Genomic DNA, 72,089 nt, shown 5'->3' with positions numbered 1-72,089 from the left:
TAATCAAATTCATTTATTCAGATGGCTCCTAATGTTTGTACAATACTTATTGCTGGAAGCATACATTAAAAACATCATCATTAATAGTTGAAAAAAAACCCGATTTTTGTCTCCGATACGCAACCACGCTACTGGTTGCTTCCTCCTTGGACAACATCTATCAAAAACCGCAATATTAAATCTCTTATTTTTAATTCACTATAGCGCTATACTGTTCACAGCACTGTAGCTGCCATTATAACCCCTTCCAACCTGTAACAGATTCATCCAATTCTTTCCTACTAAACACAATATTGACTCTAGAATGAAGTCAACTCACAGGTAAAATTCAAGTGATATTTCACACCCTCAAATTGCATCAACTATGAAGATACTACGTCCTCCATAGTCTGAATTCTTCTCAAACTTGTAGAAACCCTTGTTGCCACAACTTCAAGAAATTTCACAAGGCAAAGTTTTTAAGCACTTTTCATAACCTGCTCTTGAAGGAAGACAAGCTTTGTTTATAAGGACTCCTCGACTCCAGAATGAGTCTCCACGCTCAATGTGGGATAAAAGATATAATAATAACATAAAAAATGTTATTACATTAAAACTTAGAAAATCCCTTTTAATTTTTCCATAAGCTTGGACCCACAATTAATTGAAACAATGGCCCCTTTTATGATATCATGACCCTCACTTAAGTTATATATTATAACTTAACAATATAGGCTCAAAACCAATAATGTTTATTTTAACTAAATAAACATTAATATCTCCATTATTACTCAACATTTTTTGAATGTCGTTTGGATTGGGAGCTAACATGATAGAACTGCATATGACCATACCCCTTTTCTAAAAATAGCAGGGGTCTATCTTTATAACTCCAAAACTGGTAAAAATAGCCTGACCAAGCCAAACTCAAAGGAAAACTCATCATAAACAAACTCTGGCAACCCAGAAGAGTACTCTGCTTTGGTCCTTGGAGGATGTCCACACCAAGGTGACCCTCTATCCAATCTTATCAGCCTACGAGGGTCTCTGATAGGCTAATCACTAGCTAAAGTGATGTCTCTAGCTAGAAGGGGACATCACATAGATGGATGTGGAAGTCCAAATCAAGAAGAAAGAACAAATCAATCCATTTAGAGTTTCAACAGAGGACATGGCAGAAGTTCATTCCAACACCCATCATCAAGGTTTGATAAATCTCAAATTTAGTGTCATTATTGTAAGAGATTTGGCCACATTGAAAGTGAATGTAGAAAGAAACAAGAGGAGATTGAAAAGAATGGTATTAATTACTCAGATGTATTTGATAACAATTCAAGAAGTTTATCTATAACTTGTAATGTTGCTCAAGAAAGTTCTAGTAATATATGGTTCCTAGATAGTGGATGTAGTAACTATATGACTAGAAATAAAGATTTGTTTGCTAGCTTGGATGATTTTGTAAAATCTGAAGTAAAGCTAGTAAACGATAGTAAAGTCTCTATAATGGAAAAAGGTGTTATAAATGTCTTGAAAAAAAATGGAGGAAAAAGATATATTCATGATGTGTTGGTCAACTAGTACAAAAGGGTTACAAAGTTTCTTTTGATAATGATGTTTACACAATCTTGGATAGAAATTTTGGTGGCAGGTTAGTTGCAAAGGTTAACATGACACAAAATCGAATGTTCCCCCTCCAGATTCATCGCATTCAAGGAGGAAAAGAAGTCAGTTTCAAGATAGTATACCCAGATTAGTCATGGCTATGGAATTTGAGGTATGGTCATCTTCATTTTGATGCTTTGAGCTTGTTACAAAAGAAAAATATGGTGAAAGGGTTGCCTCAGATATCAAAACCACCAAGTTCATGTGAAAGTTGTATATTGGCAAAACAACATAGAGAAAGCTTCCCAGTAGGAGGTTCATATAGAGCAAGAGCACCATTAGAATTAGTTGACACTGATATATGTGGACCTATGCAAACTCTATCTTTAGGAGGAAGTATATATTTCCTAACATTTATTGATGATTTTAGCAGGAAGACTTGGATATACTTTCTCAAACAAAAGAGTGAAGCTTTTGAAAAATTCAAGGAGTTTAAAACTTTGGTTGAAAAACAAAGTAGTCTCTATATCAAGGTATTATGATCTGATAAAGGCAGTGAATTTAGTTCTAACGAGTTTTTAGAATTTTGCAGATTTCATGGAATTAAGAAGCAGCTTACCACAAGGTACACAGCACAACAAAATGGTGTAGCAGAGAGGAAGAACATAACCATAATGGAAATGGCAAGAAGTATGAATGAGTTTTGGGCAGAAGTAGTAGCATGTGTTGTATACATCTTGAACAAGATTCCTACAAAGAGTGTTAAGAACACAATTCCATAAGAAGCATGGAATGGTAAGAAACATAATATATCTCATTTTAGAGTTTTTGGATGTGTTGCTTATTCATTAGTGCCATCTAAATTGAGAAGGAAATTAGATGATAAAAGTGAAAAATGCATCTTTATTGGTTATAGTGAAGAATCAAAGTCTTACAGATTGTATAACCCTATTTCAAATAAATTGACCATTAATAGGGATGTTAAATTTGATGAAGAAGATTCATGGCATGAAAATGATAACAAACAAGTCACAAGAGGAGCACCAATATTACAAAGTGATGATGAATTTAAGGAACAAGGGACTCAATCAGCACCCAATACTCCACCAAGGAACTTTGGGCAAGGAGCCTCACCTCTAGGTTCAAATGTAAGTGATAAATCTAATTCTACATTCTCAACACCAAGTTACAAAGGTAAGAAGACAAGAAACTTAAAAGAGATATATGATCAAGAAGAAGAGAATGTAGACATTTACTCAAATTTTTCTTTATTTTCTTGTGACCCATTGTATTTTGATGAAGTAATTAAAAAAGATAAATGGATCAAGGCAATGGACAAAAAAATTGACTCTATTGAAAGAAATAACACATGGGAATTAATGTATTTACCTAAAGGAAAGGAATGTATAGGAGTCAAATGGGTCTACAAAACTAAATTTGATGCAAAAGGTGAAATTGTTAAGCATAAGGCAAGTGAGTTGCTAAAGGTTTTTCACAACAATATGGAATTGATTATAATGAAACGTTTGGTCCAATTGCTAAACTTGACACAGTTAGAACAATTTTGGCAATAGTTGCACAAAACGATTGGAAAGTGTATAAAATGGATGTAAAATCAGCTTTTTTGAATGGTTTTCTTGATGAAGAGGTATATGTTAAACAAACACCTGGTTATGAGGTTTGTGGGCATGAAAACAAGGTATATAAATTAAACAAGGCACTTTATGGTTTGAAACAAGCTCCTAGGGCTTGGTATAAAAGGATTGATTCATACATGATAAGTAATCAATTCAATATAATTGAAAATGAGCCCACATTGTATGTTAAGACTAATAAAGAAGGACAAATTTTGATTGTATGTTTGTATGTTGATGAATTGATATTCACTAGAAATCTATCAATAAACAAGTTCAAGTCAAAAATGATGAAAGAATTTGAAATGACAGATTTGGGGTTGATGAGATATTTCTTAGGTATTGAAGTTATTCAATGTGACAAAGGTATCTTCATTTTTCAATCCAAGTATATAAAAGATGATTTGAAGAGATTTAAAATGATGAATTGTAATCCAACATCAACTCTAGTTGCAACAGGAACAAAACTTAGCAAGGAAGAGAAGGGCTCAAATGTTGATCCAACTATGTTTAAAAGACTTGTTGGAAGTTTAATGTATATGATAGCTACAAGGCTAGACATCATGTATAGTGTTAGTTTGATCTCAAGGTTCATGGAGTCACCACAAAATTCTCACTGACAAGTTGGAAAAAGGATATTGAGATATATTGTAGGAACAATGGGATATGGAATCCTCTATTCCAAAGCTAACAATTTTGGTTTGATTGGTTATACTGATAGTGATTTTGCAAGTAGCATTGATGACAGGAAGAGCACTTCTAGATATATCTTTCACCTTGGATAAGGAGCCATGTCATAGGCATCAAAGAAGCAGCCTATAGTGACAATCTCATTAGCTGAAGTAGAATATGTAGCTGCCACTTTCACAACATGTCAAGCAGTATGGATGCATTGAGTTTTGTTCGATCTTCACCATCATCAAAAGGAACCAACACCAATTATTTGTGATAAAAAATCAACAATAGCATTATCTAAAAATCATGTATTCATGAGAGGAGCAAACATATTGATACAAGCTATCACTTCATCATAGAATTGGTCAACAATGGAGAAATCTATCTTGAACTTTGCAAATCTGAAGATCAATTGGCAGATATTTTCACTATGGCATTACCAAAGAATAACTTTGAATATCTGTGAGAGAAATTGGGTATTACTAATGCAAAATTTGTTAGGGACAGAAATTAAGGGGAAGTGTTGGAGGTATTAATTTCTGCAACCACCCAGCCTGTCGACAATCCAACTTGACCATCCACCGTCTAGCACCGTCCATATTAAATAGGAGATAATGAGCCATTTTAGCCACTCTAGCTAGCCATCCATATTTAATTCCATATTTAATATATTATAACATGTGTAAAATGTATTTTTTATTGAAGAAAGTTCTAAAACCTCTATAAATAGAGGCCTTATGTAATGCATTTTAGCAAGGTAGTAAGGAAATAAAATCAGTTTTAGTTCTGTGTATTTGTCTCTCTCTACCTTCAGAAAGTAGCATACATTGATAATAATCCCACAATATTGCACAATGCTTAAACCCTTTTCAATTTTCCATTATTTTTGTATTCAATTTTTTAACATCTCAATTAGCCACATTCATTTTAATGGTAGTCTTGTTTTTATGGCAATAAAATTCAGTAAAAAAGAACCTTCCCATGCAATGGCAACTTGTGCTCTACACAACACATTGTGCATGGCTTTACATACTTCCCTGATATTTTTGTTCTCCACGAATTTATTGGCATGTTCTCTGAGTGTTGTTTGCATGTACCCAATATGGAAAATGGCATGGGGTTGGATTCCATTCATATGCATTACAAAAATCATTACCAAGAATCAACACTTAATATTTTCTAGTTCATAATAGTTACAATTAGCTTTGGTGGTTATTTTTAAAACAAAGATTTCATACTATTGATGGCATTAGAAATATATTTTTGCATTGTAGTGTAGCTGAAATTGATGGCTTCTATTTTTGTTGAGGATTCATATGCAAACAGAAGTTGCAAAGCCAACTAAAGAGTTACAGTGGAAGGGAAGGGAGGGATATTGATAGAAACTTTGGAAGACAAAAAGATATTGAAAGAAATTTGGAAGAAATATTTTTAATATTTTTCTTACAAGCCTACATTTGATAGGTACAGAGAATCTATTGTTGAATGAGTCCAATGTTGTTTAATTTGTTTGTTTTAAACTTTGTTGTTTTTATTTGCAAAAGTTTTAAAATTTTTGAAAAGACACTTGGAAATTAGTAGCTACAAGAGAATATTTTGTGGTAGTTATATATTGTTTGATTTAGTCTTGTATAACACTTAATTATATTTTTTAGAGAGTTTTGCAATTTCAGATGAAAATGGCTTTACAAATAAGTTTTGCAATTTTAGATAAAAATGGCTTAAAAAATTGCATACAGAAAAAATTATTCAAAATGTGGTAAAGTCCATGGATTCATTTTAGCAAGATTTATGTAATGTTTAGTGGAGTTCTTAGCATTGACATTCTCCGAAGGCTAAGTGGAGAAATAAGGAGAAAATGATTAAATTAATTTCTTATAAAGTCATTAAATAAATAAAATTAAAAATGTGACTTTATATTTAATTAATTTAAATAATTGAGAATGCATTAATTATTGGATGGGAGAAACTTCTAGTAATTTAATTCTCTAGAAGCACAATTATTGTATTGTAAGAGAGAACCTTCCAGCGAGAGCATTAATTATTGGAAGGGGTTAGTAATTTAATTTCCTAAAAGAAAATTAATTATTGGAAAGGGAGAAAATTATAGAGAATGCAATTATTAAATATTTTATTTCCTTCTAGAAAGGTGAAAGAAAAGTATAAATAGAGGTGAGAGCGTCATTGTTTATCATCTGATTATTGTGAATTGCATTTGATATTAAGTTGGGAGAAGAAACTAAGGTTTATGATTTCAGTCAGCCATTGGAGAATGTAAACTATTCAGTGTTGCAAAAATTTTATATTTTGAAATATCCAATGAATTTGGTATTCAGGAGAGCTTCAATTCAGGAGTTCTAGTTGTACTTAAATTGGAGAATAGATTTTGGTCGCTATAGTACGGATGCTTGATGTTGCACTATAGTATCTATGTTTGATTCAATTCCATTCTTGGACATAACCATTATTAGGTCCTCTTGTAACTATGAGTAGTTATCAATGTACTTCATAAGCATATGATTTTGTGGTGATAATTCAAAATTAAAATTTGACATTACTATAGTCATTATCTTATGTCAATTGTTTTGCATTGAAAATACCAAAAGAATTGCACTTTCCTATTACTTCCTTGTAAGAGGATAGGAAATTCGTATGAGAGCTAAATCTTGTCATCTCGAGGGTTTAGAAATCACATGCAGCCACCTAGGGTTGGCTCTCATAGATTTTTTACTCACAGGTAAGTTTTATTTGATAGGAAACAAGATTTTTATAGGTAGCTAGACACCATGGATGATAAGCAAGAGTGTAGCCAAGAGGCAATAGGAATGAGGATCAAGAAATAAGGGAAATTTACAAAGAAATGGTTATAGGAAAAGAGAGAATGGCATAGGCTTTGTAGACACTCACTAGCATGGTTGAGCACATGAATCCACAAGATAGACAAAATCAGGAACAAGAGGATAATAGAAGCATAGTGGGATCACCTAAAGCACATAGAACTCTTTCCAAAATAGTAGATAGACCCATGCATCCTATCTTTGTTAGAGAAGAACTAATACAAGAACCAATGGACAAAGTTGAGGATGAGACATTTGCAGATATCCTTATAGCTACAAATGATGAATGAGAATTATTAGCACCATAGGTTTAGGAGAGGATAACTTTGAATTCTTTGTAAATCAAAGTAGAGAACATTACACGTCACTCAAATAGGATATGAGGCCTAGGGATCAAAATAGTGTGCTGAAGAGGGCTATAAGCAAGCTTACTATGCCTACATTTGATGGGAGTGATAAGATGATAGCACAAGCTTGGATTCATAAGCTTGACACATTTTTGGCACTAGGGCCAATGACAAAGATTGAAGCTATCAAATATGCCACTTTGTATTTGGAGGGAGTAGCACATGATTGCTGGTACCATGGTATGGTAACACTTTAGCATAATTAGGTGACAAACTACCAGGACTTTGTGGATAGGTTGGTTGAAAGATTTCACAAGAAAGATCCAAAGGTTTATTTCTAGGAATTAGCATAGTTGAAACAAATAGGCAGCTTAGAGTATTTTATTGGCAAATTTCAGCAGTTGGCAGTCACGAGGCCAAATATTTTAGAGCGTGGATCGATACTTCTTTTCATTGAAGGCATATCCAAACCACTGCAAGGTTGGATAAATGCATTGGATCACATTTCTTTATAGGAAGCTATGAAAAACACAAAAAGTATAGAACATGCAGCCCCAACAAACAAATTTCAGTCCAAAGGAGCATCTTCTAGTAAGGATAACAACCCATTTTATTAAAAACTAGAGAGGACTAATTTCAAAAATGCTTCTAAAGAAAAAACTCTAGCACCTTTTGACAAGGAAAAATTAAATGATTTGAGAAAGAAAAAATTATATTTCTACTATAAAGGACCTATGATGCAAACCATGACTATCCTCTTAGAGCAAAGGGAAAAGCTAACCAAGTTATGTGGGCATACTATGAGGACTCAGAATTAGATAGTTTAGACCAACAATCTGATAGAGAGAAAATAGATGGTGAAAAAAAGGAAGAAAAGGCTAAAAACTTGTCTAAAATGGAGTTCAAAGATGGGGAAGGAGATGGGAAACTTAGGGAAGCTCAACTCAATAGTATTAAGCAAGAAGGATCATTTCAAATGAGAGGAGTACTTGTGGAAAACAAGTTATAACTTTGGTTGATAATGGTGCTACTCATAATTTCATTGATGCTAGGTTGGTGGAAAGGCATGTTATACAAATAGAGGAGTTTGGGGAAATTAGAGTGAGGGTAGATGATGGCTATGTCCTCAATTGTGATTGTAAGATCACTAGACTCCTATTGGAAGTTAATAATTATGCCTTTACAACATATTTCTATGTTGTGCATATGGGAGATATAGATATAGTCCTTGGAATGAGTCAGTTGCATGATATTGGTGAGTTCACTCTTAATCTCAAGGAGATGGTGATGAGGTTTAAAGTAAATGGGAAGACATAGATTCTTAAGGCAATCAAGAACAGTAATTTCAGAATGGTCTCTTTCTAGAGGATGGCTATATTGATTCGACATGATCATATGGAATGGGAAATAGAGTGCATGTTAATGCCATCATAAGAGGGGCAATAGAAGATTGAATATCTTCCTAATATTTAGAAGCTTAGAGTTAAACGCTCAAAGGTCTTTAGTGACATTCCACCAAGTAGACAACCATACAGGGGTATTGAGCACATCATTGAGCTAGAGGAGGGGGCTAAGTCCATCATGATTATACCTTACTGGCATCTAAAGAGGTTGAAGGATGAAATTGAAAGAACCATAAATTAGTTACTCACTATGGGCCACATTAGACCAAGTAAGTCTCCTTTCACTTCTCAAGTGGTATTGGTGAAAAAGAATGATGAGACATTAGGGATGTGCATTGATTATAGGGTGCTTAATAGGAAGAAAATTAAAAACATGTACCCCATTCCCAAGATCGATGAGTTGATATATGGGCTTCATGGAGCTTACTTCTCAAAAATAGATTTCAAATCAGGCTATCACTGGATTAGAGTTAGAGAGTAGGACATCAAGAAGACAACTTTTAGATGTCATTGTGGCCATTTCAAGTTTGTAGCTATGCCATTTGGGCTAACTAATGCACCTACTATTTTTCAGGCAACAATGAATAAGGTTTTCCATCCTCAGTTGAGAAATTTTGTACTCATCTTCTTTGATGATATATCGGTGTATAGTAGATCTTGGGAGGAGCACTTGGTTCACCTTAATAGAGTGTTGGATATATTGGGTAGAGAGTCCTTGTATGCAAAGGAGTCAAAATGTGACTTGGGTAGGATAGAGCTATTTTATTTGGGTCACATCATCAGTACAGAAGGCATACACATGGATCCTGAAAAGATTTGTGCCATTGTGGAGTGGCCTTCACTAGTGAACCTTACATAGTTGAGAGGCTTTCTTGGATTATGTGGTTCCTATAGGAGGTATGTAGATGGATATTCCAGGCATGCATCACCCTTGACATATTTGATGAGAAAGGGAGCTTTCTTGTGGTCTCTTGCGGCTTAGAAGTGTTTTGAGAAATTTAAGGAGATGATGACTTCGTATCCAGTGTTAGCATTACCAGATTTCAAAAATCCTTTTGAGCTACATTGTGATGCTTCCAAAGAGGGTGTTGGAGCGATACTTATGTAGGAGAACCACCCTATTGCTTATGAGAGTAGGAAACTAATAGGGCTAGAGTAGAGCTTCAGTATATATGATAAAGGGATGTTAGCCATTATGCATGCTTTGGCTAAATTCAGGAAATATTTGGTAGGTAACAAATTTTGTATCAAAACCCACCATAATAGCCTAAAACATTTTTTGGAGTAGTGAGATCTCAATGATAGGCAACAGAAATGGGTGAGCAAGTTAATGTCCTATGACTTTGATATTACATATCTTAAAGGGGTAGAAAGTGAAGTTGCTAATGCTTTATCATGTAGGTCCCATTTGAGCTTATTGATAGATATATTAGAGGATTAGAGACACTTGATCCTTATAGAGTATGCAAAGGATGTGTGGACCATCGAGTTTATAGATGGAACTATTTAGGACAATAGATACACCATTGTGAATGAGCTCATCATTTACAAAGGGCAAATATTTTTGGGTCCAAGATCAATAGTGAGGAGGATGGTTCTAAAATCTTTTCATGATTCACTTATGGCAGGACATCCTAGTTTCTACAAGACATACTAGTAGATTAGAGAGCACTTCACATGGAAATGGCTCAAAGCAGAAGTACTTCAGCATATTAGGGAGTGTCCCACCTACCAATAAAATAAGTAGGAACACTCCTATCTAGGTGGTTTACTTCAGCCACCTCTAATTATCGATAGGAAGTGGGAGTGTTTATTTATGGACTTCATCACAGGACTACCTAGAGCCCAAGGTAGGTACTACATATATGTGGTTGTGGATCACCTTACGAAGTTTGCACACTTATTTCCGATCACTACTACATACACTTCTACACAGGTGGTAGAGTTGTTCTTCAAGGAGATATTTACACTATATGGTTTACCTTGAAGCATTGTGAGTGACAAAGAAAATGGTTTATGAGTCATTTTTGGCAGGAGCTACTTAGGTTGTGTGTGATAGAGCTCACTCTATGTACTAGCTACCATCCTCAGATAGATGGTTAGATAGAGATAGTAAATATATGGGTGGAGGGATATCTCATAAATTATATAGTAGGGCAACAAAAGGCATGGGTAAAGTTGATTTATCTCTGTTAGTATTGCTACAATAACACTTATCACATGTCTATTTAGATGTCACCCTTTATGGCCCTATATGGGTATGAGGCACCTAATTTTATGGATTTTCTTTTGAGCAACAATACAGTGCCCAGAGTAGGTGATTTGTTACAGAAGAGTAAAGAAATTGTTAACAATCTCAAGGATAATATAAAAAATGTAAAGAATCAGTAGAAGTAGTATGCAAACTAGAAGAGGACAGAGCAAAATTTTGTAGTTGGAGATATGGTGTATCTTATGTGGTTGCCTTACCATCAATCCACTTTCAAGAAGATTGGTGCTAAAAAAAATTAAACCACGATACTATGGTCTATTCAAGATTATTAGGAAAGTGGAAGATGTCACTTATGAGTTGGATTTACTAGCAAGGAGCAAGGTGTACAACATTTTTCATGTGTCACACCTCAAGAAGGCACTAGGACATCATATTGTTCCTTCTACAATTCTCCCACCCTTAGACGATGACGGAAAATTGATATCGGTGCCAAAGGCTATCATTGATTTTAGAGAAAGGAACTTGAGGTGGCACACTATAAGGGAGTATTTGGTGAAATGGAAGGATCTGCCAGTAGAGGATGCAACATGGGAGAATGAGGAGATTTTTCAGCATCTGAACTTGAAGTTGCTTAAGGACAAGCAATTTCAAGGAGGGCATACTTTAATGTCCCCATCTTTTTAGCATCTTAGTTGAGTTCTTAGCCTTGACATTCTCCAAAGGAAAAGTGGAGAAATAAGGATGAATTAATTAAATTAATTTCTTATAAAGTCCTTAAATAAATTAAAATAAAAGGTGACTTTATATTTAATTAATTTAATTAATTGAGAATGTATTAATTATTGTAAGGGGGAAACTTCTAGTAATTTAATTTCCTAAAAGCACATTAATTATTGGAAAGGGAGAAACTTCTAGAGAATGCAATTATTAAATATTTTATTTCCTTCTAGAAGGGTGAAGGAAAAGTATAAATAGAGGTGAGAGCTTCATTGTTTATCATTTGATTATTGTGAATTGAATTTGATATTAAGTTTGGGAGAAGAAACTAAGGTTTTCAATTTCAATCCGCCATTGCAAAACGTTAACTCTTCAGTGTTGCAACCATTTGAGGTGGTGAAATATCCATTTAATTTGGTAGTCAGGAGAGCTTCAATTCAAGAGTTCTATTTGTGCTTAAATTGGAGAATAGATTTTGGCTGCTATAGTACGCATGCATGATGTTGCACTACAATATCTATGTTTGATTCATTTTCATTCTTGGGCATCAATATTATTAGGTTCCTCTTGTAACGATGAGTAGTTATCATTATACTTCATAAGCATATGATTTTGTCGTGATAATTTATAATCAAATTTTTGCATAACTATAGTCATTATAGTATGTCAATTGTTTTGTATTATATCTAGCCTCCATGTATTTGCATTGAATATACCAAAAGAATTGCACTTGCCTATTAGTTCCTTTTAAGAGGATATTACATTGATATAAGAGCTTGCTTGAAAAGTGTTTGACAAAATGTCAAACAAATGAACTAGAGAATATTTTGGTTTTTGAAGAAGTTATAACCTGTTCAGGTTATTACATTGGTATCAGAGCTTACTTGAAAAGTGTTTGGAAAAATTTCAAACAATTGAACTAGAGAAAATTTTGGTGTTTGAAGAAGTTATAACCTATTGGAGTTATTACAATTTAGATGTAAAGTAAAATTTTTTATTCATTTTCTCAATGTATGTACAACAAAATTTTCAAAAAGTGATTTTCTTTCCCATGTTTATAGTGTTTGAGATTTCAAATACCTCAATAACTGAATTTTTTTGAGTTGGAAAGTTTTAGCTCCAACCTATGACCCTTCAAATTTGAGCATATTTTCAATTTTACTGTGGTGTATAATGCATGGGAAATTCTTTGGATGCACTTTTATTCACACCCTTGACTCATTTTAACTCATTCCCTAAGTTTTATTTCACCAAGACTCCTTTCTTAGGTTATTTTGAGCATCTACAATGAAGGTATCATCCTTATTTCATTTTTAATGATGGAATCTTTTATTCCTTTTGTTGTTGTAGAAGTGACCCCATTGTGTAGATTTTTGAATTTCCAATGCTAGACCTCCAAATCCTTTAGACCCTCCTATCCCTAGTTTTTTTTTCCATGAGAACAACACAATATATATGTCTAACAATTATATGCCTAGCCAATAATGCATATTTTTGATGGTATGATACCTTATATCCTCAAATAGTGCCTAGGTTGGGAAGGGCTTGTATCACCTATTCTAGTTAGTGTAAATGGAATACTAACTTAATAAGACCCATTCACACAACTAAATAAGCTAACACTTATTATAGAACCAAGGTTATCACCACTAAGAAAGACAAACCAAGAATGGTAGGCTTCTTATGGTATAACCCATGATAATGTACATATGTACCTGATGGATAAGGGATGTATGCTCACAATGTGCTCAAGCTTTCAATAAGTGGGGTGTTTCTATCAAGTGTGTATATGGATGAGGGTTTCAAAAATAGGGGTATGGATGGATTTCAACATTATGATGTTATTTTTTTAGCTTTTAGGCTCTCAAAATAGCATTATAAGTTTGGATAAAAGTGGATGATATTTGTGAAGGGAGAGAGTTTCATTTATAGGCTAAGGGGTAGAAAAATGGAGAGTCAAGATGTGAGGAAGGAGAAAGGATGAAGGAGGGCTAGGATATTTTCAAAAGGGAGCACATGGATTGTGCTTGTTTAGAGCCAATAGGGGAGTGACACTTGTCACAATCAGGATGATTGTGAGAGGATGGAATAAGGGTTAGTCAAAGGGAGTAATGAGGGAGAATGAGTGTGTAAGAGGGATGTAAGAGACATTAAGAGGGATGTAAGAGGTATTACTGGCATGTAAGAGCCATTAATACTCTTGGATAAGGGAGACTTATTGAATTTGGCTTGGGTTAGAAAGTCTTAACCCTTGCTTTAAGTTGTACACATGTTTAGGAGGGGGATTAGACTTAGTTTAGAAAGGGGGTTAGGGGGCAAGTGGCTTAGCTTTGATGGGATGGGTTAGTTAGGAGGCTAAGTGAGGTTAGTATGGGTGGATGGGTTGGATTAGGGGTAAGGGTAGAGTTTCTGGATGTTTTAGGGGTTAGGAATGATCTATTAAATTATTTATTTAATAAATAAGGGATATGAGATTAAATTAAATAGATTTGAGGATTTATTTAATTTAATAGAGAAATAGGGATTTAATTGATAAATTGATTTCGAGTTATCATTTGATATTATGAATTGGACTATAGTTAATTTAATTAATTAATTAACTAAGAGACGATGATTAATTAATTAAATGATAAATATTTAACCAATAATATCCTCAGAGATAACTAAATAAGATTACCTAGTTATGTAATTAAATTTAGGTGTTTACATTTTGCCCCTCTTTGACATAGAGTTGGAATAACACTATTTCAAAAAAGTTTGAATACAAATGATGTGAAGAAGATTTTGATAGCAACATGGTTTCCCCAATTTTTAGTAGAAGAGGAGAGAATGGACTACATGATACCCCCTCAAGAAGGTGGTGAGGAAAGAATATGAGGCTTGATGACTCTTTAAAAAGTCATAGGTAGTTCGGGTGAGCAAGAGGACACATAAGGGTAGAAAAGAGGATGAAAAGGATAGGGAAATGGCAAAAAGAAGTAAGGTTGGAGGAAAAGGAGGTCACTGGAGGAGTCATAGGGAAAGATAGGGAACCCTTGGGGGCCTATAAGGTGCTGGAGGGGGGCTAGAAAGAGTTATTTTCTTTTAGATAGATGATGAGATATTACTACTAGGAGCTCTGATTTACACAACGCAACGATTGTACTTAGATGACCAGAGCATCTAGCATATTGGTATAGTGAGTACGAGTGTGATAGACACTAGATCAATCTGTAAGGTCAAAAACCATTGTTTATTTTTTTATTTTATAGTTTTTTTAGCATTCTCACAACATAGGGAAAGTGATCCTGCAAACATGGGTGTAGTAGGATTGCTAGCAGGATCAGTGGGATCATGATCCTACAAAAAATGGCTAGGAGAGGGGAAAAATAGGTTTAGCCAATAGCTTTCACAAGATCATGAATTTGGGTAGGAAGTTTCTATGGAAATGAAGAATGGGTGGCAGGAAAGCGATATTGTGAGAAAATATGCACTTTTCACAGTGGGGACATTATTTCACTACAATGACTGGGTCAATGCTGGAACATGTTAGGAGTTGACCAAGAGGAAACGTCAAATGTTATCCCATAGGAAGATGTATCACTGGGATTGCTAGGGTTAAGTCACATGGGAACACACTTATGAGGATGTGGTTAAAGTTTGAGGGAGGTCAAAGGGTCAAATAGTAATCTCATGAGAACTAGTATTAGTGGGATCATGAGTTTAGAAATGTCACAAGAATGCACTTGCAGGAATGCAAGTAGGCTTTGGGATGGTCAATGGGACAAACCATGATCTTGTGATAATTGGTAATAGTAGGATCACATGTTTAGAGGGTTCATAGGAATACAATGGCAAGAATGGGGGAAAAGGGAAGAGGTGTAGGCAAAGGAGTGATTGAGTAGAGGGATGCAAGGGGCATTTAGGAAAGGTAAATATGAATGAAAATTGACATGTGACTAGTTTATGTGCAATGGTTTCTAGAGGCATTGGTGTCATGTGAGCAATGGAAGACTATACTACACACCAGAGAGTAGCTTATGCCAGTGGGCTAGGCAAGGATTATGCCATCAGCCTTGGGTACCTGGCAAGATTGAGCCATACACGTACTTATATGATGATAGTGATAACTTTGTGCAAACAATGGCACATCGAGATAGGCACATTCCACTTGCTTATATGGGAGATGAGCATGACACTGGAGGATGTGTACAAGATTTTTAGCTTAGCTATGTGAGGGATGCCAGTGATGGCAACTAGAGAGATGACTGAGGAGGAAACAATACAAAGGATAGTGGGGCTAGGATTGGTGTACCAAATCCATTGAGGGCAGTTTGCATTGGATGAGCACTCTGACTAGGTAGCTATGGAGAGGCAGATCTATTTTTATGTATGTGGGTTAGTATTGGGGTATATCTCCCTAGATACAAGCAAGACAGGAGTTACCTTGGCGTTGATACTAATGATCATTCAAATAATGGATGTAGGAGTCCTTATAGCTTGGGGATCTTTGATGTTGGTAGAGTTTTATCAAGATTTGCATCAGATTGTATATCAAGGAGTAAGATAGCAAGGGAGGAGCATAGGATTCCCTAAATTATTATAGGTGTGGGCATGGGAAAATATTGTGGCATTCAAGTCAATTGAATGAAGGGATAGGTGAATAGAGGAGCCATTCGCTTACAACTAGGGATAGCCTTTGACATATTATCATATAGAGGATGTGGACTACTAGTGAGTCTAGATAGATGAGATTAGGGTAGTGCTATGGAGATCATATATGGGGCTCCGGCCATGGGCAAAGGAGGGACAACATCTACTATATATCATATCACCATGTTTCATTTTTGGGTAGTAGGAATACATAGCATAGCATTACTAGCTGAATAGGGCCTTGCAGTAGTTTAGATGGGTTCAGGTGGCTCTTGGGGAGTTGAACTAGTATCAGCGGGTTACACATGAGTTAGTGTCAATTTATAGGTTGGTGCTATAGAAGGATGGTTTAATGTAGGCCTAAAAAGATTTAGCACCACACTGGTGGGATTGGTTTGGTGGAGCAGTAGATGTAGGCTCCACACAAGAGTATTGAGACTAGTTCTAGTGGCCAAGGCTAGTAGGGCAAGCACATGTGACTAGGGCTACGGTGGTGATAGGGGAGATAGCCTAGGCAACAAGATAGGGCAGATATGTTGTTAGAGGATTGCAACAGTGGGTATAGGCTATCACAGAGGAGGAGGGGCCAGTGAGGTAGAGGCAGAGGGGAGAGAGGAGGCAGAAGGAGAGAGGGGCACAACTAGAGAAGAGAGAGGAGAGTCCAACAGTGGAGAAGGGACCAAAGGGGGAGGAGTAGAGACTATAGGGGCCGATAGGTGGAGGAGATGGGAGTGGTGGAGGGGGCTCATTGGCAAGCAAAGGAAGTGATGGATTGGTGCATTAATATGCATCCTTGTAATAGGTACATGAGGTGCCTAGCCTATTGCTATGAGATAAATGTTAGGAGAGAGATCACCTTAGTATAGAGAGAGATCAATGCAACATGAGTGCAATGTGACATAGGGACAAGTAGACGGAGAAAGGATAGAGGTGTGGACACTATGGGTGGAGGGAGGGCAGTTCAAGGGGAGGTTAGTGTTAGTTTGTGTTGACTAACTAGTGAAGTATTGTACATACTTCATAAATTCTTTGTGGCCAATGTATGGTTGACATATGGCTAATATGTTGTAACCCTAAAGTGGCATAAAAATACTTGTATAAAAGGGCTTAGGGTTAGAGATTTTTTCATTCTGGTGATGCAAAACTATTTCTTGTGGTGGTATTAAGCTGTGAGGGATTGCAGATTGTAATCAGGTTGTAATCACTGGATTGTAATAACATTGAACTTGTTGTTTGGTGGACGTAGCCTAGACATTGGGTGAACCATGTTAAATATTGGTGTCTTGTGTTCCTTTTTGTGTGATCTATTTTTATTTTTTATTGGCAATATTTGCATTTAATTGTTATTTCTATTCGTAGTTTAATCATAACAAGTGGTGTCAGAGCTAGGTTGTTTTTTTCAGTTATCCTCTGTAGGAAAGTCTCGTGGTTGAGTGGGAGTCTCAGAGTTGAGTGGGAGCAATGGTAGACAAGGGTAACCTGACGGTTGACATGTTTAATGGGCAAAACTTTTAGTTATGGAAGATGCAAATGGAAGACTATCTTTATTAAAAGAATTTATGGAAGCCATTGGAAAGCAAAAAAAAGAATCAAGGATCTATGTCAAATAACAGGTGGGATCTTTTGGAGAGAAAGGAACTTAGAAGCATTCGATTATGCCTAGCACCATCAGTGGAATTTAATATTAGAAAATCAAAGATGACAAAAGAGTTTATGCAAACTCTAGTGAAACTGTATGAAAAGCCCTCTGCTTCAAACAAGGTATTTTTCATGAAATTTTTATTTAATATGAAAATGGAAAAAGGTGCATCTATTGTAGATCATTTAAATGAGTTTAATAATATTACTAGCTAGTTATCTTCTATGGGTATCAATTTTGATGAATAAATTAGGGCTCTCTTGATCTTGTGTTCTTTGCCTGAAAGCTAGAATGGCTTGGTAATGGCTATGAGTAATTTTGTTCCTTGATCTAGTACCCTAAAATATGATGATGTGATTGGTGTTATTTTGAGTAAGGAAACTCATAGGAAAACCTCAGGTGGATCTACATCAAGAGGTGCTTTAAATGCACAAAGTAGAGGCAAAATGACTGAAAGAGGAACTAATTCTAGAAATTGTGGAAAATCAAGAGAAAAGTCAAAGGGTAGGAGGTCTTAGTCAAGAATACCAAATGACTACTGATATTATGGGAAAAAAGGGCATAAAAGGAAAGATTATTGGACTCAAAATAAAAATTAAGGAGATAAACCAAATGGAGAGAAGGAGGTGAATGTGGTAAGTAACAAATCTGAAGAGGATGCTTTGCTTTTGTCTTTAGAAAGTGTTGATGATTCATGAGTTTTAGATTCTGGTGCTTCATTTCATGCTACACTTCATAGAGGTTATTTCATTGATTATGTCTAAGAGGATTTTGGACTTGTTTATTTGGGGAATAATGAACCCTGTCAAATTTTTGGAAAGGGAAAAGTTAAGATTAAATTGCATAATGGGAACCATTGGCTACTACATAAGGTAAGACATGTTCCAAGGCTGAGTAGGAATTTACTTTCAATAGGGCAACATGGTGATGAGGGTTGTGTAGTTACTTTTAATGATAAATATTGGAAGGCTACAAAATTTTCCCTTGTAGTAGAAAAATGTGTGAAAGTAGGCACCTTATATCTTTGTATAGGTCATATTGTTCCTTCTAGTTTAATTGTTTCAAAGAAAAATGAATGTTTAGAAATAGTTGCTACAGTTTAGTAGCTAGAACAAATAGTTGTTGTAAATATAATATAGTACTATAGCACAATAGACTTGGGCACATGAGTGAGAAAGGTATGAAAGTACTTCATTAAAAGAATGTTTTACCAGGTCTAAAATGTGTTAATATGGATTTCTGTAAAAGTTGTGTGAAGAATAGGAAGGAAAACAAAAGGAGAAATTAGAGCTTGTGAAGAATAGAGCTTGTGGAGAAATTATGGAAAACAAAAGAGAGTGAGTTTTGTGAAGAATTGGAAGGAAAAAAAGAGAGAGGAGGAATTAGAGCTTGTGCATACCGATGTATGGGGACTAGCTCTGATGTATTTCAAATTTTTAAGAAATAGAAATGCTTGGTTGAAAATGAGATTGGTAAGAAATTAAAATGTCTCAGATTTGATAATGGTGGTGAGTATTGCAGTCATGAATTTGAAGATTATTGCTCCACTAATTGTATTCATAGATAAAAAACTATTCCTAGGACTCCACAGGAAAATGGAGTGGTTGAATGCATAAACAAGATTATAATGGAGCATGCAAGGAGCATGAGGTTGCATAATGGGTTGCCCTTATGCATGTGGATAGAGGTTATCAATACTAGTGTATATTTGATTAATAGAGGTCCCTCTACTCCTTTGGGTTGTGGTATTCCTAAGCAAGCATGGACTGGTAAGAAGGCGAGTTATTCTTTTCTCAAGACCTTAAGTTGTGAAGCACTTGCTCCCATAGATTCTAAAAATAGAACCAAGCTGGAAGCTGAGTGAAGGAAATGTGTATTTTTTGCATATGGCATTAATTAATTTGGTTATAGGCTTTAGGATTTTGAAAATCATAAAATTGTAAGAAGCAGAGATGTCATATTCAATGAGAAAGTGTTGTATAAAGATCTGTTATAGCAACATGAGAAGAAAGAAGATGATTATGTAGTGTTGGATGATACTCCAAAAGATGATTTTCTACCCATTCCTCATGATGTGCAACAATTGTAACAACAAATACCACACACATCAATGAATGTTAGATGGTTAGCAAGGCAAATTAGACCTCTAGAAAGATTTTCTTCCTCTTTCTATTCAATTTTATTAATAGATGTTGGTGAACCTAAATGTTATGATGAAGCGATGTAGGTGGCTACTAAGATTTAGTGGAAGTCTTCAATGAAAGATGAAATAGACTCTTTGTTAAAGAATAAGACATGGGATTTAGGCAAGTTACCCATAGGTAAAAGAGATTTACAAAATAAGTGGGTTTACAGGTTAAAAGAAGAGGATGAAGGAAAGAAAATATTTAAAGCCAAGTTAGTTGTAAAAGGATTTGCACAGAAAAATTGCATTAATTTTGATGAGATATTTTCTCCTATTATTAAGATGACTTCTATCCATACTGTTTTAAGTATTGTGGCTACTAAAGAATTGTATTTAGAGTAGCTTGATCTTAAAACAACCTTCCTTCATGATGATTTGGATGAAGAAATATACATGGATTAGCCATAGGGATTTGAGGTCAAAGGTAAGGAGAACTTAGTGTACAAATTGAAGAAAAATTTATATGGCTTGAAGCAAGCACCACAATAATGGTATCTAAAATTTGACAATTTTATGCATAAGCATGGATATATTATGTGTCATTCATATCATTATATTTACTTTAAGAGGTTGGATGATAATAGCTACATTATTTTATGTTTATATGTTGATGATATACTTGTAGTTTGGTCTAACATGGATCATATTAAGGGGCTAAAATTTTAGTTAGCACATGCATTTGCTATGAAGGATTTGGAGGCAGCAAAACAAATATTTGGTATGAAGATTTGTAGAGATAGGAAGAAAAAAAAGTTGATGCTATCTTAGGATGATTATGTTGAGAAGGTGTTGCAATATTTCTCTATGGAGAATGCTAAAGCTGTCAGCACACCTTTACCTAATCATTTGAAGTTGACAAAGGAGATGTGTCCCAAGACACAAATAGAGTAGGATAAGATGTCCAAAGCACCCTATGCTTCAGTTGTAGGAAGCTTCATGTATGAAATGGTATGTACTAGGCTAGATATTGCACATGCAATGGGAGTTGTTAGTAGGTATATGAGTCACCTAGGAATTGAGCATTGGAATGCAGTCAAATGGATTCTTAGATATTTGAGAGGAACATCCAATAGGTTTTTACATGTTGGGGCTCTATTATTGATTTACAGGGCTATGTTGACTCAGATTTGGTAGGGGATATTAATACTAGACAGAGTACTATAGGTTATGTCTTCACTATTGGTGGGGCAATGGTGAACTGGTTTTCTAGGTTATAGAAGGTTAATGCATTACCCACTATAGAGGTAGAGTATATTGCTACTACAGAGGCATCAAAGGAGATGATATATCCTCATTTCTTTTTGAAAGAATTGGGATACCCTGAGAGGGATAATTATTTTTTTACAAATAGTCAGAGTGCCATTCATCTTGCAAAGAGTTTAGCTCTACATTCTAAGACAAAAAACATACAATTGTGGTACCATTTCATTCAGCTAGTTTTGGAAGATAGATAGTTAAAGTTGGACAAGATATATATATATATATATATATATATATATATATATATATATATATATATATATAACAATCCAGAAGATATGTTTACAAAGGTTGTGACAAGGGAGAATTTGAATTCCTAAAGTGGCATAAAAATACTTGTATAAAAGGGGTTAGGGTTAGGGATTGTTTCACTGTGGTGATATAAAATTGGTTCTTGTGGCAGTATTGAGATGTAAGGGATTACAAATTGTAATCAAGTTTTAATCATTGGGTCGTACTAATATCAGACTTGGTATTTGGTGGACATAGCCCAGGGATTGGGTGAACTACATTAAATCTTGGTGTCTTGTGTTATTTTCTATGTGATCTATTATTTTCTATTATTGGTTATATTTGCATGTAATTGTTATTTCTATTAGTGGTTTAATCCTAATAGTTAAAGGTGGTGAGCCTAGAGAGGCAAGTAGTATAGGCGAAGTTGGACGCCATTCAATAGTAATGGGATAGACTAGTGGTGGAGGTGACAACCTTGAGAGCACAGGTGGTAGTTAGTAGAGGGATGGAGGAGGTGAGGAGGTTGCAGGGAGAGGTGGATAAGTTGAGAGATAGAGTAGGGTTTTATCAAAGGAGGTATCATGCAATGGTTCTAATAGATTAGATAGAGCACTATAGATTGTTGACACATTCAGGGATAGTTGGGACCCACAAAAAAATGTAGAGTGGAGGGAGAGAGAGTGGATGGAGCATTGGGTGCTCATAGAGGATAGGTGGGTCTCAACACACAGGGAAGAGCTACAAGATAGGGCAGAGCTAGAGGTGAGATAGGGGGATGAGTGGGAGGATGGATGAGGTAGAGAGCTTGGGGATGGGAGGGGAACTGATGGGGCCACAAACTCCACCACCAGTAGTGCTAGGGGAAAAGAGGGATACCTATGAGTCCCATGATGAGGAGGTAGTGGAGGAGGGAGAGTAGTGATATGTTGGTTTTGATATTTTATTTTTTTATTTGTTGTTTGATATGTTTTTGCAGGTGTAGACCTTATGTATTGATACAATTAGTTGTATGATATGGATACTAGATATTTGGACTATGATGGACATTGATATTTTTGTAGGGGGTGATTTATTATTTATTCTTTGTGGCTGATATATATCATTCTTTGGGGTGGGATATGGATGTATGGATTTATGATGTCATGATTTGGTTTATGATGTGGCTATTTTTAGAGGTAGATGAGAGACTAATGTGGTTTGAGGTAGAATGTGATGTTTTATGAGATTCAAGGTGTTACTAATAGTTTGTGATGTAGGATATGTTGTTTATGATATGAATTGATTGGTTAGTACTGAGATGTTGGCGATGCAAAATGTGATATTTATGATGTGATTTGATGGGATAGTACTGATATGTTTGTGATGCAAGATGTGATTTGATTAGAGAGTACTGATATGTTTTTGATGTAGGATGTGATGTTTATGATGTGATTTTATTGGATAATACTAATATGTTTGTGATGCAAGATGTGATGTTTATAATGTGATTTGATGGGATAGTACTAATATATTTGTGATGTAGGATGTGATGTTTATGATGTAATTTTATTGGAGAGTACTGATATGTTTCTGATGTAGGATGTGATGTTTATGATGTGATTTGATTGGATAGTACCAATATGTTTGTGATGCAGGATGCGATGTTTATGATGTGATTTCATGGGATAGTAATGATATGTTTGTGATGTAGATGTGATTTTTATGATGTGATTTGATTGGAGAGTATTAATATGTTTTTGATGCAGGATGTGATGTTTATGATGTGATTTGATTGGATAGTACTGATATGTTTGTGATGCAAGATGTGATATTTATGATGTGATTTGATGGGATAGTATTGATATGTTTGTGATGTAGGATGTGATGTTTATGATGTGATGTTAAAAAAAATTTGTATTTATGATGATATTTATGATAACAATAATGATAATATATACATGCCCTAAGAGATGAAAATATGAATAAATGAAAAACAAAAATAAAAAATGGATGCAACCTTTAAAAGAAAACTATTTAAACTATGATAAAATGAATGAGAGTTTTATGATAATGGAGTATATTTTTAAACATGAATGCCAACTGTGATGAGAAAATATGATAAATGAACTAAAAAGGCTTATGATAAGAACATATGGTAAGTGAACTAAAAGATTAGGATGATAAAATATGATATATAACATATGATGTATGAATTATAAGATAAATCCAAACTATGATGAGGATAAATGAACACAATTTAGGATGATATAACCTATTAAATAAATGGAGCACTATGATGGTGGGAAAATAAAAAGGAAATAAACATAATTTATGATGATGCAAGAAAAAGTGAGATGGTGGGGTGTGATGTAACAAAATTCAATCTAGAATAATGATCTATGATAAAGAATGAGATACTAACCATTAAGAATATGATGTTTGAAAATTGATTCACCAATGAACTCTTAGTCAGGATGATAGAAATAGGATATATGAACTTAGGGCTATGATAGTGAACTATGATAAAGAACGTAATATAATAAAGGTGAAACCTTAGCCTAGGGATTTAGAATTTGTAAGGGTATGATAATGAAGATAGCTCAAAGTTTGACAATAAGGAAATTGAATCAAAAGATTTTGATGATGGAAAGATCTGAAGGGTGAGAAAGATATATGATGCAAAAGAATAGGGTAGCATAGGAAAGGGAAAGATTAGGAGAAGGGATTTAAGGAGGGGGTAGGAATGATGAGTAGCTATGATGTAAAAGGTATGTAGAGTGATAGGAAAACAAATATGGGGTGTAGGAGAATGGTGCAACATATTACTGATCGATCATAACCATGGTCAACAGGTAGGAACAATATGCACAACTTTAAATAGGACACATGTTGAAGACACAAGTGGATGGGATTGAGTAGGAGATAGGGATGATGGGGAAAGTGTAGGTCATGGGGGATAAGAGTTTTGAGGGAGTAGGGGTAGAAAGGATAGGAGGCTAAGAGAATGTGTAGGAGGGGGTGAGTACAAGTGTGTGTGAAGGTGGTATGAACAAGTAATTCTTCGTATGGGAGAAAATGTTGAGAATGAGGGGATACACCGAGAGCTTGAGAGTGGGGTACTTTATAAAGAAGTACCACCATGTAGTGAAATCACTTTATTTTATATAGGAATATTAGGGATCTACCAAGGTTACTAGGAATTTCAAGGCCTTTTCCCCACCATTACATAGGACTGACTCAAACAAGCATGCAAGGATTGTCCCAGCATCACACATGAGTTTCGAAGAAATCAAAGTGGACATGATGCGGGGTGATCCACAAGAAAATTATATTTCCCAATTGCATCATGTGATCATAAATGAAAACATGTTTGGAATATGCAAGGGTGATATCAGACTCACTCATAAGTAGAAAAAGGTCATGGTCAAAACCATGCTTTCAAGTTGCCCCATTCACAGCACACCATGATATAAGAGATCATGGTGACCTTGAGCAGGGAACAACTGTAATCACCTAGAAATGACCTACTAAAATATAGAAGCAAAAAAAAAACCAAAAAATAGAAGAAAGAAAAAATCCATGATAAAGTAACCTTTTGCCAAAGGGATCAAGATAACTAGATAGTGACAGGCTAATGCGAGGTACGAGGAAGGAAGCATCTTGTAAGGATTTAGCAATAGTATGTTTAGAATGGTGATAAAATTCAAAATGATACTTTTCTATAGATGACTGGCTTAGTGATGTAGGGTTTCACTATAAGACTTAGAAATGTACAAGCATGACTATACAATGGGTGGATGACTCAGGAGCATATGATAGAATAAAATAGTGGGTATGTGTATGATGGGGAGAAGCTCAGGATTGAGGAGATAGCAGGTGTGTAATATAGGTATTTGGGCATGGATATGTTATATAAGTATTGTTGTTGTTACAAGGATATGATACTGGTATTGGGTAAAAGCACAAACTTGTGTCACCTTTTATAAAGAAATGGGATATCAGAATGTGATAGTTCAACATTAATGACAAAAAAAATGGTATTTGTGTTTAAAATATGAAGATGATGTAAAGTGATGAAATGTGTAGAATTGGATGAATTTTATGCCTATAATTTTTGTAAATTTTTTTAGTAAAATTTTTTTCATTTTATTTTATTTTGAAGTCCCTTTTTCAACTGTAAAAAATATAGGGTGTAGTTCCCATCAAACAAGTATATACAAATCATCTTCTTTTTTCCTGATTTGAAAATATCTTATAGATGACATGTATATCTAGTGAACAAAAAAAGAAATAATTATTTTTGATGTATATTTTCTTTGTTATAAGTACTCAAGTTTGACCTTATTAGAATCCAATAATTTTTTCCTCCTGTGAAAACCTTCCTAACAAATCCATACCTTCTTTAAAAAAAAACCATATTCATCAAGAGGATTCTCTCCTCTAGAGATAAATATAATTTTTTAATTTTTTTATATGATCTACTTTTTTTTTTCCTTTTTTGAGGGAGCATCTTTTGAAATGTTGAAATATTGACTTATAATATTTTGAGATTATAGCATACTATAACTAATCAAAACACTCAAAAATTTATATAATGATGATATTGAATCTGAGATCTATAAATGAGTATTTTTAGTTTTTGAAAAAAAAAAGAATTTTGATAGAGAAATGTGATTAGACCAAAATAGGTTTTGGTATCATAAACGGTGACACACATCTATGCATTTACCCTATTATGATACATAGAAATGGTACAAAGGTTAAGATACACTTGATATGACACATGTAGTAGGGTACAAGGGAAAAAATGCATCGAATATGATACATGTGGTAAAGCACAAGGATAAAATACGCCTAATATGATACATGTGGTAGAGTACAAGGGGAAAATGCACTAGATATGATACATGTAGTAAAGCACAAGGATAAAATAAACCTAATATGTTACATGTAGTAGAGCACAAGGATAAAATACACCTGATATGATACATGTAGTAGAGCACAACCTGGGTAAAATACACTTGATATGATACATGTGGTAGAGTACAATGATATGATACAGTTGATATGATAAATGTGGTAGAGCATAAGGATGTGGTAGAATATGTGAGTGAGGTAGGCTTTCTAAGCTAATGAATGCTGAAAGGGAAATACTCAGGATGTGACGATAAACCTCTTGCAATGCCTTGAAAAATGAGAAGACAAGGGATGAGGTGTGAAGGGGTAATGGGGGAGATGTATGTCATTGATAGATAATAAAAAGGCTAAGCACTCCTAGCACCTAATTGCTAGGTTTTCATCAAGGTACCTATCCAAGGCACTTGAATTGCCAAGTTTTCACCATTGGATGCTTTTTTTCTTTATTATTTTTCTCATTTCTTTTCTCTTCCATTTTCTCATTTTGAGGGAGTAGGATACACAAAGTATTTTTAGGCATATAATTTCTTGAGGTGAATGATGTTGGTGGGGTCATTCAAGACCTCACCCTCAAGTGTGGATAGCTGATAGGCCTCAAAGCCAAAAGAAGTTGTGACTATGTAAGGGCCAAGCCATGTGGGCTCAAACTTACCTTGCTTTTCTTGGTCTTCTTGGACCTTCATGTTTTCTTTGAGGATCATGTCTCCTTGAAATTGGCATGGATGTACCTTCCTATTGAAGTTGTGCTTGAGGTGATTTTGGTAGAACACAAGGTGGTCATAGGCCTGTCGGTTTTTCTCGTCAAGTAAATCTAGCTAGGTAAGTCTAGCCATTCTATAATGCTCATCTGATATCTAGCTTAAGGTGTAAAGTTGTGTCACCTTTCAGCCTAACTTATCAGAATAACTGAATTTGAGTATTTCTATCTAAAAATCAATTTTTTTCAAACATATGATCTTGATAAATTTATTCTAGCTAAGTTATATATGGTATCACACTTTTCTAATTGGAAATGTCAATTAAGTGCATGTTTTATACTAGTTAGTATCCAATTACTAAAGAAATCCAATTATTTCAAAAAATTGTGATTTCAGTAACTCTTACTATTTTTAATGATGTTTTTTTTAATAACATATAAACACCATTTGATAGAGCTCAAAGTCAAGAATATTCACATATAGAGTCCATAGTGTTTTAATTAGATATAGTAATTTGTAATTAAAAAATTCTACAAGTACATATTTTAACACTAAGGAAGTTATCAAATTTGAGAAAGAAAAAAAATATTAAATCAAATTAATAAAAATTAAAAATTATATGATGTACTAAAGGAGAGTGTCCTCTTTTAGAATCTATAAGTTTTCTTTTAGGTGGAATAGAATTATTTTGAAAAATGTGGTGAGAGATGAAAACTATCGATTTGAATAAGTTGAAGTTTGAATCATTATAAAAGAGAAAATATAGTTCTAAAGCCAAATTTTTCTTTTGATTGTTCTAGCTACATATGTTATCTATAACATAATATGACATCAAAGAGAAATAAGGTTATTTCCATGTAGTCTTGTGGTGGGAACTAGACCCCTGATTTCCAACATTTTTCAGAAACTAAAAAGTTATCATTAAAGAATAGGAAAATATATCATTTCTTATTCCAAATAATTTTTAAAAATTATAATCCTAAACTTCATCCATTTCTACACATTTCATTAGTTTACTTCATTTTCAAATTCTAAATAATAATACTAGTTTTATATCATTGAAACTGAACAATTATACTTTTGTTAGTCTTTTCCTTTGTAAAAGGGTGACACACATTTATGCTTTTACCCATCTAGCTTTGCAAAAAAATATGCAAGGATGGGAGTTCAACCTCAATAGGTAATACTGCTTTAGCACCATAAACCAAGGAATATGGGATTGTACTTATGGATGTATGGAATGAGGTGTGGTAGGCCCATAGGGCAGGGTTGATTTGCAAATGCCAATCACAGCCGAAATCATTGACAACTTTCTTTCGGATTTTGAGTAGGGTTTTACTAGTTGCCTCTTCCTGACCATTACATTATGGGAGATATGGGCTAGAAAAGAAATGATGAATATGAAGGGAAGTCTACAATTCCTCCATATTTAGATTTTCAAAATTGCCTCCATGGTCAGTAAAAATAGTAGCTAGGATGTCGAAGTGATATATGCTATGATAGAGGATGAACTTGGATACCTAAACTCATATGGCAGTGACAAGGGGGATTGCTTCTACCCATTTAGATAAATAATCCATGGTGTTGATAATCCACTTATGTCCTTCTAAAGAGAGAGATGCTATAATACCAATAAGGTCAAACCCCCAACATGCAAATGGCCATGGCAGCACAATAAGTTGTAGATCTTGAGCTAGGGCTCATATTAGACTAGCATGTTGTTGATAGGGTAGACACCTTTTTACAAAGTCCCATGCATCATGCTCTAGAGTAGGCCAATAGTATCCAACCTGAAGGATTTTTTTAGCTAGGACTATCCTACACATGTGAGCACCACAAAATCTGGCATGTACCTCTTTGAGGACCATTGCAGCCTCATTTAGGTCGAAACATTGAGAGAGAGAATCATGATAGCCATGGTGATATAGGGTTTGAGCTATGATTGTATAATGGGATGCTTTGCAAATAAGGTTCTAGCATTGGGTTCATGTGAGATGGGGAGATATGATACCATTTTGTAGGTAAGCATGAATTTTGTGGTACCATGTGGATTGGGGACCAGCCAAGATGCATACCCATGTTGACTCATCATTCTCATATGTAGGCTCATGTAGCTACTTGACTAAGAACTCATATTGTGTAGCCTCCCATAGGATCTCTAAAAGTGAACCAATAGTCACCATGGTGTCTGCAACCTTGTTTTGTAATCTAGGTATCTGTATGAATTAAACTGAGTAAAATGCTCCTTCAATTGATCTACCAACACTTTGTAAGGCTACAATTTGTCATCTTTGGTCTAATACTCATCTAGGATCTATTTGATGATAAGTTGGGAATCTCCAAAGACCTGTAGCTCTATGATGTTGCACTCAACTACTATTTTGAGCCCGACAATAAGGGCCTCATATTCGAAGATGTTGTTGGTACATTAGAAATATAGCTTAAAATATTTAGGAATGTAATCTCCTTGAGGTGTGACCAAGATTATGTTAGTGTCGGAGCCATGGGATGTGTAAAGTCCGTCAAAGTATAATTTCTAGGAGGGTTATGCATCAATTAAGCAGAAGTCCTCATCTAGAAATTCCATAATGAGGGGGTGATCTGCAACCAAAGGGGCATCTGTCGAGTGATCTTCTATCACATGTCCTTTGAGAGCCTTCTAGTTGACATATTGGATGTCAAATTCACTAAGAAGTGTGACCCATTTAGCTAGACACCCTGTGAGTACTGTACATGACAACATATATTTTAAAGGATCAATTTTGGATATGAGGTGCATAGTGTGACTTAACATGTAATGATGCAACTTCTGAGTGGAAAATAACACGGCTAATAAATCCTTTTCCATTGGTGTATAATTGAGCTCATGTCCCACTAGAGTGTGGCCGATGTAGTAAATAGCCCTTTCCTTGCCTGCATCATCAAGTTGTGCTAGAAGAGCACCTAATGTTGTTGGGGTAGCTATGATGTACAATATGAGTGGGTGTCCTACAAACAGAGGAACCAATGTAGGTGGATTAGCCAATTATTGCTTGATCGGTTCAAAGTTGTGTTGGAAAATGGGGTCCCACCTGAAATCTTGATCCTCTTTGACTAAATGTGTAAACAGATGGAACTTATCAACGAGCTGGGAAATGAATTGCTTGACTGGTTATAGTTTCCCTTGAAGAGAGAAAACTTGTTTTCGGGTCTTAGGAGGATCCATATCCATGATGGCCTTGAACTTCTTAGGATCAATCTCAATACCATGCCATTATACAATGAATCCCAGGAGCTTTCTCGAGGTAATGCCAAAGACACTCTTCTTAGGGTTGAGCATGAGATAATATTTAGCCAGTCAATCAAACACTTCCATAAGATGAGATAAGTGATCAAGGGCATTAAGAGATTTGACTATGATGTCATCCATGTAATCCTCAAGAGTTTTATGGATGAGGTTATGAAAGATGACTGTCACAGCACACTGATATGTTACCTCAACATTGTTTAACCCAAATGGCATCACATTATAATAGAATGTCCCCCATGTTAGAATCTGAAAAGATTAATAACCCAGAAAACTAGTGCAAAGAGTAAATATCTAAACTATGAATGCAAATGATACAAAATCAAAATAGCATCATAGAGTTAGTCTCCAAGAGAGTAATGCAAATGCTAGAAGCAAAATAGCATTAACAAGATGCAAAAACAAGAGATGCAAATACAAGTCAGGTAGCATGCTTATATAGGCTAAGAAGAGGGAGGAGGTGGCAACAACAACCAATGAGGAGCAACCATCTATCAGACTAAAGATAGCAAAGTATCTTCCCAAGATAGCTAATGGATGCTCACATGTAGGAAGGTGACACCTCACAACCATTCACCTAATAAGACATGCTTTATTAACCTAAGCGAGATTATTAAAAGTGTAGGAAAAACCTAGCAAAATAGAAAAAATAAAAAACTACACTAACACCCCCCCATAAGCGAAGCTTAGGTGGATGTAGAAATGGGTCCCGGCAACGAGGCCTTGTTAGGTACCCAAGTACAATGCAAGAAGATGCAACCTCTGAAAGTGGGAAAAGAGAGAAAACCACAAGGGAAAAACCCTCCCCCAAAAAGAGGTAAGAACCTAGTGAAGAACTGAAGAAGTCTCCCACTAGGGAAATTGTCCCCTAAAACAGGAACAAGGAGTGATCATGAAGAAGTAGCATCACTGAAGCATGAAGAACCGCAAAACTCTGTCAAAATGTTGATCTGTAGAACCCCCATGGAAATAGAAGGTACGAACCATCAACCAAAGGAACCTCCATGGAAATAGAAGGCACGAACCATCAACCAATGGAACCTCCATGGAAATAGAAGGCACGAACCATCAACCAAAGGAACCTCCATGGAAATAGAAGGCACAAACCATCAACCAAAGGAACCTCCATGGAAATAGAAGGCACGAACCATCAACCAAAGAAGCATAGAACAACAATATAACCTCCCCTTAAGGTAGGTGAGGTGACAGGCAGCTGAAAAGATGGGCCAAAAATCTCCTACAACACAGGAGCCAAACACATCGAGACTGAGGTACAAACACAAATAAAGGCATGTGTCGTCGACACTACATGAGGAATTAGAGAAAGAGGGCCTATAAGTGGCAAACAACTATCCCCCCCATGGCACTTTATATAATAGTGCGAGTACAACGAATCACAATGATGAAAAGGATCCCGAATCGTAAGAGTGGCACTTTATCTCAATGTGTTGCATTGATATGCTTACAATGAATATCAACAATGATCAGAAAAAATATAAGGCTAAAACAACAAAAGGTAAAGCCCAAAACGAAGCAATTGAAGCAACAAAATCGATCTTTGGACCTGAAATAAACAGAATATCCACCAGAATGCTAAAATGCAAAAGACTGAATAGGATGTGTCTGGAACAGAATCTGGAATAACAACCAACATCACTAGAAAGAGCACAGAAAGAGCTTTCTAGCGATATAAAGAAGTCAAAAAACAGAGATCGGAAGCTCAAGATACGCCTCCCGGAGTGCAAAATAGAACATTCAACTTTGATTGCCATAATAGGCAACCAAACTGTATCAAAACTCAAAAAAACCTATACCAGTATCTCTGTCTCGGAACCAGCTTTCTGGCACTTCTTTCGGATCGGAAAGATACCTCCGTATGCAAAAGTTATGGCCAAAAAACCGAAATTAGGTCTTGATTTCAATGCATTACAAACCCTCATGAAGAGCATATGTTAAAAGTGAAACTTGGGCACAATAATCAAAGAAACGAATAGCACCACTGCAATCTACTCAAAAAATCATGCACTTTCAAAAAAAGAATCGTCTCGATATGAGGTCGTATGAGAAAGTTATGATCCTCCGAAGTTTCCAAAACAAGAACTGTGCACAGTCACGGCTGAGAATCTGCAATTTCTGAAGAATTCATGCATGAAAATCAAAAAATAACTCCAATAGTGGATAGAGCACAAAAAAATAGCCAAGTTCATAACAAGAATCATCAAAATCAGAGTCCGTATGAGCAAGAACGAGACATTTGAAAACTGCATTCAAATCTGCGGCTGCCAACGGAGAGGGGTATGGCTGTAGCTTTGCATGCTCAATTCTGAAAAATATACAACTTGCATGCAAAATCTAAAAGATACCCAGATGGTTTTTCGGGGCTGCAAACAAAACCCAGAAAGCGTTTTTCTTCCTGATGAACAGAAGATGTTGCTGTAGGGTAAATCAGACGCCTTTAACAGAAAAAAATGGCTCCAAAAATCAGAAAACGACCCCAGCAACCAAAATTTGACATGCAAATGCTGGATCAGCTTCTCAAGTCCATCGATGGCATGCTGGAACCTGCAAAACTGATTGAAAACTCCAAATATGCAAGTTGGTTGTCAGATTTGAGATTGAAACCCCAGAGAAAAACTGTTTTTGTCAAAACTTTTCTGATTCTCAAGATCATCCAAAGATGCAAGAGAAGAGCATACTTCGTTTTTCAAAAAACTACAATAAAGTTTATTTGCCCCCCCCAAATCTCTCAAATAAGGAAACTAAAATCTACTCTTGCACATAGAAAAGCTCTGATACCATGTTAGAATCTGAAAAGATTAATAACCCATAAAACTAGTGCAAAGAGTAAATATCTAAACTATGAATGCAAATGATACAAAATCAAAATAGCATCATAGAGTTAGTCTCCAAGAGAGTAATGCAAATGCTAGAAGCAAAATAGCATTAACAGGATGCAAAAACAAGAGATGGAAATACAAGTCAGGTAGCATGCTTATATAGGCTAAGAAGAGGGAGGAGGTGGCAACACCAACCAATGAGGAGCAACCATCTATCGGACTAAAGATAGCAAAGTATCTTCCCAAGATAGCTAATGGATGCTCACATGTAGGAAGGTGACACCTCACAACCATTCACCTAATAAGACATGCTTTATTAACCTAAGCGAGATTATTAAAAGTGTAGGAAAAACCTAGCAAAATAGAAAAAATAAAAAACTACACTAACACCCCAATGGGTGGTAAATGTTATCTTATGTTGGTCTGCCTCAGCTATCTGAATCTAGTTATATCTAGAGAAACCATCCATGAGTGATAACAGCTCATGGCCTATGGTGAGATCATCAATCATGTCTATGTTTGGTAAAGGGAAATCATCTTTTGGGCAAGCTTTGTTGAGATCTCTGAGCTCTATGCAAATTCTAATATCATCAGAAGGCTTTGTGACAAGGACCATGATGGAGATCCATTCTGAGTAGTCAATCAGGTGAATGATCTTTACCTCGAGCAATTTTTCTAACTCTATTTTTACTAGTAAGGAAACTTTTGGGTGCATCTTATGGAGCTTTTGCTTGACAAGTTTGGCCTCTAGATCCACAACCAAATGATGTACTACTAACTTGGGGTCCAACCCTGGCATGTCTTGATATGACCATGCAAAGTAGCCAACATTTTCACAGAGGACTTTGATGAGAGGTTTTTCCTACTTAGGTGGTAGAGATCTCGTGATATATGTGATCTGTCCTACTTCAGTCAGACTAATATTGATTGGTATAGTTTCCTCTATCTAGACTAATGAAATGGTAGGCCTGTGATCCTATGGGAGAAGGATGAAATCTCCATCCTTGAGTACCTCTAAGATTTTTTCACTGTCAAATACATCCTTTATTTTCTTTTTCTTTTTTGAATCATTCAATGGTGCTCTAGAGGAGTATTCACTAGAGGATGGTTTTGTTTTGCTTTTTTTCTTTTTGTTGCATTTTTTAGTTCAATTTTGCAATTATAGATTTCCTCCTCCCCAATTTGTAGACATATGTTCATGATGGTGGTAGCCATTTATGTGTTGTTTCTACCCCCATGAATCTAAGAAGCATGTCCTCTATAGAGAATCTATCAACATGGACAACACTTGGTTGGTCCCAATCAATGCGTTTGGGTGAGCAAGTGGTAGGTCTATGAGATTTAGGGATAATTGGTAGAGCACAGAGGCTCTGAGGATAATTTTTTCAAGGAAGATATCATCCTAGGATTTCTTTTCTACTTCCTTAGGGATGTCTTCAACCTCAATGGAACTATTTTGGATGTTGATGAAGGGATGGCCCTCTTTCATAGTGCCCCTAGTTGTAGGGATTCCATAGCCTAAGCCTTTCTTTTTCCTTTCTTGCTATGCTTCTATAAGCTACCTAATGCCTAACTCCAGATCACCTAAACCACCTCCTTGATAATCCCATTGCTCAATAGCAAGGTAATGTGACCATGGTGTTTTTGTTTAAGGTTATCAAGAAATTCTTCACTTTTTGGAGGTGGCTTTTTGTATAGCCATGTACTAACATTTGGAGTGGTTTCCTCCCTGTTGAGGATACCCTTGGTAATAAATGTGGTAGGGTCAAGTCATTTGAGTTGAGATGTGGTATCTAGCCTTGTCCCTTGATCTGTCAGGAGGCCTTGAGTATGTGGATCAAGTGGTAGAGCATCAACAAAAAAAGCATCTATGAGATTGTATTTACCACAACCTTGGTCATTAATCATAACCATGGAGAGGGTGGAGGCTTAAGTGGTATCTAGATCATGGCAAGTTCCAGAGGAACTAGTTGTGGTGTGGCCAATTTTGATGCCAGGATAATGGTTAGTGTATGAAGCTTCGATCGCATTGCAATAAGTAAAGGGTTTAGGATATGTGTGGATGGTTACCTTAGTGCCATTATGTGGAAATTTGACACACTAATGGTATGTGGATGGAATGGCCTTCATGGCATGAATCCATGGTTTACCAAGTAGGATGTTTTATGGAAGGTTAAGATCAACTACGTGACACACCATTTTCTGAGTGGTTGGGTCAACTTAGAGAGGTAGCAAGATGATTCCTTCAGTAGTGCATTCCAAGTTTTCATATGCTTTGATAGTAATTACATCATATTAAGGATATTTTCCTTAGTGTATCCTTCCTATTTGATGAATTTTAAGGTACATAGATGTAAACTCGATCCATTATCTATCATGACACATTTGACAATGAAGTTAGAAACCATGACAGCTATGCAAAGTGCAAGTATATGATCAGGTTCAACTACTAGGATGTCAGAGGTCTTGAAGGACAAAGCACACTATGTAGAAAGGTGGCTGACCAAGTTGTGGAACTTGGTGGCATTTATGTCAGTGGGGGCACATGACTCATGGAGAGTACTAATGAGGATCTCTTGATAAAGTGGGCTTGTTTTTAAGAGATCTAGAATGGAAATTTGAGTTGGCATGTTTCCAAGGTGTTCCAAGATATTATACTATGGTCCTAATGGGGGTGATCCTGAAGAAGGTTCTCTCAACAGAGGTGGCCTTGATAGTGTAGATATAGATGGGCCAACTATATTGAGTCAAGATCATTGAGTAGTGACTGCACATTGGGCATCTGGTCCTTTGATGTTTATAACATTGGTAGATGGTTGATCTTGTGATATGCAGTTGATAAGGTTTCTATAATCCAAATATGCTGATGTATAGTTTTGAGACTATTCTCAGTTATCAGCTTGTTTGTTTTGAGCATTGTTGAATTTGTTGGCAGGGGTGTTTATAGGTGCTTTTCCTGTGTTTGTAGTGTGAGGAGGAAAATAATTTTGATATATCATTAATCCTACATTAGGTGAGGCTTGTGACCCCATTGTGATCTCCTTTTGATTGATAAGGTCTTGTACATAGTCCTTGAATTGCATGCATTTGAGGGTGGTATGCCTTTTGACACAATGGAATTTGCAAAATTCATTATTCCTATACCAGGATGCTCAAGACTGATTGGGTACCAAGAGTTGTGTTTTTCGATGTTGAATAATATTATCCTTGGCTATTTTCTCAAAGATTACATCAAGAGGTTCTGTCAAGGGGGTGTAAAAATGAGGTTGTCTATAAACATGTGGTTTACGTCTAGCTGAAAGTGTGATAGCGTTAGTCTGATTTTGATGGTTAGGTACTTAGACATTGTGTGGGTTGTTTTGCATAGGAGGTTACTGATAGATTGGTGGTTGTTTCTGGTAAGGTTGTTGTTGAAAAAATGTGGTAGGTATGTTGGTTGTTGCCCAACCGATATGAACATGTCAAGTGTTAGTGATGTCATCTATCACTATGTTCTTATTCTTATTCCAATACCATGGTTTTTCGTTGCCTAGGCCTCGGTCCTAGGTGTTTTCCTTATAAATTTTGATGACACCATCCTTGATGAGCCCCTACTCGAGTCCCATCCCTTTTTCCTTAATGTCATCATATGTTTGTAAACAGTTCATAACCATGTGATGGGCAAGACTAGGATGTGCATTGTTAATAAAAATTTTGACAATGTGATATTTTGTAATGGTACATGAGATCCTAGTTCCGAGGGTTTGCCAATGTTGTAAGTATTCTACAAGGATTTCTCCTTCTTTTTTCTTGGTATGAACTAGGTCTACTACAGATAACTCAGTCTCAATAAGATGAGCATATTGAGCCACAAAGGCTTCAGAAAGATCAGTAAAGGTCTTAATGGTACCCTGGGGTATACTATAGAACCATTTGAGGGTAGGCCCCCCTAAGCTTTTTCAAAAAATTCAAATGAGGAATACATCATTATAGGCCACTTCATGGAAATGCATATAGAATTCTCAGACATGTGTGACTGGATCACTTTTCCATCTAAATTTATCAAACTTTGGGATCTCAAAGTGTTTAGGAAAGGGTGTCATCATGATAGTTTTGTCAAATGGATATCCATGGACAATCATTTTCAAATTAAAAAGTTTTGGAGTTTGTCCCATATTTGAGGGATTCGAGAGCATTTTTCATCTCCTCCCATTCAGAGTTTAAAGGTAGGGTAACGAGTACAGTGTGGGATATGTGACAGATGTTGAAAACTAGTATGGAAAACCCTGACTCCCTTATGGTGGTGGTGGAAAAATAGGTTGCATGATAGTTTGGATGGATGCTATGGGTTGTTGGAATGTAGTTTGTGGATATTGTGGCATCTGCTGGGTAGACTGTTGAGTATGAGGTTGTTGCCCTACTACATAATTTAGTGGGTACGCATAGGCATATTGCTAGTGTGATGATTTTGGTTGAAAATATGGTAGTGTAGGTAAGACCTAGTCCATGCTTTGGGAGTGTATGCCTTGACCAATATATGTTGGTTGTGCTCCTACTTGAGAAAGTAGGTAAGTATTAATAGGGGCTAAGTAGTTGATGTGAGGAAGAGTGTTCACAATAAAATATTGAAAGGGAGGGGTGGTTTTTCTATGGCCTAAGGGTGGCATAGAAAAATAGTTGGTCATTGATGGTAATGAGTAGACTTGAGGAGTGAGGGATGAAAGTGACTAGGGTATGAACATGGATGTAGTGTTGAAGGGGAGGCTAGTGGCAAGTCCTTGTGTAGTACCAAAACTCCAAGGCCCTAAAGGAAATGAGGCTGACATACTTTAGCTAGTGACAAATGGATTGATAGTGATGTTGGGTGGGATGGAAGATGAAGTATTTGACCCTAGTGAAGGCATTCTGATAATAAATGGATTGGATGTGTTTTAATATGGAAGGGAAAATGTAGTGTTGTTGGGTTGAAAAGGGGGATTTTGTGAAGCAGGGAGATGGGTGGTGGAAGAAAATGTAGATGATACACTTATGGTTTGTTGAGATTTTGTGTGTATTGAGGGTTGAGTGAGGATGGGATGGGTGACTTGTGGAATGAGAGTAGTCACCTACATTGAAGAGATATTTGGCTCTGTTGATTCTATCAGTGGTGGTTGGTACCCACTATTGGATGAAAAGAAAGGATCATGAGGGATAGATGACACTATGGATAGTGGTTTCCTTCCAAACAGAGGATGTGCAAGATTTGTAATGTTGGTAGGTGGTGGGCATCCAAACTCAAAGGTGCCAACATTGTCCCTTAAGAAGTTTGCCATGATGGTTTTCTTATTTCAATCTATGATGGCATTAACAATGGTTGCATGGCCAAGTTGGTTCATGAAAGTATCAATATCTATGTAAGAACATGTCTCTCTAGGGATTTGTAGTGGTGGACCTGGTGGTGTCATGGAAACTATGGGGTATGGCTAAGCTAGAGCTGTGTTACTACTATGACTAGGATCCATATCCTTGTTTTTTTGTGTGTTCTTACAAAAATGTATGGTGGGTGGCATGAAAGGGGGTGAACCCACAATAGTGGGTTACACTTTTTTTCCTAAACTGACATTGAACTCTGAATTTTTAAGAAAATGTTCACTTTCAAATGCAAATTTCTGTTTAATGGTTAGGAATTTGAAGATGAAGTAAACTAGAGTCTTTTAGGATTTTGTGTGTAGATTCTAAATCTTTTTTTTTTTTTTTTTTTTTAAATTGATTTTATTGAATTAGTTTTTCTCCTACGAAAACTGGTATGATATCAAAAACCTGATTTTTAAAGAGTGACACTATTTTTGACACACATAACTTTTTTTCTACAATAGATATCAATGTGATTCTTTTGAACTTAGTTTGTTAACATCCATACCTAAACCGTAGAGTTGTCCTTATATCTTTATCATTAGTATTTCATATTTTATTGTAGTTTAAAGTTGGCATAACACTAATTTAGACATACATGGCTTTTGACACATGTAACTTATTATATATTTACCCAGTTTTTAAAAAGTAAAATTTGATTGAAAGTGACTCAAATACGGAGACCGTACTTATTTTTCCATGAGCGTTGAATATCTTACTTTATTTTTTACAATAAACCTATATTTAATTCATGTTAAAAGATATATACCTAAAAAATTTGAAAAGCACCAAATTCATAGTCATTAGAAAGCTAGTTCAGAGTACTTAAATCATGTACAATTTGAGGTCTTTAGTGCTCCATTTGAACTTGGTAATTCAGCTTCGAAGAAAAGAAATCATTGAAAAAACTTCAAACTATTCATGGGGTCTTCTAACTAGCTAGTTTCTATCGAAATTATTTTACAAACTTTTGATAGAAACAAAATTTCTTAGTTTCTATCGAAACTATTGGTAGCTTAACCACGCAGTTACCAAACCGCTTTCCTAGTTCCGATCAAAACTAGGAAAGCGGGTTAACCCCTTAGAAGTCGACCATAGGGGTGTTTTCCTAGTCGGCTCCTTAGGATTTTTCCCTAGTCGGCTAATAAAGAGGTTTTTTTAAAAAAAAAATTTGTATATAAATATGAGTTTCATTTTTCACAATTTGCATTTATGTGAAATCAAGTTATTGGCTTTTGAATTGGGTAGAAAGAAATATTTGACAAACTTCAACCTATTTTCAAATTTTGGAGGAAGAATTTACAACATGTGCAATAAAGATAAAAGAGCAAGTAAATATGCACGAAGAAGAACTAAGGAACAAGAAAATGAAAATCATCAAAAAACACTAGCAAGATACTATCTTAGATCAGGTACACATGCACAATCTTTTTTCCAATGTATTTAATTAGTTTATTTAGTTAGGATTAGGGTTTAAATCCAATTAGGAATATCATATTTATCTTAAATTAGCATTACTAGATTAACTTAATATTAAGAGTTTATTTGAAATTATGTTCATATTTAGGCCATTAGGGTTTATTCAATTATGTCCATATTAGTCCTTAGGGTGAATATTACATTATGAATAAATTTAAATTATGAATTTATTTAGCATGGGAATTACCTTTTTTATTCAATTATGTTAATAATTTATAGTCCATTAAGGTTTATTAGATTATGATTAAAATTAAATAAATGAATTTATTTAGGATGTAGTCAACCAGGACAACCTATCAACATTGGAGAAGGTTCATCCCAAGTTCAAACAGGTACATGTGCATCTCTTGCAAGTATATAATATAGATATTTCTAGAATTCTAGGTCTCTATCACACTTTATATCTTTAATTTTTAAATTTAGTGAGCGATATTTCCCCTTATAAACTTACTTGATTTTATTTGTTATATCGTGCACGTGCAATTCTAGTAGATGATGAAAATGTTGGACATGAGAAAATTGAAGATGAAGCAATGGATATTGAAGAAGGACCATCTGAAGGTTAGATAATTTAATCAAGTACATAATATTTCACTCTTGAGTTAAACATGTATATATGTATACATATATGTCCCCTAAAGAGATTGTATCTGAAGACTTTGTTTCATTTTTTCTTGTGCAGCCCGAGATCAAACAACAAATGAGAATGTTAATTTAGCTCAAAGATTGAAGAGAAAAATTAATCATAGAAACAAAGATCATTTAATTGAAATGGATGTGGAAACATTGAGAGAATATGCTAATCAACCTACACATACTACGAAGAGGAAATTGAATAAAAAGTCTAAAGGCATAATTGCACAATTTGAGAATCTATCAACAGTGGAGAAAACTCAACTATTATCAATTTCACTTCTCAAAGATGAATTAAAAGAGCCACTGAGACTATTGGTTATAGATACAAGTATAAAAAAGATGAGGACTTCTAAACTAGAAAAAGATATTGTTGAAAGTGTTAAGGAAGGGTTACATTCCATTGGGAAAAAAACTAGATCTGCAGATAAATCCATTGCACGAAGAGTGATACTGACATCTATTTTAAATAAGAAAAAATCCCAAAATAGATAGATCTCTTCATTATCATCTCATTTCGGGTATAGTCAGAAGACAGTACTACATTATCTGAAAAGGAGAAACAATTTGAATGATAGTACATTAGAAGGCAATTGGGCACTAATGTGTAGAGCTCCTCGATCTGACATGATTGGGGAAATAGTTAAGAACTTAGTTATTCAATTTTGGATTGACAATACTCGTCCTTCGCCAAATAGAAGAGATATCATCAAGCAGAGGATTGGTCCTAAGGAATATATTCAACACGCAAAACATTGGTTGGATGTCACTCAACATGAATTGTATCTCTCATTTTGTAATTTAAATCCTATCATAAAGATTGGACAAACAATGTTTGAAAGATTGAAGCCCTATTTTGTGAAAATAAATAAATCTTTTGAAACATGTTGTTGTCGATATCATGTTGAATTTGATCTGTACTATGAAGGGTTTCGAAAGATGATAGAAGAAAGTGGTGAAACTTCTCAAAATACTTTTCCTAAATGATCGAGTCAATTCATAACATCAATCTTATGTGACAAACCAAATGATTGTGTCCATGAAATAGATTGCATAAGAGGAACTTGTGAAACATGTGGTAACTTGACTAAATTTCCTTTGAGAGAAGAAGATACTAATATGACAAGGATGGTAAAATGTAAGAGATATAAGTACATAAAGTCAGAAACAAAAGCTGGAAAAGAATCAACAAGGTTAGAATATGTAGAGGATGAGATATCGGCTGGAGAATTTATGTCAATTTTTTGTAAATTGATTCAACCATATATACGCCATGCATTTTTTGCTAAGTGGCAAGAAGAACAATTTCAAACACTAAGAGAAACGTTCCCACTCGGAACAATTCTATTTGTTGTTGACTTTGTAGAGAATTACTCTTTCGTATCTCAAAAACAACTTCAAGCAGAATGCTACTATATAGAGCAGGTTACTATTATGGTTCAAGTGTCTTATCGACATGCACAAATTGATATGGATGGTGTGGAAAGTACAAATCAAGAACAAGTCATTAAAAAAGAGTATCACTTTTATATTAGTGATGACAAAGAACATGAAACACATTTTGTGGAACATTGTTTTAAGACATTTTTTGAATATTTGAAAAACAAAAACATTAAAATAGAAAAACATTTGGTATGGTTATATGGATGTGCAGCACAATTTAAATCAGCTAGACCATTTTATGCATTATGTAGATATCATCGATACCTTAATATACCACACATTTGGAGTTTTTTTTAGAGTGGACATGGAAAGGGTGAGCATGATGGTGCAGGAGCTTGTATCAAATGTGCTTTAAGAAAGTATCAAATGGACTATAAAGGATATCACATTAATAATGCTCATGATGTGGTTGAGTGGTGCAAAACACATTTTTCGGTGCCAACAAATATAGATAACACATCATCAGAAGCGGAACGAGTCATACCATTTAGAGTGTTTTGGGAGGTATCAGGTATATATAAATTAATTTGTTCATATTTTTAAATTGAATCTTAAATTTATATTTAATATGTTACCTTAGATGATCTCTAACTAAATTATGGACCTTGTGTACACATTCAGGTGTTGATAGAAGATCAATGCATGCATGCAAGAGGGTAGAGAAGACATGATCTTTGCATTCAGTCATGAGTACAAATAGTAATGTGTGGTCATTGTATACAAGAGAATACTCATGTTTTTTTCCTAATTGTATTGATGAAGACTATGGTGGTTGCATTAATCAAGAACGTAGATATGTGGGTGAATGGACTTTGGTGCCACTAGATGTTATTAATACGAATGAGTTTGAGGACGAAAACTATGATGATATTCCATTGATTTCTAGTGATTATAACCATATTTCAGGATTGATCAGAGTTGGTATGTATGAACTATATATATACCTAGATCATGTACATGTCTACATTTTTCATAATTTTGGTTAATTTTTATTATATATATGTACTTATGTAAATGACGTGTATCCAAAATTTTGACATATATAAGTTTGTGTAGGAAATGTTTTTGCAGTCATAGCATAATCAAAAAATGTAGAAGGTGCTAGCTATTATTTATTATGTTGCACCATGGAAAGAGAGAAGCTAACAAAGACTAAAATAAGTGATGAAATTGTTTCTCCCACAGGTTAGTATATAGTTGAATTATGTATATATGTATGTCAAGTATCTATATTTTTAATGAATTCAAATTCTTTGACTTAAATTCAAGATTGATGTATTTTTTAAATGTGTACATGTGCAGGTTCTGTTGTTGTACAAGGAACATATTTGAAGCAAATAAAAGTACTTAAAAGTGGGATTCATTTCACCGATTATCAACCTAACAATAAGGTATATCAATATAGTAACCATATTATTGCCACTGGTCTACCTCTTCATCCAGTCAAAGGACCTGGAATACGTAAGTGGAGGCTCCATATTGATGATCATGAGAAAATATTAAATGTTATCCAAGAACGAGCTGATCCACTTGATATGAGATAGAAACAACTCTTAATTTGAAATGTAACTCAAGAACAATTTGAAATTTGGTTGAACAATCATTTGATCAATTTGAAATTTCATGGAATAACTAATTTTCTAAATTGAACTTTTACTCTTTCATTTTGAATTTTCTAAAGTAACTAATTATAGAAATTATAAACTTATATGTACATGTGTGTACACTAATCACCTTACATGTGCACCTTGAGGGAAAGAAATTCAAACACCACTTGCCTTAAGAGGATGAAATTAGGAGTTTGTAAAATTAATTATATTGAACTTTCTATTTCACTTAACTTGTCAATTTTTGGACACATGTACGCTTTCAATTTAACTAATTAGGACATGTGCTTTCAATTTTAGGACATGTGAGCTTTCAATTTAACTAATTACCTGACATGTGAGCTTTAAATTTTAGGACATGTGAGCTCTCAATTTCAAATTGCGATTTGTTTAACTAAATTTTGAGCATGTACATGTTTTAAGTTGGACTTGAATTAGAACATTGGGCTTAAGGGGATAAAATCCTAGGATACATGTGTGCACTTGAATTAAAATTTCACTATGATTAAAATTTGAAATGTAACTCAAGAACAATTTGAAATTTGGTTCAAACTATTTCAAATTGTGTTGAACAATTTGAAATTTGGTGTCCAATAACTAATTTTCTAAATTGAACTTTTACTCTTTCATTTTTAACTCAATGCAAGAATTCATTTAACTTTCTATTATATTGAACTTTCTATTTCATTTAACTTGTCAATTTTAGAACACATGTACACTTTCAATTTAACTAATTAGGACATGTGAGCTTTCGATTTAACTAATTACTTGACATGTGAGCTTTCAAGTTCAAATTGCAATTTGTTTAAACTAAATTTTGAACATGTACATGTTTTAAGTTGGACTTGAATTTTACAACATTGGGCTTAAGGGGATAAAATTCTAGGATATGTGTACAAATAAAAGGGATGAGTTCTATAGATTTACTCGAGTTAGGAATTATGTACAACTAATTACCTGATACTTTAACATTTAATACATGTTCAATATATTACCAAACATTTAAATTACATGAACTATTTATATATATATATATATCTAAATTTAATCAATATATTAAACATGCACGTACATATCTAAATAAATTACTTACATATCTTAGATAGAAACAATTTATAATATACTAGATCTAGATCTTGTATGTACATTAGATTCCACAACATAATGCAACATGTATCAATCATCTCGAGAACAAATTTAACAAAAACATGTATCTATCTAGAGATCTATCAGAAGATAATATCAAATATAAATATATCATGCACACATGTAGACATGTAAATCTAGGTACATCTATATCAAATCAAATATAAATATAACATGCATCATGTGTGTATATAAAGTGTCTATCTAACATATATGAATGTCCCTCTGGATGAAAGTCTACAACAAATCATCTAGATAAAAAAAAATATAGATCATCACGTGCAGGACTATCATCGCCATGCCTACTCACAACGTGCTCTGAAGACTGACTAGTATCAAGGTGCTCACTAGGATGTGATGACCCCTATATATAAATTCAAGAGAAAGTGATATCAATACATACATACATAAATTTAATCAAGAGAAAGTGATATTGAAATACATCTACATGCATTTAATCAAAACATAAATAAACATTACCTGTCCACTACTGACATCATCCAATGAGTCTCGACGACGTACACGATCTGGCATCAAAGCTAGAGTAAAAATAGGCATGTCCCCCTACATTGTACACGTGCACGGGCAACACATCAAATTAAAATTTCTCTACATGATTACATTTGAATCTACGTGCATGATATACATGTACATGTGCACACATGCACATGTATAAATTAAATTAGTTTGAAATGATTGAAATTTTAACATGAACAAAATTTTTTTTACCTGTGTAGATGGTGGCATCTGATAATACTTGGACTGCCTAGCATTGATCGTGTCCACTAATACATCTAGATTTCGTTGCATCGCATCAAGCTCAATCTTTGCATCTACGCAGGCCCCATGGCTGGTGACTGGCACATGTCCTAATAATGATGAGCCAAGTGGACTATGTACATGAGATGGCATAGAAGTAGAATCATCATGTGTCAACATGTCCATCCATCCTGTGGTCGACAAGCTAAAATCAACATCATCAAGGCCCACATCTGAACTCTAAGCCTGCACTGTAACACTGACTGAAGGGTCTATGGTATGTATATGTCTCTATGGAACAAAAGAGTGCTCAGTAGATGGATGATCATGTGCACTACCACCATGACTACTACCTATCGATGAGAGGAATATGGCTGAGGATGTGTCCTAGTACTACCATGGACACGACCTCAAACATCTGATATGGGTATGCCAAGATGCTCTGATACAAATCTATATGTATCTAATAAATCCTCAGCCAGACCAATCATAGTATGTCGTGTCAACACTCCAGTGAGACCCTCTAAGCTAGCCACTGAAGGGATGCCTGCTGCACTGTACAAGTCTCCTGAAGATGAAGCATAGGATGATGATCTGGAATGCTGACAAGACATCAAATACTGACCAACCTCATCACTCGAAATAGATCTGACAGTTGCTACAATCTCTCCAACTCCCTGAAGGACCCCACATAACTGAGTGCTATGCATGGCCTCATTAGCTAATGGACCTAACACAGGGGAAATAGCAAGTGCCCTCTCTCTGATAATTGATCTATGTGCGAATGGGGGACGACCTAGCTACCTATCAGCCAATCTACCATGCTCCTGTCCTAAATGTCCTGGTAAATCTGTGTAGTTCACCGCCCTACATAAGCGAACCTCTGCATAAAGTTGTTGCAAGGAAGCGTGGGTATATTAATGCAGCCATCTATGGATCTGTACACTTAAGGGGAGAATACCCCTTCACATACTTTTGTGAAAGATAATGAGGGAAACATTCCCTCTTCAGGACATCTTTGGGCACCAAGCCCTGCACCTCCTGGAGTGAAAGACCAGAGGAAACCTCTCATCTCTTACTGTCAAGGACAGCCTGTATAGTATGTGCAGAATATGGGGCAGTGCCATGAATCTCATCTTGAATAAATGTTAGGCTACGTAAGATAGTCTGGCATGTACCACTATAAACACTGGAGCATGTGCTACTAGTCAGGGATTCTTGGAGTCTATGAATCTCCTGGTTAGTGTGATCATAGAGCTCCTGATGTGGGATAGGTAGCTGATCACGGGAGACATGATGCTACTCAGAGGGGATAGGCTGCTGCTCAGGGCCTAGGATAGGCTGCTTGGGCTCGGGTATAGGCTGCTACTCAAGGCCTGGGATAGGCTACTCGGGCCCGGGTATAGGCTTCTCAAGTGGGACAGGCTGCTTGGGGGGGATAGAAGGTTGTTGATCAGCCATGTCAATGTATGTAGGTGCGTGTATAATGTGTAAACCTGAAAATTAAAATTAAAATGTATGACATTTAATAAACTTGAAATTTATATTAACATATATGTATGTACAATTTGACAAAATTAAAAAACTTGTATATAAATTTTTTTAATAAAATTAAACATGCACGTCCATGTCTACATATATATAAAATTCCTAAAACTTAAATGAACATATACCTTAAAAGAAAACTAAATTTTAAAACACATATGTTGTTATATATATAATGTTTGTAACTCAGGGACCTTTTAAGAACTACATGCGTGCAAGTTATATTTCTATCTAAGTTAGATTGAATGTTCAAAGTTTTTAGACATATGTGTGCACATAAACTTTTCAGATGTAATTTAGATCCACGAAGTTTAAATATGTGCATATATATGTATATATAGATATATGCGTATATACATGTACATGATATGTATATTTGCACATATAGATCTATCATGCACATGTGTATATATGCATGCATACGTGTGCATATATATACACATGCACATGATATGTGCAAATATACATATCATGACACATATGCATATATAGATCTATTTGTGTAGATATATATAACATTGATGTATCATTTTGAGACCTTGATATCAATGTTTAATTAGTTTTAGGATTAGGGTTCAATTTGGTTTGTACTGTTTGATTAGGTTTACATGCTTAGGTTTCAATTAGGACAAGAGTTAATAAATTGAATTAACGTTTCAATTCAATCTTAGGGTAACGGTTCAATTTTATTAATGGTTGGGGAAAGGATTTAAGGTTAAATTCAAGGTTTCTACTATTAACTTGGGATATATAATTACCTGTTTATGATCATTGTTTAATTCAATTTGGTTTATAAGTATAATATTAATTAGTTAAGGGTCAGGGTTACCTTTCAATCTAGTTTGATCTATTCAATTTGGTTTAGGGTTGACCCAGGGGTTAGTTTATTTTAGTGTTAAATATTAAGATATAATGCTAAATTATGATATCACTCATTTTTTGATATTTTGATATGATGGACATGTCATAAATGACATTTCTATATGATTCTTTTGATATGATATGCATGGATTATATATATATATAATCTTATGATTTAGCCCATAAATTATCATTTATAATATAAGCGTTTAGAAATTAAATTTTAAGATCTTGAGGTTAGGGTTAGGGTTTGGATAATTAAATTTTAGTTTTAGGTTTAGGGTTAGAGTTAGAATTATGACCTCAGGGCTATGATTTAGGATTGAGACCACAATTAAAGGGTTAGGATCATGTGGTCGGAGGTCCCAAGTACCTGAGTAGAAATTATAGTATAGATCAATTAGGGGTAGTAAAGTAGGCAAGTTAGCATTTAGGATTTAGGGTTATAGTTATGATTCTAGGGTTAGGGTACATTGGGTTTACATTTCTATTAGTACTATTTATAGGGTTAGGATATGGGTTGACATTGGTATTAGTATTATTTTTAGGGTTATGGTTTGTACATCAAGGTTTAAATTTATGGATCTAGGATTTTGATTAGGGCTTATAATTTAGGATAAGGGTTGGGGTTTATCATCTAGTATAAGGGAACTTACCATTATAATTTATGATTAGGGTTAGAATAATGGTTTAGTACTTAAAATTAGTTTATATCTAGCTAGCTTTAAAATTAGAGTTTAGCATTTAAATTTAACAAATTTTAGGATTTTAGTGTACATACATCTTGATTCTAGGGTTTAGTATAATTTCATGATTTAACATTTATGATTATAGGTTATAGGTTTGTACATGATCATTGCTAGAAGTATGGTTAGAGGGTTAGGGTATGGGTTTATATCATGTTGAACTAGAAGTATGATTCTGAGGGTTAGGATTTGTATTAGCAATAAAAATTTTGATTATGGTTTTAACACATAGTTTAAATAAATTTATATAATTAAAGTTAGGATCAAGTATTAATATGATTTACTATTTAATGTTGGGGTTCATCATTTAGACCTCTATGGTTCAAATTGAGATTTAGAAAAGTTTTATGGTTTCAAGTGTGCATCTAAGATTAGGGGTTATAATTTATGATTAAAGGGTTTTGTAGTTAGGATTATGACTAGGTTTAGTATAATTTAGGGCTACTGTTTAGCATTAAGGAACTTAAGAGTTAAAATTTAAGTTAAATATATTTAATCTTTACATGAACATTAGATTATATGATGTACATTTTTTTATGTAACTTGTATATTATTTAATCAAGTTATGTTCTTATAATTAACTTTTATTAATTAAAGGTTGTAACATGTATTCTTTAGGTCATACACATTCTAAGTTATGTATATGTATGTTATATTCTTACCTAGATGCAAATTAATCTCTGACATTCTTATATATGTATTTAATTTAGGATCTAGACCCAAGTTAAGACATGTGATTGACTTATAATATAGTTAATTATATACTTAGATTATTTTTAAATTCAATTTACAAACTGACATTAAAGTTAATTCTAAATGAGGCCTAGCCAAGGGATCCAAAGAACTAATCAAAAGTTTTACTAAGCAAACAATAACATACATACAATAATTTACAATTATAAAAAACATAAGAGATTGCAAATTCCTTAATGAGCACATTTACATTTCATTTTTAAATAATTATAAGTACTAAAAATAAAATAAATAACACATCCACATGAAATAATATTAACTAGACTTCAATTCAATCCATTTAAATAATTTATATACATTTGTTCCGAATGCCACTTGGCAAATTAATTCGGAATGCACAATCATCCACTGTACATGTCACAAGGTATGAAAGGCTGAAAGAATATACATTTATAAAATAGTTTACATCATCCATTTTCAATCCATGAAACAAAGTACAATACAATTTAAGTAAAATCATTTTAAATAGTATTAGAAGTTTTTTGTTTGGATCCCTTGGCGAGTTGTTATGTGATTAAGTACTTAGTTATATATGTTTAGGGTTTTATTGTACATAACTATATGGTTAGGTCATGATTATAGTTTAAATAATTAATTTAGGTCGAGGTTATATGGTTTTAGGTCAAGGTTATATGGTTCTAGGTCAAGGTTATATGGTTCTAAGTCAAAATTATATTTATTTGTAAAACTACATGTAACTTAAACAATAAATTTACATCTAATCTAATCATTCAACATTGTAATAAATACATAAATTAAATACATTTCAAAACATCTAAAATAATAAATTTTTAAATAAAATTTAAATTAAAAGACAATATTATATACTTAGATCTAATTTAGAGATTCATAATAACATTAGAGGCTTAAGCATGAATAGTAAAATAAAATATACAAAGAAACATATATAAAAAGCAATAAAATATATGAAAAAACATATAAATTTTAACTAAAAAAATAGAAAAAAGGAAAAAACAAATGTTTCATACCTTTTTCAAATGGTCGATAAAGCGGATGCCAGTCTCTCTCCAAATTTCGATTGAAATAATGAGGAGAGAATCCAACCGCGTCGCTATTTATGCTAGCAGTTTTCATAGTTTCAATCGAAATTTAAGTAAAGTTTCGATCGAAACTTTTAAACCATGGGGAAACCCGCGTTAAAAGTTTCGATCAAAACTTTACTTAAGTTTCGATCGAAACTTTTCGGCGCGGTTAGTTTCGATCGACAGTTACTTTCTATTGAAAGTAACTTGTTTCGATCAAAACTTTGAAAAAGAGTTTCTATCGAAACTATACATGTAATTTTTTGGATCCGTGCTTGTTTGGAGGAATTTCTTCCTCCGAAAAAAGTGTAACCCACTATTGTGGGTTCACCTAAGGACAACTTCTCTAAGGAAAAAATGCAAGAAGGATGACGCTAATTTTACATGAAAAAGTGATTTGTCTAAGTGTGACTAAGGTGGATTGGTTTCCTAAAATTTAAAGAAGAGTGTGTGAAAGTGCATTTAGTGGTACCTTGAGAACCTAAATGATATGATACTAAGTGAAGGAGATTTTTTTTCCCTTAAGTATGATCTTGAAAATGTGATGGTGATATCAAACCCTAAGGTAGCCTTATGTCCATTTTTGGAAGACAAAGAAGGATCAAGTGTGTATCCCAGCCTTTTGCTCAAGGTGATGTGGGACACAAGTGACAACCTATCCTAGACAATGCTTAGTTTTAAGGACAACTATGATGGTGAGATGGATGGAAACTTCTTTTAGGGAAAAAAAAGCTTAATGAAGTGGTGCACAAATGTTTCTAAGTGGATGAGTAAATAGTGGAGGGTGCTGGGGTTTAATGATATATGTGGAGGATTCCTAAAAACCTAAGGTTGTTATCAAAATGAGATGAGATGATTCTATTTTAAATGCTTGAATGGGGTAGTTATTTTATGTGAAAGACTAAACCTATCAGGAGATAAGAGCATGAGTGTGTGTGAAAAAATAAAGATCTAAACAGAGTGAGTAACATTAGAGTTGTTGATAAGGCTATGGTCAACACCGCATTGGAGAGTTAGGTTCTGAATTTTGTAATTCCACTCAGTTTGTAATGCAATGTCTGCATCATCTTTCTCAACTTGGTCTAGTTTGGAGATCTTTGGATTGGGGGTATATTTCTTGTGTTCTGCTTCTATTTCCTTGTAAGCTAGTATTTGTGGAAGTTTAGCCTTTTTGAACTTGGTCTTAGTTTGGCCTAACATAAGATAACTCTAAGATATTTGATCGTAACTATGGGTGTTTATAGGCAATGACTATGCTAAATATTATTTTTTAACCTTGGGTTGGAAACATAAATTAGTTGAGGAATAGCTAAGTTTTAAGAAATGGTGTAGTAAAGTGGGGCAAACTAGGTTTAGGATTTGTTGTGAATAAACTTGCTAACAATCCTTTTGAACAAAAGTAAGGAGAACCTATTTTGAAGACAAATGTGTTTTTTTTTGTCAAGTAGTATAGGTAACAAGGATATTTTGAAAGAGACAAATTTGGACTAAGGAGAAAAAGGTTTGTTCACAACTGGATTTTTCTATTAGTTGTTTTTGAGATAACAAGTATAGTTTTGGAAAAGATAAAGTTGAACTAATGAGACAAAAGTTGTTGCGAATGGACTTGCTAAACACCTTTTTTGAAATAACAAGGATGGGATCTTTTTGTCATAATGAATTGTGAGAAAACAATTTCTCAAAGGACAAAGCAACTTTGAGAAAGACAAACAAGTGATCTCTTTAGCAAAAGCATTTGATAGTAACCATAGAAACTGTGTATGTTCTTACAATTTTTTTTCACCTATCTTGAGCACAAATAAGACAATTCAAACACACTCTTTATCCCTAAGGTCAAATTTTGGTTGCAATATTCTATTCCATAGCTCACAACTTGATGTCTCTTGATTCTAGTGCAATATGTCCCTCTAATCAAAGAGGTGTGTCAATACAAGAGTCAATCAACAAATGATACGCATCAAAGAATCTTCAAGGCATGGAAAATAGAAGTTTCTCTTTTGTGGGAACACCAACCCTTGGAGATGAAACCAAAGTGGCCTTATGCCTCTACTATGGGAGCATGATGGTGAGTAATCTTGAGGGATGTTGTTTCCCTTGTACTGTAAATAAACATACCATGGATAAAATCAAGAATGACTAAAACAGGGTTGTAAAAGGGTCTGTGGAGCCTCTCCAAATAGTTGTTACATATGTGATCCATTTAAGAATCTATTCTAGACATGCTGAAATCATGGGAAAGTTTTTCCACCTTAGGCTACTCCTAGAAGCACACCACCCAAACTTGGGTGATAAAGCAAGATAGTTTATCTTTCCCCTTATTTATATACCAACCAGACTTTTTACCCATTTGAGCTTCTCACCAAAGGGGATGTGATTCCTAGAGGTGAATGAACTTGCTAGAAGTATTCCTAGGTTGTTGCAGATGATCTTGCTAATAACTTTTGGTACATGCATCATGTACTTTAAAGTCTTATGTTGCAAAAAAATAGAAAAGACCAAGATGTGCTAGAGGACACAATCTCAAAACACACAAGGCACTTGATTTATTTCTATTTGGATGCTTTAGTGTATCCTAATCAAGCTAGTTTTTGAAGACACACATGAGCTTAGCATTCAATTGTTCATTCCAACTTTACAATGATGGTCAACAAAAGGAAATTGAGTTAATAAAAGGTAAATCATGCATGAAATCTTTGAAAAGGAGGGAACAAGAATGATTTTATCCTTAAGGCATTCAAGATTTTATGAGTTCATTTTAAGCACTAAGATTGAGGTGTTCGCACATAATGTTGGTTTTCCCCTTTAAATGAAGTGCTCATTGCATTGGTTCAATTTTAAATACTTGGCATTTAATAGTGGATCTTTTTAATTAAACTATCCAAGCATTCCAATGAAAAGAATTCTAAAATCTAGGCATACATTCCACAAAAAGGAAAAATTTGTTAATTTTCATAGCATTTAAAGATGAATTATTTAGTAAGTATCTAAGAAAACCTACAAAAACCTATTAGTATTTTGCTCCAACAGATACCTATAACAAAAATGTCAATTTAGTGATCCTATGGACATACACAGTGATCTCGCAGGTTTAAATAGCAATCCCATGGCACGAGAACACAACTAAGAGGTGGTGAGATTGTAGTATAGAGAATTGGCGAAACTATAAAAAAATGGGCTAGGAGTAAAAAATCATAGGGTGATTCCACAAAATGATGATCCCATGAGTCTATGAGGAAGCATTCCCATCAATGAATTTTTTAGCGGATTTAATGGAGGAGGAAAAAAGTGGGGAGTATTGGTTGACTAAATAGCTCAAGCATTTTTGTGGGTCTTTAACAGTGATCCCTCTAGTAAAAATTGGTCTTCCTATGGGAATAGTGTCGGTGGGAATGAAAGGGAAGTTTTAATGGCACATTGCATTTTTTTTTGGAATAGAGAGAGATCTTGCCTTCATAGGTCTGCATTCCCACAGGTTTAAGACAGTGATCCCATAGCCGCAGGTTTGCAATTTCGCATTTGCAGGATCGTGAACAAGAGGTGAGAAAAAGTTGTCTAAGTTGGATTTTTCTTTTATGGCTGGGACCATAATTCTTGATAGGAGACTTTGGTTTTGATATTGCTATCAAGATTTAACTGTGTGATTTTTGAGTCAAACTCATTGACCCATATTTCATGAGTAGTGATTCAACATGAATCCATCTCTCATGAGAATAAATGGAACACTTAGCACTCATTCGATCTAGGTCATGCTCATAGGGGTGAAGCACCAAGACTTCCCAGGAGGTCACCCATCCTAGTACTACACCAGCTTGAGTGCACTTAACTACAAAGACTTTGGTGCCTACAAAAACTATTAGAAAACCACCTGTGTACACAAATAAACACAAAATGTCAGTTTGGTTAGTTCAAATATTAACAAATGAAAGTGAGATTGTAGTGACCCAAATGTGAGGTCCCACCGAGTGTGCCAAAATGTATCACCTAATCTAGTTAGTGTAAAAGGAATACTAACTTAATAAAAAATATTCAAACAACTAAATAAGTTAACACTTATGATAGGACTAAAGTTATCACCATGAAGGAAGACAAACCAAGAATGGTAGGCTTCTTATGGTATAACCTACAATGACATAGATATGTCCCTGATGGATAATGAATGTATGCTCATGATGTGCTCAAGATTTCAATAAGTGGGGGGTTTCTATCAAGTGTCTATATGGATGAGGGTTTCAACAATGGGGGTATGGATGGATTTCAACATTATGATGGTATTTTGGTAGTTTTTAGGCTCTCCAAATAGCAATATAAGTTTGGATAAAAATGGACAATATTTGTGAAGGGAGAGGGTTTCATTTATAGGCTAAAGGGTAGAGAAATGGAGGGTCAGGATGTGAGGAAGGAGAAAGAATAAATGAGGGCTATGATGCTTTGAAAGGACAGCACATGGATTATGCAAGTTTAGAGCCAATAGGAGAGTGACACTTGTCACAAAAAAGGATGAGTGTGAGAGGATGGGATGAGGATTGGTCAAAGGGAGTAATGAGGGAGGATGAGTGTGTAAGAGGGATGTAAGAGACATTGTGTGGGATGTAAGAGGTATTAATGGCAAGTAAGAGCCATTAATACTCTTGGATAGGGATGGAAGAGGATAAAAGAGACTTGTGGGCTTTGGCTTGCGTTAGCATGTCTAAACCCTTTCTTAAATTTGTGCAAATTTTTAGAAGGGACTTAGTTTAGAAAGGGGGTTAGGGGGCAAGCAGTTTAGTTTTGATGGGATGGGTTAGTTAGGAGGCTAAGTGAGGTTAGTATGGGTGAATGGGTTGGATTAGGGGTAAAGGTAGTATTTAGGGATGTTTTACGGGTTAAGAATGATCTATTAAATAATTTATTTAATAAATAAGGGATATGAGATTAAATTAAATAAATTTGAAGATTTATTTAATTTAATAAAGGAATAGGGATTCAATTGATAAATTGATTTTCGGTTATCATTTGATTTTATCAATTAGACTATAGTTAATTAAATTAATTAATTAACTAATGGATGATAATTAATTAATTAATTAATATTTAACCAATAATGTCCTAAGAGATAACTAAATAAGATTACCTAGTGATGTAATCACATTTAGGTTTCTATAGGCCTCACTACATTTAGCATTGGGTATGTCCCTCTTACATCTTAGCTGAATAAACTTGTGTGCTTTGTAGTGGAAAATTTACATAGTAGAAGCAATTACATACTATACATTCTATTATATCAAAAGCTATAGTCTCAAGGCTTATACTAAATGTAGAATTGGTAAAAATTTTGTGAAAATGCCCCAAATCCATTGCTACTGAAAATTTGATTTTTTTCCAATCAATGAATGAGAATTGAGCAGCCACGATCAACGTGCATACATAAGTTGGAATGAGAACGGATCAGCCACAACCAATGTCCATACTCCTCCTAAAGTCTATAGGGGTATGGGCCAAGATAGCTAACAACCGAAGGAAGTGTGCTTACCTAGATTGGTCTATTCTAATTATAGATAAATAGAGTATTAGAATAATTATAATTGTCATTTATTCCAGCCCCATTCTTTGCTAGATGTGTTGGATAATAGAAGATGCCACAAAATTTGATCACTTCTTGAACAGATCTTTAATTTGTAGATTTGGCATGTTTGGGTACATTCTTCTGATGGTGAAATATCTAGGTCATTCAATATCCCATTCTTTTAGTGATGCTTGAAACAAAATCTATATATAGTATGTAGGAATACTTGTCAGGAAGAAAAGGTTCGCGGAATCACTTCCTACACTAATCTTTGAGAGGATGATTATGCAAATCAAAGTAACTATTGCAAAGATCTCAAGAAATGCATAATAACATAATCAAAATAACAAAGAACACACAACACAATGATTACCGTGGGGAAACCCTTCCGGGAGAAAAACCCCACCCTCCAAAACTCACACAATGTATTATCAAACCAAGATGATTACAATACACTTGCAATGCAAGTTCTTACAGGAGCGCATCACCATAACTCGAACTTGGAGAGACTCCTTCTAGCACCAGTCTTGCAAACTAAACTCAATTACACAAACACCTCCTGAAGCCCTCCTTTTATAGTGATTTTACAACCTAGAAGCCACTTATGGTTTTACAAAACCATGGGCAAAACTACCATGCCACATGTTACCCTTTTTTGACATTTACATTTCCAATATGGAAAAACAACCAGGTTAAAATAGTAATCTCATCCACAATTTTGTCTCTTAGTCTAGAGCCCCATAAAATCACAAAATGAGTCATCAATGCTCTAAAAATGACCTACCTATATTCTACTATGGACAAGACTCATTTTAACAACTCACTAACCATTTTCCAATGCATAAACAAGTGGAAAACTTCCACAAACAAATTCTATAATTTTCCAAGAAAGGATTGCAAGGTTGAGACACATGTTTCTCAACATTCTCCTACTTGTTGAACACCTTGCAAGAGTCAGGGGATCCAAAATATCATGGACTTAATTGCTAGGGTCTGAGAGGCACATAGACTCTCAACACCATCTGAATTTTTCTGTGCTCATGGGCTTAGATAATGCATCAACAACATTTACCAAAGTCTCTACCTTTTCCAGCTTCACCTTGCTGTCCTCAACCATATCTCTCACAAAATGATATTGTACATCAATGTGCTTGGTCCTCACATGAAAAGTCAGGTTCTTCACTAGGTAGATTGCACTTGGGCTGTCACTATAAATTGTCACTGCACCCTATTTGAACTCTATATCTGAACACAATCTCTTTAGCCAGATGGCTTCTTTGCAGGAATGAGTAGCTACCATATACTCTGCCTCAGTAGTGGACAAAGAAACCACAGCCTGTCGCTTACTCATCCAACTGATTGCACCACCAAATAATGTAAACACATATGCACTAGTGGATCTTCTTCTATCAACATCACCAGCCCAGTCCGAATCCACATAGCCTCAAATATTCAAGGAATGCTCACTTCCTATTCCATGAAAACATATCGAGTACTCTGAGGTACACCACAAGTATCTAAAAACTCTTTTTACTGCATCCCAATGTGCTCTTCCTGGATTAGACATATAACGAGAAAGTACTCCCACTACTTGGGCAATGTTTGGTGTTGTACAAACCATAGCATACATCAAACTTCTAACAGCACTCTGATATGGTACTCGACTCATCTCTTCCATCTCCAATGGGGATGTAGGACACTGTGAGCTAGAAAGCTTTGTTCCCATAGTAACAGGAACACTCAATGGTCTTGCATCCTGCATATTGAATCTTTTCAAAATAGTACAAACATACTTACTTTGGCCTAGCCAAAGCTTTCTATTTCCTCTATCTTGTATAATCTCCATTCCTAGAATGTGCCTAGCTGCACCAAGATCTTTCATTTCAAACTTTATTAAGAGTTGAGATTTTAACTCTACAATCAAACCTTTTCCTTTTCCAATAAATAACATGTCATCAACATACAAGGCAATAACCAGGAAACCATCACCATCAGATTTGAAATATATACAGTGATCAGATTTAGATCCCACAAATCCAAAACTCAACACATATGTATCAAACTTCTGGTACCACATCCTAGGACTCTATTTTAAACCATACAAGGATTTCTTCAATTTACAGACCAAATGACTTTTACCTTTCACCACATAGTGCTTTGGCTGTGACATGTAAATTTCTTCCTCCAAATCTCCATGAAGAAAAGCAGTTTTAACATCCATTTGCTCGATCTCTAGATCATAAGCTATTGCAATAGAAAGAAAAAATCTAATGGATGTCATTTTTGCTACGGGAGAAAAAATCTCACTATAATCTACTCCCTCAACTTGAGAGTAACTTTTTGCAACCAAACATGCTTTATACTTCTCAATGCTTCCATTTGAACCCATCTTCCTTTTGAACACCCATTTACAACCAACAGGCTTCTGTCCTTCAAGCAATGGTACAAGGTCCCATGTTTGATTCCTCTTAAGAGCTGCCATTTCTTCATCCATGGCTATTTTCCAAGACTCTGAATCATTCATACCAAGAGCCTCTTCTACAGATCTTGGTTCATCAATGTTAGCATTCAATGCAAATATGCACCTCCAATCATTAGGAGAATAAGTACCATACCTTTCAGGTGGTTTCCTTTGTCTACTAGATCTTCGAACAAGATCTGGTTCAGGTTTAGGAGGTTCAGGTTCATGATTAGGTTCTCCCTCTTCCTTTAATGATTTAGAACTCATAGAGCTCTCTTCAACATCTCATCTTTCTAAGGGCCTTGATTCAACTTTCTCAGGTGTAGCAGGAAGTTCAATCACATCTTTCTTTTCTTTAATTTTCTCTGGCTGCACTGTAACAGAACAAGGCTTAGTTTCTCTAAAAATAACACTTCTGGAATAAAATACATTTTGTACAATAGGATCCCAAAGCTTGTATCCTTCACACCATAACTATATCTGATGAAGATACATTTGACAGCTTTGTTGTCCAATTTTGTTCACTTCTCCTTTGGCACATGAGCATATGCCTCACAACCAAACACTCTTAGATGTCTAACTGAAGGCTTGTGGCCCGACCACGCTTCCATTGGTGTCTTATCAATAAGAGCTGATGTAGGAGACCTGTTTATCAGGTAGTAGGTAGTGGTTATAGCTTCAGCCCAAAACTTTTGTTATAGTCCAGCACCACTCAACATACTCCTAGCCTTCTCCATCAAGGTCCTGTTCATTCTTTCTGTAACTCCATTTTGTTGTGGAGAATACAGAGTTTTCTTCTCTCTTTTAATACCACAATCTTTACAAAATGTGTCAAAAATATTGGACCAAAACTCACACCCATTATCAGTTCTCAAGCATTTTATTTTCTTTCCAGTCTCCAATTCAACCATTGCTTTAAATTCTTTGAAATGACTGAAAACTTCAGCTTTACTCCTAAGGAAATAAACCCATGTCCTTCTACTAAAATCAGCAATGAAAGAAACATAATAAACTGATCTACCAATAGAAGGAACATCAACTAGACCAAATACATCTAAATGAATTAGATCCAAAATACATGAAGACTTATGATAACTCGAGTAAAATTGAATGCGGTTTTGTTTACCATAGATACAATGCTCACAAAAATCAAACTCAAGATTGCAGTCATTCAACCCATCAACAAGGTTCTTATTTTTCAAGGTCCGTAGGCCCTTCTCACCTATGTGGCCAAGTCTTTGGTGCAATAAGATAGTTTTCTCTGCAAGCAACTTTGATTCAGTAGACAGAGCACCCTTGGGTACCCAAAAACCATGGCCATCTATTGAAAGAGAAACTCTCTCCTTCTCCAACTGATTAGTCTTTTTCACAATCTTATTAGAAGTATTATTGCACTGGATTGTGCATGCATCAAGTTGGTACAATGTACTCAATCTACTTCCTCTTGCTATTACCATAGTACCTCTCACCATTTTTACAGCTACTTTAGAAAACTGTACATGCACACCCGCATCTATTAGCTTACTAACTGATAACAAATTCCTTGCTAGTCCAGGGATATGCAAGACACCATCAAATCTTCTAATTCTACCATTAGAAAATTTCACACGAATACTTCCACGACCAACAATATCAATTACTAAATTATCACCCAAATACACCTTACCACCATCAAAATTTTCATACTTACTAAACTAGTTCCTATTAGGAGTCATGTGGAAAGATGCACCTGAATCTATTAACCATGCATTTTTACCTGCATGAGTGGCCAAGGCTGCAATGAAAGCATCTCCATCTTCCTTCTCGTACTCAAAACCAAAATCTTTCTTCTTCTTCTTCTTCTTCTTTTTCTTCTCCTCTTTGCAGTCCTTTCAGAAGTGTCCAGGTTTGCCGCAATTCTAGCAGATTGCCTTGGACTTACTAGGGGATTTCGATCTCCCCTTATTTTTGGACTTAGAATGGCCATGCTACTTTTCATTCTTGCCTCTTTCTTTTGGTCTTCTACAAACACTCAAAGCCTCTTTGGCATTCAGAGAGACCTTATTTCTCATCTCCTCAGAAAGTAGAGAACCAACAACGTCTTCCATCTTCAAGACAACTGAAGTGCTCCCTATAGCCATCACAAGACTATCCCATGAGTTTGGCAATGAACATAACAAGATTTGACACCTTTCTTCTTCATCCATTGGCACCCCTACTAAGGTCAACTGAGTCACCAACATATTAAACCTTTCCAGATCCTCAGAAATTTGTCCACCTTCTTCCATTCTCGAGGAATACAACTTCTTCCTCAAGAAAATCTTATTCACAAGTGATTTCGCTTGATAGATCTCACTAAGCTTTTTCCAAAGCTTCTTCGCAGTAGGTTCTTCATGGACATTAATCAAAATTGAGTTTGCAAGACACAATTTGATGAGACCTTTAGCGTTTTTATCAGTCATATCATATTGTGTGGCTAATGCTGGATCTATGGGTCACAACTTGTTCTCATCAATTGCATCTCATAGATCTCGATCAGACAACAGATCTTCCATCCTCAGCTTCCACATCTCAAATTTTGTGCCAAAAAACTTTTCAACATCAATTCTCCCTGACATGCTTGCCATCTTTCCAATCCTGCAACACAAAAATGAAATGCTCTGCACAAGCTCCCACTCAAACCTTGATTAGCTCAAAAAACCCTGTACCCAAGAAATAGAACCAAAACTGGCCAAGCTCTGATACCACTTGTAAGGAAGCAAAGGTGTGCAAAATTTCTTCCTATGCTAATCTTTAAGAGGACGATTATGCAAATCAAAGTAACTATTGCAAAGATCTCAAGAAATGCATAATAACATAATCAAAATAACAAAGAACACACAAGACAATGATTACCGTGAGGGAACCCTTCCCAAAGAAAATCCCCACCCTCCAAAACTCGCACAATGTGTTATCAAACCAAGATGATTACAATACACTTGCAATGCAAGTTCTTAGAGGAGTGCATCACCACAACTCGAACTTGGAGAGACTCCTTCTAGCACTAGTGTTGCAAACTAAACTCAATTACACAAACACCTCCCCAAGCCATCTTTTTATAGTGATTTTACAACCTAGAAACCACTTATGGTTTTACAAAACCATGGGCAAAACTACCATGCCACATGTTACCCATTTTTGACATTTACATTTCCAATATGGAAAAACAACCAGGTTAAAATAGTAATCTCATCCACAATTTTGTCTCTTAGTCTAGACCCCCAGAAAAGTCACAAAATGAGTCATCAAGGCTCTAAAAATGACCTACCTATATTCTACTATGGACAAGACTCATTTTAACAACTCACTAACCACTTTCCGATGCATAAACAAGTGGAAAACTTCCAGAAACAAATGCTGGAATTTTCCAAGAAAGGATTGCAAGGTTGAGACACATGTTTGTCAACAATATTAAATGATTTCCATTCCTCCTAGTATGGGCCAAATAATTGCTCTTTCACTACAAATTGACTATCTTGTGCACTTATTGCCAATGTCTTTAGATCTTTTGTCAATGCATCAATATCACACTTTCGTTGGCTTTGAAGCATTGAAAACATAGACATTGAAATCAAAAGCCAGTTCTACTTCTCATTGTGGTCTGCTATTTTGAAATCAGCAATCAAAAAACCTAAAGGCTCATGTAATCCCCTCTAGAAGTTAGCATTATAATTTTAGAGGGAGCCGTGAGTTAAAAAAACAAATTCTAGGTAGGCACCAATAGTAGTAGATGTATAGCCATATTCAATTGATCAAGTCACTAACGTAGTTGAACCAGAAGCATAACCAAATGACCTATAGCATAAGTCATGCAGTGGAAACTTGTCCATCAGTAGAGGTCATAGCTGATCTTTACCAATTGTTGTTAGCTTGGACTACAATGAAACTTAACCTAAAATTTAGTATAGTGCCATGGGCTTTCATTGTTCATTTCCTTGAGCAATTATAATACTTTGTGTTAACCGCATCTAACTTTCATTGTTCAGTTTCATGAGAAATTATAATACTCTGTGTTAACCTAATTTGACTAGTGTGTTTCAGAAAGAAATGGGAAGTTTAAACAAAAAGTGATGCGGTGGAATTTTTTTCCTAGAAAGAAATTGGAACTTTGAACAAAAACTTATGGGTGGATTGTTTTCCCCAGTATGGTAGCTGGTTCTCCTACATAATCTTCCACTTTTATTTTCATCAATGTGCTTCTTCAACATGCTTATTGATTTCTGATATATGGTTATTTCTACTTATATTTAGATCCACTTCTTTACATAGTTGACTGTGCACTAAATTTCAGTATCGTATATTCTAGTAATCTCTTATATCCATTCATCCTACTCACTTCTCACCAATCCTGCTAAAGGAAGGGACTAGTGTGGCATGAAACCCTTGTGTATATTTTGGATACACAAGTGTAACTGCTTGCAATAAAATAAATGTTAGCATTAATACAATATAGACATGTTGGAAATTAAATATCAACGCCTGCAAGTTGTCCTCGAGCCCCATGCCCATCTACCCTATCAGGTCAACGTAGGCATCAACGAACGATAGGCATTCATTTTTGGTAGGTGAGAGTTTGAAATTTGAATGTTGAGAGGGAAAATGGAATGAGAGAAAAGGAATGATTATTCATTCATTCTGAAGAGTTTGCAAATCAAGTAGATCAGAGAGAAGTTGCAGAGCTGAGCAAAGAAGGAAGAAGGAAGGAAGTTTGTGCTTCCAGTTGCACGTGGTTCCTTCTTCACTCTATAAGTTTTTTGTTTAGATTCATCTTGCTGAAGTAGTGATTGCTCCAGGCACCTTTGTATGCAGCCATTAGAGTTGCAGGTTTAAAGTTTTTTGAAGCATAATCAGTTTAGGGTTATTTTAGGGTTTTCTGGTTGAAGCCGAATGCTCCCAGATTTTGTAATAGTTTAAATCTCAGTTGAATAGAAAGCATGCAAGCATGCTTGAATCTATTGATCTTCCCTTGTATGTTGCATTTGAGAAATTTTTTTGAAAGCTTAAAGCTTTGGCTCTCTAGTTTTAATGGTGAATGCATTCACGTTGAAATCTCTTAAGTTATAATTTCTTAGTTGGAGCCGAGCTCACTCGGCATCTATTGTTGCTAAGCATTTATTTTGTGAGCCGAGCATACTCGGCATTTGCTGTCGAGCTCCTCTTTGTGCCAATTTCACTCGGCACATGTTGCCTGTCACTCGGCACCTTCAAGTACCGAGCAAGTGCCAAGTAAATCTGGCACTCGACACCTTCCTATGCCGAGCACTTTTCTTCAAGTGTCGAGCAACCTGCCACTCGACACCATCAAGTACCGAGTAAAACTGGCACTCAGCACCTTCATGTGCCGAGCAATATTTATGTGCTGAGAAAAGTTGTTAGGGTTAGGGTTGTGAGTATTGAGATTAAGTTAAATTTAATTTGTATTTCTCACATGTTACCAAAGCTTTGAGGCCCCACATCCAAAGTGAGTTAGGACATTTGTTTTTTCTTGGGATATTTATCATGGCAGGAGATGTAGGAAAGATATGGTAGCAGCTACCATCATTTAATGGACATAATTATGATACATTTGCATAGAAGATGAAGACCATAATGGTTGCAAATGATTTGTGGGAGTTCGTAGTTAATGGGTTCAATGATGTAATGGACCCAACTCAGTATGCTGCTCTCACAAATGCACAAAAGACTCATTTGAAAGAGTCAAGAAGAAAAGATGCAAATGCACTAAGTTTGATTGAAGCAGCAATGACAGAGTCTATATTCTATAAGATTGCAGCAACAAATTATGCAAAGGAAGCATGGGATATCCTTGAGACAAACTTCAAGGGGACTGATAAAGTTCATACTGTAAAGCTACAGAACATAAGGAGGGAATTTGAGAACCTTCAGATGAAGGAGAATGAATCAGTTGCAGACTTCAGTTCAAGGACCTCCAATTTAATTAACCAACTGAAGTCAAATGGAGAAGACTATCAAGAGCAGAGGATAGTGGAAAAGATATTGAGGATTTTACCTCATAAATATGACCATTTGGTCATGACCATAGAAGAGGCAAAAGACCTCACTACTTTGACAATGGATGAGTTGATGGGTTCTCTTCAAACCGATGAGTATAGGATCAATTGATCCACATCTTCTTCTACCCAAGAAAAAGAATTCAAGGCTCAGTAAAATCAAAGAGGAAGGGGGAGAGGAAGAAATGGCTCAGGTAGAAACTCCAGAGGTAGAGGCCAAGGTAATGGAGGACAAAGAAATGTTGCAGTAGAAAGCTCAGGAAGAACAGATGGAGCAAGTAGTTCACGAAATACTTCAAGAGGACATAAGAAAAACTACAACTCAAATAAGAGTAATGTAGAATGCTACTACTGTCATAAATATGGGCATTATGCAAATGAATGCTAGAAGAAATAGAATGATCAGTCAGGACAAGAAAATGTGGCTGATGTGAACATGGGAAGTGGACCTAATGCTGCTGCCTTCACCATGTGTAATGTTGGTGAAGAAGGAAGCCCTAAAGTTTGGTACCTCGATAGTGGATGTAAAAACCACATGAGTGGTAATGAAACCTTGTTTTTATTCATTGACAAGAGTTTCAGATTAAAAATTAAAATGGGTAACAATGGAACCCTACCAGTTGTGGGCAAAGGATCTATTATGGTCCGCACCAAGAAAGGTGAGAAAAAGGAAATACAAAATGTGTATTTCGCCCCTAGTATGAAGCACAATTTGATGAGCATTGGTCAGATCATTCAAAATAGATACAAAGTGTTGATAGAGAATGACATGTGTGTCATTCAAGAAAAGGATGGAAGCAAGAACCTACTTGCAGCAGTTCAAATGACACAGAACAGAATGTTTCCCTTGAGGATAGAGACATGTTTCTCATCTCAATTTTTTTCTGAACCTCACACACAATCAGCTCTAAGGAGTGTGATTGAAGACCCCTCATAGCTATGGCACCTAAGGTGTGGTCATCTTGGCTATGTTGGTTTAAATTTATTGTCAAATAAAAGAATGGTAGAAGGTTTTCCACGAATAGGAAATTCATGTGACAAGTGTGAGGCTTGTATTTTGGGTAAGCAACATAGGCTTCCCTTTAATTCTAGAAATTCTAGGAGGGCTAGATATCCATTAGAGTTAGTGCATACCGACTTAATTAGTCCTATGCAAGTTACTTCCATTAGGGGGAGTACTTATTTTATGACATTCATTGATGATTTCAATCGTAGGACATGGGTGTATTTCTTAAAGAATAAATCCGAAGCATTTAATAAATTTGTAGAATTTAAAGCCCAGTCTGAAAGAGAATGTGGACACTATATCAAGGTCCTAACATCAGATAGAGGAGGGGAGTATACCTCAAATTCTTTTGTAAATTTTTGCAGGAAACATGGCATAAAGAAAGAGCTCACAGCCAGCTATACACCATAGCAGAATGGAGTGGCTGAAAGAAAGAACAGGACCATTGTTGAAATGACAAGGAGCATGATGAAAGACAAAGGTCTCCCAACTGAATTTTTGGGAGAGGTTGTGGCAACAGCAGTTTACCTAATTAATAGGTGTCCTACAAAGGCTATTCGTGACAAAATTCCAATGGAAGCATGGTCACAAATAAGATGGACAGTTGAACACCTAAAGGTGTTTGGATGTGTTGCATATGCACATGTGCCTAAAGAGCAAAGGAAGAAATTGGATGACAAAGGTGTGAAATGCATTTTCACAAGGTAGAGCCCAGAATCAAAGGCATACCTATTGTATGACCCATTGAACAACAAGATAATGCTTTCAAGAGATGTGGAATTTCTTGAAAATCAGTCTTGGTATGGTTCAATTGATGAATCACCGAGCACATCAAGTAAAGTGCCAATTATGAGTGAAGAAGATGCTGATGAATAGTAAGACGAAGGAGAAAATAGAAGAAAAGGCAAGCAAGTTTAGTCATTGCCGAGCTCCTCTAGGCATGACCGAGTGTCAGTGTCGAGCATGAGTGAAGATTGAGATAGTCTGCAATGCAGCAGCAATGAAGATTCTCATCCCACACTCTCCTCCCTGTTACCAAGAAAGACCAAGAGTCTTAGCGAATTATACCAAGATGAAAGGTATGAAGATTATGATGAGAGTGTTAATTTTGCATTATTTTCTCATTGTGATCCAATATATTTTGAAGAAGCTATTAAGGAGAAGAAATGGTGTAAGGCCCTGGATGAGGAAATAGATGTAATAGAAAGGAATGAGAGATGGAAATTAACTGATTTTCCTCCAAAGAAACAAGTGATTGGAGTGAAATGGGTCTATAAGATCAAATGCAATGCTGAAGGCAAGATTGATAGGCACAAGGCACAACTGGTAGTCAAGGGCTACAAATAGCAGTATGGGAGAGATTATGATGAGATCTATGCCCCAATTGCAAGAATGGAAACCGTGCATGGTATCATAGCAATTCCATCTCAGCACAAGTGGAAGGTATTTCAAATGGATGTGAAGTTTTCTTTCCTTAATGGTCTATTGAAAGAAGAAGTGTATGTGGAGCAGCCACCTGGTTATGAAATTGCAGGTGAAGAGAACAAAGTATATAGGTTGAAGAGAGCTCTTTATGGGCTCAAGCAAGTTCCACGGGCATGGTATAGTAGGATTCACTCATATTTGATGAGCAATGGCTTTAGCAAAAGTAATGGTGAGCCCTCTCTTTACATCAAGGCAAAAGATGGTAATGTATTGATTGTTGTCTTGTATGTAGATGACTTAATTTTTACTGGAAATCTCAAGGCTCTAATTGGTGAGTTCAAAGAGGCCATGAAAAGCGAATTTGAATGATAGACCTAGGTCTCTTGAAGTACTTTCTAGGCATAGAAGTAAAACAAATACATGATGGCATTTTCATCTCTCAAGAAAAGTATGCAGGGCAGATCTTCGAAAGATTTAAAATAAAAAATAGTAAGGCAGCCCCCACACCAACAATAGTAGGTCTGAAGTTGAGCAAGGAAGACTCTAGCAAAAGAGTGGATCCAACATTATACAAGAGTATGGTCGGAAGTCAAATGTATTTGACTGCAACTCGGCCAGACCTAATGCATGCAATAAGTCTGATTTTCAGATTTATGGAAACACCAAAGGATTCCCATTGGCAAGCGGGAAAGAGGATCCTAAGGTATGTGAAAGGTACCAAGGGATTTGGAATTTTATATACTACAGATGATGAATTCAAGTTGGTTGGTTACACTGATAGTGATTGGGCTGGAAGTTTAGATGATAGGAAGAGCACTTTTCGATACATGTTTCACATGGGATCAGGTGCAATTTCATGGGCATCCAAGAAGCAACCTATTGTTTCTCAATCTACAACAAAGGCTAAATACATTGCAGCAAATGCAGCAGCATGTCAAGCAATTTGGCTAAGGGGGTTCTTGATAGATTTGAATGAAAGGCAAGAGGATGGAACCACAATTTATTGTGATAACATCTCATCAATTGCATTGTCCAAGAATCCAGTCTTCCGTGGGAGAAGCAAACACATAGAAATCAGATATCACTTCATCAGAGAGTTGGTGGAGAATGGGGATATCAAAATGAATTTTTGCAAGTCTAAGCAGCAGCTAGTAGACATTTTCACAAAGCCATTAGGCATTGGATCTTTTGTACACTTAAGAGAGTGTCTTGGTTTAGTTGATTTGGATCAGTTGTGATCCTTGTTCGTTTGGCTCAGGACAAAGGGGGAGTGTTGGAAATTAAATGTCAATGCCTGCAGGTTGTCCTCAAGCCCCATGCCCATCTACCCTGTCAGGTAAACCTAGGCATCCATGAATGATAGGCATTCATTTTTGGTAGGTGAGAGTTTGAAATTTGAACGTTGAGAGGGAAAATGGAATGAGAGAAAAGGAATGATTATTCATTCATTCTGAAGAGTTTGCAGATCAAGCAGATCAGAGAGAAGTTGCAGAGCTGAGTAGAGAAGGAAGAAGGAAGGAAGTTTGTGGCTACAGTTGCATGTGGTTCCTTGTTCACTCTGTGAGTTTGTTGTTTAGATTCATCCTGTTGAAGCAATGATTGCTCCAGGCACCTTTATATGCAACCATTAGAGTTGTAGGTTTAAAGGTTTTTGAAGCATAATCAGTTTAGGGTTATTTTAGGGTTTTTTGGTTGAAGCCGAATGCTCCTAGATTTTGTAATAGTTTAAATCCCAATTCAGTAGAAAGCAAGCAAGGATACTTGAATCTATTGATCTTCCCGTGTATGTTGCATTTGAGAAATTTGTTTGAAAGCTTAAAGCTTTGGCTCTCTGGTTTTAACGGTGAATGCATTCACGTTGAAATCTCTTAAGTTATAATTTCTCAGTTGGAGCCGAGCTCACTCGGCATCTATTGTTGTCGAGCATTTTCTTTGTTAGCCAAGCATACTCAACATTTGCTGTCGAGCTCCTCTTTGTGCCAAGTTCACTCAGCACATGTTGCCTATCACTCAGCACCTTCAAGTGTTAAGCAAGTGTTGAGTAAATCTAGCACTCAGCACCTTCCTGTGTCGAGCACTTTTCTTCAAGTGCCGAGCAACCTGCCACTTGGCACCATCAAGTGTCGAGTAAAACTGGCACTTGGCACCTTCATGTGTCGAGCAATATTTATGTGTCGAGCAAATTTTTAAGGGTTACAATTGTGAGTATTGAGATTAAGTTAAATTTAATTTGTATTTCTCACAAGACAATGTTTAGTGTCATGCATCCTAAATGTGTTCTTTATCTAGATATTGTATTATCTTAAAGCTCCCCCTTTCAAATGCTTATTATTATATATAAATCTACCTTTTTCTTTTCATCCCACCTAGTTAATTCTTACCATGACTTTATATTTACTTTGCTGGACCGATGTCGGATCCAAAGAGCTCGTAAGCTCACTAAAATTTTGCTGAATACAATCATCTTTGTAATACTTGAATTGTAATCTTATACTTGTTTACAAGAATATTCCTTCACCATATGAAATCCACTTGGTTAAAACTTATAAGTTCATTTTGTGCGCTATGGTCTGGTTAGCTAGTGCACGCCTTTCATAACCAACTTGAAACTGCAATGCCTTTTACTGAAGATGAAGCAAGTGATCTCATATTAAGATAATCTAAGTTTTAAAGAAAGGGGGAAAATGGACTCCAATTCAGAAATAGTAGCTACTTCTACAAACGAAATGACAATCATGGAGGAATCAGGTAATGGGATAAGAGATGATCATTATTCTGAATCTCATATCCAACTAGAGGAAGAAGAAAATGATAGTCAAAATGATAGGGTAAATAACACCCAATATGAGGAATATGTTCTCCAAATAGAGAAAAATATGAAGAAGTGGAAGTATGTGAATTGCTCATTGGCAGTGATGGGCATCTCTATCAGCTTTTTTGGCTGTGATATTCAATCACATAGTCAACTGAGGCCACTATTTGGCGAGGTATGTTTATTGATTGTCTGTGTAGTTCTAAGCATCTTTTTTTATATGATATATGCAAAGATTAAGGAGGAGTAGCAGCTAAGGATGGAATACAATGACCTCACAACATTTGCAAGTATCTCATGCCAACTATTTGTGTTGGCTTTATCAGTATGTTTTGCATGCTCAATATTTATCTTCATAGATATCAATGGATTGAGAAAATATTGATACATCAAATATCCCTATGTTACATCTATGATAAATCACAAGAATCTAGCCAATGTCATCATTGGATCTCATTACTAGGGGCACCAATTCCATATCTATGTATTTGATCTAAAGAACCCTACTTCCTAGGGGCACCAGACCCATATCTGATCTGATGGTTCCTTCTCACTAGAGGCACCCACACCTTCATCTTTTGGTCATGCACCTAGTATACCTAGTGCCACCTAACTCATAAAATCTCTCTCTAAATCTACTATAAAAATCATCAGTAGGATCCTCATCAATCCTCTTGAATTGAAGATGTAGGCTCGATAGACTATGTATATCACAAAAATTGAAGATCTTTGCACCATTTCATCTTCTCATTATCCATACAGACATTTTATCCCTTCAATTTCTTTTATCCCAAGCTTAATTAACTCAAATGGTCATGGGCATAACCCTCACATGTCTATCCAATTACCTTAGTCGTATTTTCATATCTAATCAATCACATCATTAAAGGTAGTTATCCTAAATAAATCTAAGTGTCATCCAAATTAGCTTTCAAGATAATAGTTTGACCACGAACCAATCATTCATCCAACTATATATTTTGAGATGCACACTGCATTTACCCACCTCTATATGTTGAGAGGAAACAACATTTTCCCAACTCTATATCTTGAGAAGGGAGCATCTTATCCATCTAACCAATTTTATTGAATAATTCATGTCCTCTAATTGATTTGATAGATATGATATTCTTTGGGGTAGACATCTCCAATCTGACTAGTTGCATTGGTACTGATCACATATTTCGCATTAAATAATCCTATTTATCACACAACATCATTTTTTGAAACAAAATAGGAATATGCATATCTTGCAACTGACTCATTCCATTTTAATATCCGAGGGGACACCAGTTCAATATCCAATATCATACCAATATTCATATCATCATAAAGAAAAACAAGCACAATCAATCAATCAAACAGGGGCATCCAAGCAAAATTTTCAAAGACAAGGGCATTAAACACCATAGTTTTGAACATCGTCATATCCACATCAAAATCAGTCATTAAATTGCCAACATTCATGTACCATGTCAAAATTAGATCAGGAAATCATCAACAATCATAGTTCCCAATTATCATATTAACATGTAAATATAAAGGCATCAACAATCAGGTATTCATGAAATAATATGCTTCACATATTAGCTCAAAGAGGGCCATTTGTAAACACCATAAAAATGGTAGGACTTCAACACCATGATTTTAATCAAATCAGCAAGGATTAAAGACCATATTAGAAAAAATGGAGAAAACAACAAACATTTAAATTAATCACAACAACAATTTGTTTGTCTAATTAATTTAATCAATTAATTGGCTAAGTTTTTTATCAAATTAATAATGCAAATTCTAAATCAATTCCAAATTCTAAACTAAATAAAAAAGGAAAAGCAATCCAAATTCTAAATCAAATCCATATTGTAAACTAAATAAAAAGGAAAATCAATCCAAATTCTAAATTAATTGTAAACAAAATTTTTATTCAAATTCTAAATTAATTCAAAAATTAAAGTTAATTCAAATTCTAAATTAATTCAAAAAGAAAAATTAATTCAAAAAGAACAAATCAATTCAAAAAGAAAAAAGAAAAAAAAGCCAATTCAAATAATTATTTATCCTCACCTTTTTGAAGATATCCCAAAAGATAAATTTAATAAAAGAAAAAAGGAACAATGACTATTTATCCTCAGATAGCTTTTTGAAACTATCCCAAAAGATAAACGCAATAAAAGAAAAAAGGAACAATGACTATTTATCCTCACATACCCCTTTGTTGTATAACAGTCCAATTTCAATTTCCATTCATGAATTCCTTATCCTCGGTGGATCCCATTTAAAAATTGTCTTCCTAAAGCTAAAGTAAAATCTAAACTTTTACCATTCTAGAAAAATCTATAAATACAAGGTCATT

This window comes from Cupressus sempervirens, chromosome 10, assembly GCF_028749045.1.
Source record: "Cupressus sempervirens isolate cs-2001-9-10 chromosome 10, ASM2874904v1, whole genome shotgun sequence".
NCBI lineage: Eukaryota > Viridiplantae > Streptophyta > Pinopsida > Cupressales > Cupressaceae > Cupressus > Cupressus sempervirens.
Note: the sequence above shows the minus strand (reverse complement) of the source record.